The following is a 59,810-nucleotide window of genomic DNA, read 5'->3' as shown; positions in this document are numbered from 1 at the left end:
CCACTTTGCTTTATATTTCTAGCCATTAGAGAGAATTGACATGTTTTTTGTTCTGTGAGAGTAACTTTGCCTTTGTATTGTGTCATAGATGTTTCCAATTGTACCTCCGAAATGAAGTATTATGTCGAGTTTGACTAAACCAAGTTCGTAAAACATTGTTTTTAAAAAAGATTACTTTTCAAGGATTAACCAACTATCAGACAGTTTCTACTTCATGAACCATGAAAAAATATATAATGTAAACAATAGTCAGTAGTCACAAATCATATTTGAGTACATAAATAGTTCAAAATAACAAAACAAAAACGTTTGAGTTGCAATTATTTTTCTCTAAAAATAGGAGCGGTTCTTGAATGTAAGTTTTTCTAGTTGAGATTATATTAAATAATATACAAAAGAATATTATCAAGCCATCTGATAAAATCTCATATTACCCTGCTTACCCAAAGCGAAGCAACCAATTGATGACTTGTAACAAAAACAAGTACACTACCATTTAATATGTATGCTTTTGGTCAGTACTTTCATGAATGTATTTCTTTATGTTTCAAAACCTATAATTCAGGTATTTGAATATTTGAATTCATATCATATTTCCCTTGGCTTTTTTGCAAGAACTTAATAAATGATGTGTAAGAAAGCGTTAAATAATGACAGCTTGTCTCGGTTTTTTTTGGGGGGCTAAAATTAGCTCTATCATTCAAACACTTTCATGAAAATAAACCAGTATCTTGACCAAGTGTTGGTCTGTTATTTTGAAGGATGTGGATATCACAATATGAATCAAACCAAAAGACATTTGGATAAAGTAATTTATAACTCTATAGAAAGATTTAAAAAATGAGCATCGATAGGTCAGTGTTGATTGATTGCAGCAATATTTCAGCTATATCCAGGCGCTGAACATGAAGTGGATTATAAAATGAACAAGTTTATATTTTGGAGTATCTTTTATACACTGTCACTGTAACCAACGAAAATTAAAAAAAGAGAGAAACATGTTAATATGAACATTTCTTAAGCAATTTTATAATACTGTTTTATATGAAGAAGGTTCTTAGAAGGACTAGTGCATTAGAATTGCAAGTTGAAAACATGGCCATTTTGCAAAAGTGTAATGAATGTTTATACTTCAAGCTTTAAAAATTATTTTAGCTAGAAAAAATCTTAGTTTAACAATGATTCTAAATAAAAGAATTCAATTAAATAATTGAAACTAAAAATAGCCTTTGGCTATGAATATTTAAATAAAATGAACAGTGTTTTCAAATCAGAAACAAGTAAATCACTTGTATATAGTGTACAACCTACACCAACACCCTGGTGGATGGCAAATTAAGAGGTTAAAGTCGTTATGTGGTAGTACAGAAGGACACATTGGTATAATGTAGGACAGATTTCTACCTAGAAAGTTATTTAAACTACCCAGTAGTCTAACTAGATTTGTATTGAACTTGAAACTGTTTTGTTTTTATAAATCATAATGATGAGAAAAAGTTGTTAGATTTTGCAAAGCCAATTTAGATTATGTATTTTGTACATGTGTTCTGTTCTTATGATATCATTGTGATGATGCAAGCTAGGAAAAAATAAAGGGTTGAATGAAGCAATGATAATGATTCAAGATTCCATGAAAATGAGTCTTAGAATCTTAATCATTTAAAGTGAAAATAAATTAAAGTGACGTATCGAAGCATGTGATAGAATTTCACAACACATTAGATAGATAGTACAGAGATTAAAAATATCAAAATTAAGATAGCAAAGCCAGATAAAAGTTTCACTCGGTGAAATACATGATATATATCAAACAGGTAAGTGGTAATGTTTTGGTTTTAGTGGTCAATCGGGGTGGTTATTGCCTAGTCTGGGTCATAAAGTAACAGTCTGTTTATAAAACATATCAACATATTTTATGAATTCACTGCTGTTTTTGTAACACTGACCCAGTTACCTTTTACACATCAAAGCATCAATGTAGTTTGATGGGTGTCTCCCTGTATTGATGAAATCGATTCTTTATTATTCAGCGATAAAATCATACACAAATCTTAAAATGAACCCAAAAGGGAGTTTCGTTTGAGGCGATGTTTACATGTTGCAGGACAAAAGTTCAAGGATTAAGAAACCTTAAAGAGCAACTTAAAACCATTCATTTTCTGGTTTGTACTCTCCTTCTATTTTTTTAATTTTTAAGTAGTTGCTGCTAACTTTAAAGTGTTACTCGAACATTGGTGTAGATGAACTTACAAGTAGGAATCTTCATCTATTTAAACTTTGATTTTTATTGAAAGAAAAGCATTTAAAAAATTTGTTTAGAATTCTTTCTTCCAGCGAACTATACACAATGCGAAATCTGTTGTCACTGATCGTAGCATCATTCGTTGCTATAGACAGTTCATCTGCATGGAAGCAGTTCAGTAAGTTTACATGGTTTATTTTCATTCTTGACTTTATTATTTACCTTGGGAACGTAGTATTCAGACAGCAAAAACAAAACAAAAAGAAGGAAAGAAAGAAAGAAAGAAAGAAAGAAAAGGAAAAAAAAACCAACAGTATATAAACTTGTAAGTGAATAAGAGGCTAAAACGGTAAGCTTCATTGCAACACCTTTCGATTACCTTAACTATTATAATTCATTTTAGTAGTAACTCACCTTCTGGTTGGATAAGGAATTAAGTCTATTATCTCATGAAAAAAAAATGTATGTGACTGTAAAGTCACTAACCTTTCTTGGTGAGCTTTTTAAGAATTTTGTCACTAAAATTCAATTATATGTATTGTATGTACAAACATATCAATGGTTTCAAGAGTTATTCCCCTTACCCTATATCTATCTCCTTAAAGGCAATACAACATTGGTAAATTGGAAAGTTTCATCACGAAATGATTTTGCAATTTTGCAATTTAAATCACGATTTAAAGTACCAAACACTTTTTTATTATGGACGCCAGGAAAGGACGCCATTTACAATGAAAGATATTTTAAAGTAGGAATCCTTTTAAGTATCAAAAATAGATCATTAATTGATTGTTGAGTTTTGCTTTGTTTTTGTTTTGTTTGTTTTTTATTTTGCTTTGTTTGTTTTGTTTTGTTTTGTTTTGTTTTTTGTTTGTTTGTTTTTGTTTGTTTGTTTGTTTTTTTTTTTTTTTTTTTGGGGGGGGGGGGGTTAATAGAAATTAAGCAAATGAAATGACCGACAATGTACGCGTAACTATTAAGTTTTTTTGTTTTTGTTTTCAAAAAGCATTTCTTTCTTAGCATTTTTTTTAAATATATGTACTCTCATTATCTTTAACCACTTGTTTCTAAACTGCTGATCTTCCTTTAGAAAAACATAAGCTTTGGAAAAAACTTGTGCCATTAAGAAGTTGTAAAATCATTGAATTGCTTATTAATACAAGAAAACTAAATTTCCTGTAAGGAAACGTTTTTCCATCTTCGCCATAAAAACAGATTCGTTCAATTTTAGTTTCTATTCTATCCCGTTCATGTAAGATTTAAGAAATGACTCTTTTATTTTATTCATTTTATTTTATTTATTTTATTTTGTCTTTGAAGAAATATTCACGATCACGCGACACCAAATGACCTGCAAAACTGGCTATTGTCAAGCGTATACCACGGACATGATCTTATTTCAATTCGACAGAAAAAAGACATAACATCTCGGACGTACATCCGTGGCGTACCAGCAATAAAAGACAAAAGTAAAACATTACAATCGATATTTAATTAAGTCTTTAGAGAGTTTGTATTTTAAATCTGTGTACATAACTTATTGTCGATATCTTCCTTTTCAGTCGACTTTGGGTCTTGTTCTCAACTTTACTACGTTAACAAAGATCACACATATCAGATGTCATGGACTGGAAGCAGTATTTTTTCTCCATGTAGAGTGTCATTTCAAGGTTACGATCCTGACCGTCCAGAAGATAAATACAAAACTTGCATTAAGGCAACGACTTGGAATGTAAAAAACTCTGATATAAAGCTTCAGTATTACAGTGGGAGCGGATTTCTTTTCAACTATTTAGATAAGGTATTAACAAGAAAAAATAATAAACAAATAAACAAAATTATAACCAACAATAAAAATAGAAACCAATAAGTAATTCTTCATTTCTAGTTTAACTCAGACTTATGTATTTTATAGACATACACAATGTATTCTGGTAGTCCTTCCGTACAATGGTGCTCTGGTAGTGATGATTATGTAGATGTCAAATTGGCAACATCCCAGTCCTTTTCTAGTCAGGGGAAGATAATTCTTTCTGTCACAGCAGTAAGAACAAGCACTTGTAAGTATGATTATCCGAGTAATAATGTTAAAGATGGTTATCAAAATAAACATACACTGGCAAATAATACAGAACTGTCAAACATAGTGCAATTTAAATTCCTTCTGTGGTGGTCCTACAGGAGGCGGAAAATATTGTATGATATTGCAAAGCCCAATAAACGTCAAACGACAGGACCAGTGTGGAATTTTGGCGATATTTCCTTATAACATTGAGTTCATCCTTTGTCTCTTTCCTTATAAGTGATGTTGACAGTACTGAAGCAAAATGCAATCTGTAATTTTCGGCGAACCTGATCCGTACTATACCTTTAAAATTATTCAAAAGCGGGTTCGTGCTAGAGATTTCACGTAAGAAAGATTTACGGCTTATGGTGTGTCTGTATTCACTATTGTGATCACATAATCGGTGAACGATTCCAATAGTTTTGAACAACAGGATTACTTTGACCTAGCTTTAAAGCTTTATGCAAATTGAATGCTATCACTAATAATCGAAATTAAACGTTTATACGGAATCATGCTACTTGAATCAGAATAGACTATAATCAATATGTACTGGTTATCGGATAAACGATAAAGCGAGTTTAATAAAAGTTCAATTTAGGTTACAGACCACCAATTCAACCAATGAGCATTCGGAACGTACGCAAAAATAGTCCTACGCAGAAATTACCCCTGTTCCTCATAGTGCTGTGAAAAAAAGTGCTCATCTTATTTAAAAAATTTAAACAGTTTCTGAAAGGAAAAACATTTCTGTACATTTTATAGGTGCATTTTGCTTCTTGTGATGTGAAGCCTAATCTCCATAATGATTTCTAAATATACCCCTATCTTGGGAAAACACTGGGAATTCCCATGCTATTTATGGACCCTTCACTTCCGGTGACTAGTACTGCACTACAAGTCTGCTAACCCCACATGCCACTCTGAGGATTGTGAGCTGACATATGTAGAATCATGCTGATATATAGTCCTCTGCAGGTTAAAGTTGAGGTAAAGTCAAGAGAAGCTATTGAATATTGTGAAATTAGCATAGAAGCCTATGGGAAGTGGAATTAGTGGTTTCTAGCCTTTATGTAACGCTGATTCCGGAGTTGTGTCCGGCTTTCGACAAGTCTTTATAATGATTACGTCAGTAACCTGTTACGTCATTGTCAGCGTTCATGAATGCCGAACGGTTCTCAAAAATGAAATGCATGCAATTCAACATTTTCAACATGAATAACTCAAAAGGAGAGAAGCGAGGAGAACGTGCAATATCGATTGATCCCTCAGTGTACGTCGATTCAAGCTCGAACTAGAAAAGGGCCATATTGTGAACGCTGTCAGTTCTGTTTATAAATCTTTTTTGTATATTGTATTTTATTGCTATGTAAGTGAATAAAATGAAATTATTGCAGTGATAGGCGGGCGGAATCTGGCAAGATGAGAGGGGTCAGGATCCTTTAATTCTGCGTGGGACCATATTATTTTATACCTTTCTGTGGTACCACGGGAAGGTGGGTTTAAATAAGGCTTTATCTGTTACCAAGTTCACGACTGGTACCAGTCCTCTGTAACCAGGGTGACTTATTTACATGTGACCTAACGTATGTAAGGATTGGGCTCCCTGTTCACTCAGTAATGCACAGAGGAACTTCCGTTATCGCTGTTACCAGCGAAACGCCTACCTTAGGGTGCACTATACAGTTACATTAAGGCGCACTATTTTGCACACCAAGTTACCCCGGTCAAATTTTGTAAAACTTAAAATTAAAAGTTGAAATTCGGTGGATATATTGTTTAAATGTAGTTAACATTTATACATAGACAGATGTAGTATATGTAATGGTAAACAGGTGTAATTTAAATGAAGAATGGTATCCGGAACGTTTCAGTCCCCCACCGTATTAGCTTCTCTCCTCAGCATCAGATGGCTGATTTTCAAAATACATTATTTCGCACGAACTTTTGGAACTTAAATTGTGAGAGAATGAATCAAAAAGGGTCTAATTATTTTTACCCTTTTTCCACCTACTCCATGCATGCTTTCATCCTGTGGTAGTGTCTAAGTGCCTGATATTTTATACAACAGTAATTGGCTGTTAGTTTTGGAAAGGCACCCCCGAGTTGTACTAAAACTCAGTAATTTTTTTTCAGTATGTTACCATGGCTACTGGATTTTATAACAATAATCACTAAATTACTTATAAATGACTTGAACCTTCACACACCAAGGATTTCAAAAATATGCACTTTTTTATGACAAAACACTAGAAATTTTTGTGCGGACTGCCTAAAAACAGCTTTATTTCAACAAAATGAGACCAAATTTTCAAATGATCTAACTGTATTGTACTACCTTAGCCAATTTACTTCTCGGCGGTTTGTACCGTCTTGCCAGATCTCGTCTTTCCGCTTTCTGCAGCCGTTTTGCCAACGCAACATTTCACATTTTATTGAATCTTTTATTAAGTAATCAATATATGATACTTCATAAAAGTACTCTTCAAAGTAAGTTATTCACGTTCAATTTGACTCTTATTAACGCATAACTCGAGAAATAGTAACAAAACAAAAATGTTCCGATATGTGCTTGAAGCATGTTGGATTTTTCCCAAATTCAAAATTATAATTCTTAAGTTTACTGTAGGTCGGAAACATCATACCAAAAACACTTTATATTTTCAGACTATTACTATGGTGGTACTGTAGGCGGAGCAGTAGCAGGGGTCATTGCAATTGTTGTCGTGGTTATAATAGTGTCTATTATCTGTAGGCGTCGTGCCTATGCACGGAGGACGACCACGGTCGCATATCCTGCTACCACACCGAACACAACAATAATTACACAATCAGGATCACAGCAAATGACTGGAGGTTGGTTTCATTGAACTAAACCATGAAAATACCTTATTTCCTTGTGCGATAAAAAAACTTTTTAAATTCCACATGAGTTCCATCTGTGCAAATGGGTTCTCTCAAATGTTCATCAAATTATTCAATATCTTACATACATATATATACATAATACTAGTCATTTTTAGTTTTTTTTGGAAATGTGGCATGTAGCCATTACTCTTAGATGGTGATGAGATGTTTAAATACATTGTTACTATTTTGACTTCTTTGTTTCGTCTAGACATGAAATATATTCCAATTTCATATTGGTTATATTATAAGAATATCGAATAAAAAAAATATCAAAGAATATCAAAGAAAAATATCTAGCGGTGTACATCTTCCAATTAAAAAATCAACTCAGATTGAAATGTCATTAACTAAAAAGTAAACGTTACATATTTGTGTACTTGTAGCATGTGCATGAAATCAATGACAAAAACTGTCTTCTACTCTTTATAATTTCTGGTTAACATTTCAGGAACAGCGAATCCAGGGTTCAATACGGCTCCAGTCGCACCTCCTGTCTATTACCCTCCAAACAACCAATATCCGGGACCTTCTCAGAATTACCCAGCGCAATCACCACCATATCCTCCACCTTATCCAGGACAGCAGAAATACTGAACAATATTTTTTTTATTCATTACAGCCATTTAACATTTTTAATGATAATTTGTGAATAGTTTCCTGGGATATTAACGATTTGTTTTAAAAAATATCGATACATGTACAAACATCATTACTTTAGATATATTTTAGTTAATACTACCATTCAATAGATCTGTGCTCGATCGATAAGAACATTTTCAAGGGATAATAAATAATGATTCCAATCTAATTAGCATTTTAGCATATTATAATATTATTATCTCCTAAACCCTTCATAGTGACATTTTTACCACAGGTTTTATTTCATTTACATGTTCTAAAATATGACTGAAATCACTTGGACATAAAATAGAGATGTTTAATGGCGTGAAGGGGTATTTTTCTCTTTATTCCTTTTTCGACATACTATATCCAGAACAATATTTTAAGAGAAATGTGTTTGTTGGGGTTTAACGTCCGAGCAGCAATATTTCAGCTATATTCAGACGAACGGGAATGTGACAACTGTATCCCATACCTTCTACGAATATATTAGAATTGACAACCGTGTTACTCTGTCGGTACGTGTAGATGCAAGCATTTCAATAAATGAGGGTATTCATGAAAACCAATAAATGTACCAGATTTTTAGTGATTTGAAATATAAGGATTAAACATTTTAAAAAATGCCGTATTTGTAAGTGAATGACCCGATTTTACGCATGGATAAAGTCTGGAAATCGGTGTTTAAATCCTATAATGAATCTGATCTAATTTTAATGCTGGTTAGATAATTGACACCATAGAGGATACAACCCGTATAATATAGTATATATTGCTTGCAGTAACATAGAAAATATGTCACCCTCGACTACGTCTCGTGTGATGTATCTACTTTGTAAATTCGGCGCATCAACCTCTACTGCAGGCAAAATGTGTAAATGTAAGGCATACGAATTTATGACCAGCAACTTGTAGATGTGAAATATATTAAAATAATATTGTTATGATTACATGTGCTTTCTATATAGATATAGATGAGCATGCTCAATAAAAATGATTTAATTTTCATTATGAATAAAGATGAATTTTATTGTGTGTTTTATTGATCTTATTTGATGAGAATTTGCATTTATGTGAGAAAAAAAACAACAAATGGGGAAAAAAGCTTTGTATCATTAAAAAAAAAAAACGCCTTAAAAATTTCAATTTTGTAAGCAATAATATTTAACACCATCCGTCGTTTTGACCCTTTCACTCAAAAACCATTATAACAGAAGTCGTTTTTTTAACTGAAAATTTATCTTATCACTGCTTAGGTTTGATGCTTATAAATCAATCTATGATACACGGGAAAGTGACTCTATTAATTCAAGCCCTACTGTCATATTCTCTGGCGCAGATGTTATTTATGTTCGCCATATCATCCACAATACAGTTGAAATCAGATGGACATTTGCTCTCTTCAATTTTGAACTCGATGTTCATTCTTGATGAATGCCCTTTGGCATTCTTCACTAATATCTGAGTATATTTGTGAATAAGCGTCTCGACGCATTGTATAAAAAATATATAAACGGATTTGTGTACTTAGCAAGACTATTAAAATACAATTTAAATGAATCGCAAAATTATTTAAAGCCCACCAAATTGGGCCGTCCGTGCGAGACCCGACAGGGTAGTGAAGGACGTTAAAAACCCCTTAGTTAGTTAGCAAGACTATTCTTGCCGTATAAAATGTTATAAAAAGAGGATTTTCTCTTAAAACAAGAAACGGTAGTGTAAAAAATGTGAAAAGCGCATATTTAACAAAAGTTAACAACACACGAGGTATTCAATCAGATAACACTACATTTGGACCTAAATTCCATTAGTAAATAGTACTATAGCTAACTGGTCGCTTGATATATGATCCTCTAAATGTTCTTGAAAACTTGACATCGGATTCATACCGACATTTCCTGAAAGCTGAGTGTTCCTTTATAACCCTACGACTATAAATCAAATCCTTGTGGAAATGGACATGACAATAATGTACAAACAGGAAAAACAAGTTATCTTCTGTTTGGACAACCATGGTAATTGTCTAATCAGACAATGGCACTTAATGTTTTTAACATATAGGATATTGAAAATACCTGAATAGATACCAATCGTTTATCATCTCTCTGTATATGACATGAAGATATCGAATCACTGAAAGTATTTGTTCATATTTGTTCATAAACATTTTTTTTTTAATTTTAAATTGGGTTAAAAATGCACCATAAGAATTATAGCATGTTCCCTCTTCGTATGTGAGGACATTCAAGTCTACATTTTAAGGATTTTGATACAAATTATGTATGGTCCGTACAATCTATTATGAAATTAGATGACATCTTAACGACGAAAACACATCAGTTCATAGGCAGTTATAAGAATTTGTTGGACTTTGTATATGACGTTTTCGATATATTATCTCATTGGGTATAATGGAATAACAGCTAAACTTCAATCAAATGTTATGACAATGTCAGAGGGCAATATCAATCCAAAGAACCATCTGAGGTTTCTCTACTTGTTTACGCTTTTGGGGATTCAATCTTCAACAAGTCATGTAAAACTACAGCCAAGAGGATGGAGAATCTTGAAATACATTTGTTACATATTGATATCTTAACTCCACGAGCGGGGACGGGGGATAATTACAAGTAAATTCCTACGAAACGTTTTCTAACCATTTAATATTTTCGCGTTTCTGAAATTTTTAGCGCCCCGTGCAGGTCCGGGTGTTAAAGAATAGGCCTGCAGCAGCGCTAAGCTTGTCGTAAAAGGCGACTAAATAGTGCTCAGAACCATAGCCGGGGGCTTGGGCGCTCTGCCCACAGAGCAACTGGGATGTGTGCCCCTGGTGGTTGAATGGGGTACCTCTGGCGTGTTACATGCTGGGTTTGTCAGGCTATAATACGGAAAACCTGACCGCAAACCATAGTGGTGCACCGTATTGGGAAAGATGCCACTTTCCTCGCACGTGAAAGAACCCTACTGTGGTATTCTCCCGGAGTAGGAACCATAGGGCTCCGCCACAGGAGACTAAATTGCCCGACCCTACCCACCTCTCCCTATTTCCAGTGGCAATCAAAATTTGTCGACCCTATTGTCCTTGTGTCCCATCCCTTTTTCATTTCATCATTATTTCATGTTCATTTTATCATCAATTTCATGTTCATCGTCTGAATATAGCTGAAATATTGCTGCTCGGACGTTAAACCCCAACAAACAAACAAACAAACAATTTTTTTAGCGCAGATTCTTCTTCTGACAAGACTACTGTTAAACATTAAATACCATAATTGTAAAATTTAATATGAACATGAGCGCCGAGTGTAATATCTCGATAGGATAAAATCTACAAATCGATGTCCTACGTACGAGTAATAGAAACGTGCTAAATAAGAGATGCGATTTTAGATGTTAGAAATTTGTTAATCAAAATTAAAATGCAATAAAACAAAATGAAATACATCAATTCAAATATTGTATCTGTTATTAGTGAATTTAACACCAGCCATACCATTCGCCCGTGAAATATGAAGCCATAATTTGATACGACATTGTCAATATTGTAATGTAATCATGGTATTAACTAAGACATTACTACGAAATGAGTTCTAGGAAATAAAAAATCTGTCTACAAACTGAATGAAATGTCTACAACAATATATTAATGACGCCAACGGAAAGCTTTGTTAAGAAGTTACAAAGTTACAAGGATATATAATTCAAATATATCACATACTACTAAACAGCAAAACAATGTGTTGGACAACCTTCGAAAATAGACAGAATCTTTTATTCTATCCTGTTTCAACTAACTTTTTAAGAGATTTTTTTCTGTACATTGTACATTGCCGAATCTTTTATGATAGAGTTTTTTTCAGAACAGATCCTTACGTTAAAGTTTCTGTCACCAGTTTAAGCATTAAACGACCGCTATCGCGAGCTTGTCAACATGTATAATATGTCCATTTCCACATGAAAAAAATCAATTTCAGCTACATTTAAATAACGAAGAATTTGATTTGTAGAAAGATTTCATACTGGAAGGGTCTTTTAAGGCAACATAGATCATTAATTTTCGGATGTCATTCCCAAACAATCCTTAAATAACAAACCTGCAACAAGGCAACTAACTTTTTAGAAAAGTAGAAGATGCCCACCTGTTAACCAAGTATATACTCTCAAGTTTGTTTTAGTATTAGTTGTTCATTTTATTTTTGGATTATGTGTTGTGTGCTCCTTATGTCTTGCTTCATCTTGGTTCAGTGTTATTCACGTTTAGTGCACCGCTATAAAAATGTTGCTCTTTAAATGTACTTTACCTGTAAGATATCAAGAGAAAATATCTTGGTTTAAAAATCAAATAATAAATATTATGTCTTTATGAATTTCAATGCATTAGAAAACTCCAACACTCTTCATTGAAAGCAACATTTTACAGCTGCATATCGTTTTGAGATTCCACTACCTATTATATAAGCTAGATAATCATAGGAGGACATATAGAAATAAAATAGTTTTAAATAAAGTTAAACTTATTCAAATCAGCGATGTCAAAGTCGATTAGACGTAATGTTGTTGTGGGAAATTGCAGATATTTTAGTTAGACGACAGTAGTCCCAAATAGATAACGCCAATCAGTAAAGACAGTAAAAACAACAAACAAACCGACAAATAAACTTACGGTAGCCTTTGTTTCAATTCAATTGGGTATAAAAGTAATTATAAAAAATGCATTTTAAGTTTCAACGTGGTATGATAGTCTGCTTGTTGCTATCGTTTATTCAGATATACATGTATGGTCGCTAAGTAACGAACATAATCAAATTTATGAAAATCAAATTGCATCAGGTAGAAGCTTTGAAGGTAATATGCATTTTTTTGAATTCAAAAGTAAATTTCAACAAAACAAGTGCCCGAGTCAAACTTTGGAATTCAACGTTTCACCTTCACTTAAATGTTATTTGTGAAAGTAGTTCACAGTTGCCTGTACTGGAATGGAAATATTTATATTCACATTCCAATAAACATAAGAGTATATTCATTGGTACCGACTTGACTTGTGGTAGCATCAATCGCACGACAAAACAAAGCAAAGCAAGTCAATACAAAATATAAATAAATGAGTAAAAAATAATATAGAGTATATATCTGAGCCGATATATACAGTTTATACAGTTTCTGTTTTGTACAGAACTATACAGTTTCTTCGCCCACATTAACAAAATATTGAGAACTTCATCAAAGAATATAATACACACATACAGATGATATGTCAAAGCTTTCTAGGCATATAAACATTCTATTTATGTTTTTAATCATCACAAATATCTGAGAAATTGATATTTTAATATTATCATTATTTTTTTCAATAGCATTTATCCATTTCCTTAATCATCAGACAACTTATAGAATATGAACCACTGTTTCATAGCTGAATTAAATATGTTCAGTCTTCGTGATCTTTTTCTGCGTTTACAGACTTACGATGATCAGTTTCCGTGATTGCATGTAACACTAGAAAAAAAATCCAAAAAAACAAAAACAAAAGAAAAACAAACAAACAAACAAATAAAAAGCAAAAAAAAAAAACCAAAAAAAAAAAAACAAAATAAAACAAACAAAAAAAAAAAACAACTGTTTTTTTTGTCAGTGCATTCAGCAAGAATATTATTTTTATATTTTAGTTAGACGACAGTAGTCCCAAATAGATAACGCCAATCAGTAAAGACAGTAAAAACAACAAACAAACCGACAAATAAACTTACGGTAGCCTTTGTTTCAATTCAATTGGGTATAAAAGTAATTATAAAAAATGCATTTTAAGTTTCAACGTGGTATGATAGTCTGCTTGTTGCTATCGTTTATTCAGATATACATGTATGGTCGCTAAGTAACGAACATAATCAAATTTATGAAAATCAAATTGCATCAGGTAGAAGCTTTGAAGGTAATATGCATTTTTTTGAATTCAAAAGTAAATTTCAACAAAACAAGTGCCCGAGTCAAACTTTGGAATTCAACGTTTCACCTTCACTTAAATGTTATTTGTGAAAGTAGTTCACAGTTGCCTGTACTGGAATGGAAATATTTATATTCACATTCCAATAAACATAAGAGTATATTCATTGGTACCGACTTGACTTGTGGTAGCATCAATCGCACGAAATGTCAATACAAGATACTTTATACTGTTCATGCTAAGGTTTACCTTCTGCCATATTCAAGTATGAAATAAACTATAAATGGATTATGGTATTCCAAAATTCCAATAGGATACTTTTTTTTGTATTTGTCATTATGTTCTTGATGTTGATTGTGTTTTTTGTCTAGCTTAGATACGTGTTTGAGACATGCTTACCCTTATGAATACTAAGGCATTTCTCTAATGGTAAAAGTAAATATGAATGGTGTCTTTGTGCATCATTTGTGTACATATTTTTCTTACATTATCATTATAATGACACAAATGGCATTTATGCATACTATTGGTAGTTGATATATCCAAAAGAAAAAAAAAATATAGCTTACTTATGAAGTAAATTAAACGTGGTGTTTTATAAGGTTTCGAAATATTATATCAAAAAGTATAAGAGCAATTTAATCATACCTACATTCTATAACATATCAGGTGGAAAGAATGCACCAGAATCACTTTCCGGTAAAGATGTTGTTTTATTACTTCAAGACCCTCATCGCAATGATTGTTCAAACAAGTCAAAGAAAATTTTATAATAGTAAAGAATTAAAGAGTTTTTACATGTATTTCTCAACCTCGGCGCCTTTCCACACTAAATCATTCAATACTGTCATATGAATGTGACTAAACGTCATTTTAAAAATTCAAAAAATATCACCCCTTTAGTTATTACTAAGGGTTCTATGGCCTTTTAAGAGTTTTACTATAAATAATTCTTTCGCTGTATATTAAAAAAATAAGGAATATACCAAAGGAAACGATGAATGAATTAGTGAACACCAAAGCACTTTGATGTACATTGTATATATAGTGAAAATGTAGAATTGACGCGGTATTGTAGTTAAATAAAATGCCTTTTCAAATGCTTTTCTAGGATACAAAAAAACAAAAAAAAACAAAAAAACAAAAACAAAAAAAACAAAAACAAAAAAAACAAAAAAAAAACAAAAACAAAGAAAACAAAACAAAGCAAAGCAAGTCAATACAAAATATAAATAAATGAGTAAAAAATAATATAGAGTATATATCTGAGCCGATATATACAGTTTATACAGTTTCTGTTTTGTACAGAACTATACAGTTTCTTCGCCCACATTAACAAAATATTGAGAACTTCATCAAAGAATATAATACACACATACAGATGATATGTCAAAGCTTTCTAGGCATATAAACATTCTATTTATGTTTTTAATCATCACAAATATCTGAGAAATTGATATTTTAATATTATCATTATTTTTTTCAATAGCATTTATCCATTTCCTTAATCATCAGACAACTTATAGAATATGAACCACTGTTTCATAGCTGAATTAAATATGTTCAGTCTTCGTGATCTTTTTCTGCGTTTACAGACTTACGATGATCAGTTTCCGTGATTGCATGTAACACTAGAAAAAAAATCCAAAAAAACAAAAACAAAAGAAAAACAAACAAACAAACAAATAAAAAGCAAAAAAAAAAAACCAAAAAAAAAAAACAAAATAAAACAAACAAAAAAAAAACAACTGTTTTTTTTGTCAGTGCATTCAGCAAGAAATATCGCATCGTTATTCCGGCACCTTTCCATAGAAAATTTACAACATCCCTCCACCCAACGTATGATATGTAAATGTTCCACATAGTCTTTAAATAATAACAGAACTCGATTACACTGTTTGGGTCAGAACATTGCCTCCTCATACAAAATGTTGCACTAACGGATCTAATTACAAGTAGTGATTTCTTGGCACTACATGTAGCATTTTTGAGTGAGAACTTATTTAAATGCAACAAATTGCTTAATTGTGCCTTTAACGGTAGCCACAAAAATATACAGTACATTATCCTATGTCACAAAGCTTGTTACATTTCAAAATAATCAAGCCATGTTCCATCACTTTAAATGATATATTTCACTACAACGGTGACGAACCACATTGTACAATATCACAATGTGGTATTAAAAATTGCAAAACATGCAACATTCTTATAACCGACTCTTACTTCTCTAGTTCGCTTACAAACAAAACCTTCCATACAAGAAGTCACGATGACTTAAGTTGCAAATCAACAAACTTGATACATGGATTAGAATTTCACTTATGCGATCTAGTATATGTCGGTGAAACACAAGAACGATTAAATAAAAGAATGTGCGGTCATCGTTCGGGAATAAACGTCACCAAATTCCCGACAGTTTATCAACATTTTAATCAACAAGATAATTCAATCCTCTCTATGAAAGTTCGTATATAGAAAAAAAATACCATCCTACGAACAGTCCCGTTCTACGTAAAAAACTATCGTAGGGAAAGAGAGGAGTACTGGATACGCAGACTAGGTACTGCAATACCTTACGGATGCAACGACAACATCAAGAGTATAGGAAACCTTTCAAGTCAATATAACAATAGCATAAATGTGACGAATTTATTTGACAAAAATCCAAGACGGGAAAGGAGTCATGGCCATCGCCACTATACGTCACCTAAGTTACATGATGTTTCCATAGATGGTCTCCTTCCTTTCATACAAAAACCTCTTGGACTTAATCAATTAGAGAACCAAACCCTATTCTATACATCACTCTACTACGCTCCCTTTACAAAACAAGTCTTGACACTCCTGTTTCTGAACCTACCTCATATTTATACAGACTTGTTGCATTCATTTTGGATATTGGTTTCCACAGACTCTTTAAACCAGTTTGTGTGGAAAGTCAAGATGAAGAAAAACGATCATTTCTTCCACTACCGTTTGTCAACAAAGGTATAGATGCAATTAATTTGGCTAACATCCTCCATCACAAAACATTACCAATTGCATCCAAAATATTCAAATATAAAAGGCTATTGCAGAACCTAGAGATTGAGGACTTCAAAGCTAAACCACCTGTTCTTGCAAAAACTCTGCATCCAAATACGGTACTTACGGTCACGTCGTTACGGGAGATTTATCCATCATCGAAAACGAATCTCTGCGTAAAAACTTTTCTAAAGGTCCCAAGTACCGTAAATTGGAATTATAACTTTAAAGTTCTTATGGATACCGTAGAGGACTACGCAAGAAGATGGATAAAACGAGAACCAGAAGACATTGATTCTCTGTCAGAGTGGTTAAAGTCCGCGAGGTCTTTAATTTTGAAACGAATGAAAGTTTTAAGTAGGTCAATGAGTGCCAAATGCTACATCAGTTTTCAAAGACCACGATGTAACAAAAACATTGTCTACTATACATGACAAATACGTCGTCGTCGTACATGCAGACAAAGCCCAAAATAACATTGTTTTGTCTGCAAAAAATTTTACATCCAATATTTATTATCAGAGGTAGACGTAGAAAATAATAACACTGATAATACACTCTGCAAAGAAGAGATTGTGGAAAACCATAAACCTGTGCTATCCTCTTTTGGTCTCTGTACCAAGGACGATGATTGTGATTTACCGTCTATGTACTGGATACCTAAACTTCACAAGAACCCATAAAAACAACGTTACATAGCTGGATCTGCAAAATGTATCACCAAACCTCTTTCAAAACTTTTAATTTCTATACTCACAGCTGTCAAAGAGGGTCAACAGTCCTACCACAACACTTGTTACTCCCGTAATGGTATTAATTCAATATGGATCCTGAAAAATTCGAAAGATCTTTTGGAGACAATCATTTCAAGACTATTATCAGAATATAATAGCATTAAAACCTATGATTTTTGCAGCCCCGTGCAGGTCCGGGTGTCAAAAGAATAGGCCTGCAGCAGCGCTATGCTTGTCGTAAAAGGCGACTAAATAGTGCTCAGGAACCTAGCCGGAGGCTAGACGCTTTGCCTACAGACAAACTGGAATGTGTGCCCCAGGTGGTGGAATGGGGGTACCCCTGGCGTATTACATGCTGGGGTTGTTAGGCTATAATACAGAAAACCTGACCATAGTGGTGCACCGTGTTGGGAAAGATGTCACGTTCCTCGCACGTTAAAGAACCCTGCTGTGGTATTCAATAGGAGTAGGAACCTTGCGCTCCGCCACAGGAGGCTAAATTGCCCGACCTTAGCCATCCCTCCTTTTTTCTAGTGGCAATCAAAATTTTTTGACCCTATTATCCTTGTGTTCCATCCCTTTTTTTGTTTCATCATCATTTCATGTTCATTTTATCATCCATTTCATGTTCATCGTCTGAATATAGCTGAAATATTGATGCTCGGACGTTAAACCCCAACAATCAATCAATCAATCATGATTTTTTCAACACTGTATATTTCTATTCCCCATCCTCAGTTAAAATCCCGACCTAAAAACATTATACATCCTTGTTTTTCCAAAAAAGATGGTACACCAAGATACAAATATATAGTTCTTGGTAAAAATTCCTCATACTTAATGAAATGTTTCCAAATCATCTTCCAAATATACAGAAGAAATATTGCTGCTCGGACGTTAAACCCCAACAAACAAACAAAATGCTGGAATTTTCAACAACATATTTGTCCAGTGTGGTGGACCCGTTTTTAAACAAGCGGTCGGCATTCCAATGAGAACAAATTGTGCTCATCTACATGCTGACCTATTCCTTCACTCTTATGGGGCTGACTTTATAGCTGATCTGATCCGAAAGAAAGAATATCGTTTAGCTAGATCCTTTAATCTCAGTTTCCGCTATATAGATGACGTATTATCTTTAAACAATCCTAATTTTGGGGATTTGATCATCGCATTTATCCCAAAAGAACTTGAGATAAAGGATACTACAGATACTGCGAAGTCAGCCTAATATCTTGACCTACACTTTGAAATCGATGGTAAGGAAAACTATTTACTAAACCGTACGACAAACTTGATGACTTTTCATTTCATTTGTGGCAACATCCCTTCAGCACCTGCGTATGGAGTGTTCGTATCACAACTTATACATTATACCAGAGATTGCCGAAACTACGCAAGAATTCTACCAAATAGGCTTCGGGAACAGGGTTATGTTGCTACAAGATTGAAATCATCACTACAGAAGTTTTATGATCGTCATCAAGAACTCGTGGATCGTTACGGTGTATCCATCTGCGCCATGAAAACTGATTTGTTTAACGTGTCATAGTTTTCCTTTTCTCTTTTGTCTACCCCGGACTTTTTATGAGCAACTCGGCGGTGTTTCTAGCAAAGCAGAGGACGCTCACCCTACCGGTGCACCTCTTCCATGCTCCCAGTTTTTAGTGGAGTCCGAGTTGCTCATTTGCATTTGTTCTTTGTTGTGTATGTCTGTTTTCCATGTCTGGTCTTTGTCCCTGGATTGCATTCTTTTGATTACTGCTATAACCTTGGTTCCCTAGATAACTCTTACATATTATAAGGTAAAATAGAGTTGCTTGAAGCGGTTGAATTTTTTTTGTCCATCTTACATCACTCAGATTCAACCAATCAGAATTCCACTGTTATGCTCAATGAAAGTTCACGTCTTTAACGTGTCGAGAAATCTCAATTTATTTTGTTAAAACGTTAGTTATAATGGCTTTTTGATATTTAAAGCTATCCTCGATGGATATCCAACCAATAGCGATGTAACTTCACTCATATTTTTTTACAAAACAAATCGGCATTGCTTTCCTTAAAAAAAGGTTTCCTGTCATCGTTAATTTGTTTTACTTTTCCAACTTTACAGTCCTTGAACCGATCCGCGCAACGATTTGACGGATCAATGACCGTTGACTGATTGATCGCTGACGGATCGATGACCGATGACTGATGACCGATCTGATCGCAGTTTTGTTATGCAAAATGACGTAAAGATCGGTTTTAAATAAAAGAAATGTAAAATAAAAGTATAAATTGATGTTTAAATCTATTACATTATGTAACTATGTGTACAATTGATAACGAAAACAACAAAAAGCGTAAAAAACATTGACTGCTCTGTGGTCACGTGATGCCATCACCGTTAAATAGATCGGTTTGACGGATCGATGTCTGACCGGAAACTGATCGGTGATCGATGACCAATCGCAATTTTTGTTGCACGGATCGGTTCAGGTACTGTAGTTCTTATGAAAACTGACATTAATGACTATATTTAGAAAAATAAGCTTTTTCTACATTCGGTAGTATCATTCACCGAGTGAAGTTGATTGAGATGTATTTTTGAAAGTATGTGACTGATCACTGTAGTCTTGTAACGCAGAAAAAATCATGAAAAGTGCTTAATGAGAAAAACGTAATCGAAAATACATGCACAAATTAAAACAACTGTTAAATTACAGAAATTCCAATATGTTCGGTTTAAAGGTCTCCGTCAGGAGAATACTACCTAAAAGACTATTTTATGCCAAACATTTTGGAATTTCCCTTCTTCGTGTTATCTTACAAACACCTTGCCTTTTACGTCTTGTCTTGAACATGGTAAAAATGAGATACCAACGTAGATACCATTAATGAAAAAACTATAATCCTATTTTACACTAATTCTTGATAATTTAGCAATTTTTTTTAACACATTCGCCTTTTTATTGTATGTTTCAAGAGTAAATGACCCCGTGCAGGTCCGGGTGTTACAAGAACAGGCCTGCAGCAGCAGTAAGCTTGTCGTAAAAGGCGACTAAATACTGCTCAGAAACCTAGCCGGGGGCTAGGCGCTCTGCTCACAGAGCAACTGGGATGTGTGCCCCAGGTGGTGGAATGGGGTACCCCTGGCGTATTACATGCTGGGGTTGTCAGACTATAATACAGAAAACCTGAGCGCAAACCATAGTGGTGCACCGTGTTGGGAAAGATGCCACGTTCATCGCACGTTAAAGAACCCTGCTGTGGTATTCTCCCAGAGTAGGAACCATAGGGCTCCGCCTCAGGAGGCTAAATTGCACGACCCTACCCACCTCTCCCCATTTCCAGTGGCAATCAAAATTTATCGACCCCATTGTCCTTGTGTCCCATCCCTTTTTCATTTCATCATCATTTCAATGAAAACATCTACAGTGTTCACTAGAAGTTAATTTATAGCCTGGTAATAATATCGTTTCACTTTTGAAATTTAACTAACTGACAAAAAAAAAATAAATAAATAAAAAAATAAATAAAATAAAAACCAAAACTACAAAATGTAGCATATTTAATACCAAATATATCAATTGTATTCTAATTCATAAACACCGTCTATAATTCAATTTATAAAAATTACTTTTCACAAACAGATTACTTGAATGTTCGGCTAGTCTTTCGTATTTCAGTACAAACTTACGCCAAATCTTAGCCTTAAATGAGTTTGATTACCAGATATAATAAATTCAAGCATAGCCCCAATACAATATTTGAAAAAAAAACATAGTTTGTCCACAAACATTCATGTGTTGTCTTAATTTATCGTGGTTTTCACTTCTTAAAATGAATCATTCCTATGTAACTGTGATCAGAAGGAAAATAAAATACTGCGACATATTTCTTTTGAGTGTTGTAAATTAAAAAAAAATGATTACCACTTACTCAGAGCTAAAAGAAATCAAATCAAACATTTCATTAATTACAAAAGTTTTCCTAAACCTTTTGTATGTTTAATTGTTTGTTTTTGTTTGTTTGTTGGGGTTTAACGTCCGAGCAGCAATATTTCAGCTATATTCAGACGATGAACATGAAATTGATGATAAAGTGAACATGAAATGAAAAAAAAAGGATGGGACACAAGGACAATAGGGTCGACAAATTCTGATTGCCACTGGAAATTTTGAAAAAAATACGCGAACTGGTAATGTTATGAACAATTTAAATTAGCAACTATGGTCTTGACTTACAGGTAGTCAATATGAAATGGTGGGATAACCAACCTCTCGCGTCCTGTACTTTTTATATCAATTGCGTTGTCAACTATATATTGTCAGTCCACAGTAGAAGCTTTGTACCTAATTTTGTGATTAATGAGTTTCTGTTTGATTCTCTTGAAGTTTGATATATAGATGTAATATTATATTTTTGTGCCTTTCTGCTAATTAAAGGCTACAACTAACAATGACAGCAGCTGAACGAACCGCGGGCTTAGAAATCGACTGCAAGCTCTGATGTTCATTTGATTTACACTCACGAATTAAAACTGCAACAAGATAGGACTATCTCTTACAACACTCAGATAAATATTAACTTTTATGAGGGTTGGCGATCTCAATACAAAAATGTTACGTGTCTGCACTTTAATTTTCTACATCTTTGCTTAAAAAAATCAATATTTTATATTTTCAGTCATTTTCGAAATAGAAATTTGGAAACAAGCGACATTTCTTGCCTACCATCGTCTATAATCTGCATTATAGCATACTCCGAAGCAGTTACCACACAACATTGAAATACATATACTTTCAAAAAAGACAAAGAGAGAAAAAACATTCCTATTTAATTCAGCTGCACACGCGGTGCCTTTATGTTCTATTGTTAAATAATTTAATTTGATAAGTAACAAAATTTCTAGTTGATTGGTTCTCTTTGAGCTAACCAGGTTATTTTGTGTCATTTTGTATAACCTGGCTTTGTGCTATGACGTCGTTAATGTCGATTGGTCGGCACTCCGAGATTCAAATAATCACAAGAATAACGTTTTGATTACGAATCCATATTTGATATTTGGACTATCTCCCATAAAAATAAAATCATAAAGAATTTTGCGGTTATAAGTGCAAACTAACGCAATTAACCAGGTTACTTAGTATAATCTGTTAAAAAATAGAAACAATGACTTGCTCTTTCATATCACAAAACGGCTTTTCCGTAAAATATGAACTGTTGAAAGCCCAAGATATTGAAATCCAGCATGATGATAATTATATTGCAAATAGGTTACTCGTTCCTCGCACGTTAAAGAACCCTGCTGTGGTATTCGATAGGAGTAGGGATCTTTGCGCTCCGCCACAGGAGGCTAAATTGCCCGACCTTACCCATCCCCCCTTTTTTCTAGTGGCAATCAAAATTTGTCGACCCTATTATCCTTGTGACCCATCCTTTTTTTATCATTTCATGTTCATTTTATCATCCATTTCATGTTCATTGTCTGAATATAGCTGAAATATTGCTGCTCGGACGTTAAACCCCAACAAACAAACAAACAAACAAAAGCAAATAGGTTACCATGAGGTAGTTCATGAATATGCAACAACACATAAGTGACACATATTATTCACAGCTTATGCCGTATTCCGATTCTTTTGTCGAACAAGAACCCGGGAACTTTACGTGTTTTATCCGTCTTTGGCATGGAACGTCGGATACTGTACGTATCTTCTCCTTATTTTGGGAAAGTAGTGCGTATTCACTATAATGTAAACGTCAATGTCAACTTGTACGTCGTATTGACTTCACTATGCAGATATCAATTTTTTCATACTTTTTGCTAAAGGCGGATTCATTTGCACGATCCGCATCTGAAGAGGAGCCTCAGTAAACAACTTTGAAAGAATCATCCCTGATTCCGACACCAACCATTAGCGATATATGTACTTCAGAGACTCAGTCCACCCATTCAGCATATCAACCTCCCTACCATGATATCGGAAACATCACGCCGGACACTTTACAGCAAGTGCAATTAAAAAAGATTGCCAATGAAAACATGGGATGATTCGGCAGAATATAAATTCTCTTCATGGTAATCCCATTTTATTTATTTTCATTTAAGAGTTCATGGTTTGCATTATAATTTTATGTGTGGCATCGTTTATTTTGCAGAGAAAACCCAAATTGAAACAAGTTTTCATTCCTTAAAAATTTCCTTAATTAGCTAAAATTAAACAAAAAAAAATTATCTTATACTTCTGATTTGATAGATAAAGCAAGGTTAATGCATATCTTTATGTCCATCGACGTCCAAACGTTTTCAAAAGCAAATTGCATCCTAAATTAATCTATGATTCTATCTTGAATTGCTTTCGTATAGGCGAATTTTTTAAATAATATGCTGAATGGCGGAGGGAAAAAGTGCATTTACATCGTACTAAATGTAATTAACTCCTATAGTTATAACTTAGGCCGATATTTTCATCCGTGTTCGCAGGGTTATTGTTTTTTCTTGCCATTTTAACCAAATTCATTCTTGTTATATTCTTTACATGCCGTGTGTTTTATTTTTCTAGAAAATCACGTGTACTAAAATATTTGACGGGTAATACACTTTTTCAAGATTCATCGTAGGTAAGGCGCTTTAATGCATCATGATTGAGAGAAAACACATGAATGCTTTATTCGTGTGGGCAAAGCTTTCCTGAACATTGTATCTTCAAAGTCCAAGTCAACAGATGCCTCTACTTCCTCTACGCACCATGAGAATATTGATAAAACAGAACATAATATAATTATCTTGTTTGGTAATCATGAGCACACAGAGCGCAGGAGCAATTTCATGGTACATATACATGTAACTGTAAAGACTATCACGAAATCCGAGTTGAAGCATTCCTGCCATCAATCTCCTTACTTCGCCTTAATTGCAGATGAAACAACAGATAAAGTCACCATAACACACGTTTGTGTCAGGTTTACAGAAGCCGTAGGTGATGAAGTAGTTGTTTAGGAGATATTTTTAGGAAAAAATAAAAAGTACCACTGCAGTTGCACAACTTCTAAAATATTTTCTCAACAAACACAACATTAAATAGAATAAAATGAGAGCACAAGGTTATGATGGTGCAAGATATAAGTGTGGGAAGCACAATGATACTGGTTAGAAAACAGGCTTCAGATGCTATATATGTATATTTCAAAACACATTGCCTCGATCTGGCAATTGTATATAGTTGAAAGAACAATCCGTCCGCACCTTGCTGGAAATAGTACAAGAGATCGCCTTTGCATTTGACTACAGTGCCAAGCGACTTGAAACATAGACTTAGTTAAAGAAGTTATGCGAGACGAGATAGTTTAGCAGGTCCGAAGCCTTTACTACGTTTTTAAAAACGCATTTAGTGATGTAGAATCACGATGATAAAGCAGGAATGTTCAAAACTGCCAATATTACGTTTGAATAAAGTGGTTTGTCAAAATATACTCCGTTGCGTTGTTCATCTGTCTTACTTCTTAAGGACAAGTGTTGTGACATGATAGGAGCCATCGAAGAGTGCAAGTATATATTTTTACAATTACAGAGACAGAGTGGCAGGATGATCTTTTCGATAAGGCATTGCTGATTGCTGACCAACACGATATGGAACAATCTTTCCAAAGAAGGGCTATGTCCTTGCCGTTTATTATAGACCGCTTGGTCATGACTCATTTTTACATCGCGTTGTCTCCTTGATATATTCTTTAGCCCCGTGCAGGTCCGGGTGTTAAAAGAATAGGCCTGCAGCAGCGCTAAGCTTGTCGTAGAAGGCGATTAAGTAGTGCTCAGATACCTAGCCGGGGGCTAGACGCTCTGCCTACAGAGCAACTGGGGTGTGTGCCCCAGGTGGTAGAATGGGGTACTCCTGCCGTGTTAGATGCTGGGGTTGTCAGGCTATAATACGGAAGACCTGACCGCAAACCATAGTGGTGCACCGTGTTGGGAAAGATGCCACGTTCCTTGCACGTTAAATAACCCAGCTGTGGTATTCGATAGGAGTAGGTACCTTTGCGGTCCGACACAGGAGGCTAAATTGCCCGACCTTACCCATCCCTCCCTTTTGTGTTCTGGCAATCAAATTTGTTATAAGCTATAAACTCAGCCGGGGAACAGAGGCAAATTCATGATTGTATAGCACTCGACGAACAAGTTCAACTATCAAAACCTTGGTACAGGAGTCCTGCGAGTGAAGATCGTGGGTTAAACATTTTTTACACCCCTTCCCAACTTGCATGGTTATCCTGACTGTCATGACTAACACAAAACATGACCTAAGGGTCAAGTGTCAATTTGGTGAAAAGTCAAAGAGTAATCAAGGAAACCAAGGTTATAGCAGTAATCAAAAGAATGTAATCCATGGACAAAACCAGACATGGAAAACAGACATACACAACAATGAACATAGTGTAACTAAAATCATACATACAAAGTAACAAAAGCAAACTCGGACTCCACTAGAAACTGGGAGCATGGACCAGGTGCACCGGTAGGATAAGCGTCCTCTGCTTTTCTAGAAACACCTGCCGATTGTTTAAATATCGATAGGTAAACTAATATTATTTTTATGAACAATAAATAGGTTAGCTAATTCTTAAGTTTCTAACAGCTATTCAATTCCTTAAAACCCAGGAGCTTCCAAGGGACTTCGGCCCCTGGAAGCCCTACCAGGGCGCTGCATTGGACCCGTCTGAGACCTTGAGCGGTCCACAGGTCCTTACCGTTAGTACGCATTATTATTCCTCGCTACGTCACTAAGGCACCGACCATTTTTATACCGGGTGGGGGGGGGAGGCTTCAGATTATATAATTGTTTTTTCTTCAGGAATATGGCAGGTTTTTTTTGCTAGTCAATTTTACGATAAACAATAAAAGTAGAATATTATATAAACATCAAGGGAGGACATATGAAAGTAAAGACTCAGATAATCAGATATTGTATTCTTGTTAAGACGAAATAAAATTAATTAGTAGGTTTCAATCCCCTCCCGCTCCAAAAAAAAAGACTTTTTTAAAAATGGGACGGGAATTTCAAAATCAGGATTTTTCACTTCAGTTTCTTATATTTAGGCACTATAATGTACAAATCTTTCAATTCTTTGTGACCAAACTAATGTTTCGTCTATGAATCTGATATGGCTATGGATTTAGAACATGTCTATACACCAAAAAGATAAAATTAGGTCAGCAAATATCTGGCAAGGAGTTTTAAAAAATTAATAAAAAAAATAAAATCATCCCAACCACCCCATATTTTTGGTGAGGGTTGGATGAAATTTACTCGGGCAGGCCTAGATAAGCTTCCCCTGTGAAAGCACGAGAAAGTCTGAGACTCGTGAAGGCCGGAAAGTTTCCCCAGCGTTAGTACGAGAAAGTCTGGGACTTGTGCAGGGAAGCAACCCACGTCACAATCAATTATGCATGGCCTATCTAGAGTCTATAGCCCTTAAACACCCCAAAATTGTAGGATTGATTGATTGTTGGGGTTTAACGTCCAAGCAGCAATATTTCAGCTATATTCAGACGATGAACATGAAATGATGATGAAATGAAAAATGGGATGGGACACAAGGACAGTAGGGTCGACAAATTTTGATTGCCACTAGAAAAAGAGAGGGATGGATAAGGTCGGGCAATTTAGCCTCCTGCGGCGGAGAGCAGTGGTACCTACTCCTATCGAATACCATAGCAGGGTTATTTAATGTGCGAGGAACGTGGCATCTTTCCCAACACGATGCACCACTATGGTTTGCGGTCAGGTTTTCTGTATTATAGCCTGACAACCCCAGCATTAACATGCCAGGGGTACCCCATTCCACCACCTGGGGCACACATCCCAGTTGCTCTGTGGGCAGAGCGCCTAGCCCTCGGCTATGTTTCTGAGCACTATTTAGTCGCCTTTTACGACAAGTTTAGCGCTGCTGCAGGCCTATTCTTTAGACACCCGGACCTGCACGGGGCCAAAATTGTAGGATGATGAGAGTGTTGAATTGTGGGTGACTTAGCATTTGGTGTTTTTGTAGAGTCCCTGGATAATCTTTACAATTTGACAGGGATTCCACAGTATCTTAGTACCTTCAAAAGTTTGTTTGTTGGTTTGTTTGTTGGGGTTTAACGTCCGAGCAGCAATATTTCAGCTATATTCAGACAATGAACATGAATTGGATGATAAAATGAACATGAAATGAAAAAAAAAAGGATGGGTCACAAGGATAATAGGGTCGACAAATTTTGATTGCCACTGGAAAAAGGGGGGATGGGTAAGGTAGGGCAATTTAGCCTCCTGTGGCGGAGCGCAAAGGTTCCTACTACTATCGAATACCACAGCAGGGTTCTTTAACGTGCGATTGATTGATTGATTGTTGGGGTTTAACGTCCGAGCAGCAATATTTCAGCTATATTCAGACGATGAACATGAAATGGATATAATGAACATGAAATGAAAAAAAAGGATGGGTCACAAGGATAATAGGGTCGACAAATTTTGATTGCCACTGGAAAAAGGGGGATGGGTAAGATCGGGCAATTTAGCCTCCTGTGTCGGAGCGCAAAGGTTCCTACTCCTATCGAATACCACAGCAGGGTTCTTTAACGTGCGAGGAACGTAGCATCTTTCCCAACACGGTGCACCACTATGGTTTGCAGTCAGGTTTTCCGTATTATAGCCTGACAACCCCAGCATGTAACAGGCCAGGGGTACCCCATTCCACCACCTGGGGCACACATCCCAGTTGCTCTGTGGGCAGAGCGCCTAGCCCCCGGCTAGGTTTCTGAGCACTATTTAGTCGCCTTATACGACAAGCTTAGCGCTGCTGCAGGCCTATTCTTTTATCACTCGGACCTGCACGGGGGTTCACGTTGCTATTACTAATGCGAGGTTGTAAGCTTAATCGTTTACGCTGCTATGGTTAAGCATCATGGGTATCACGTGATGTCAAAGCGAACCCAATACCGACTGCTTCGTGAAAAAACTCAGTGATCAACATAGAAGAAACAAAGCAAATTAAAATCGACAGCAGTCAAATATTAGACAACATAACAATTAAATTTCAAATAAATTTCAATAACTTTGATTAAATAGAAATAAATAGTAGTAATGATGCTTAATTAATAACGAAGAAAATTTGAAACGTAAAATTAAAATTTCGTGAAATGTGAGGTAAGCCGACTTCTGCTTGTGTGCATATTATCAATCCTGCTTAATGGTCCTCAGTATCTTTGAAGCCTTAGGTATGTATTGATGTAGCATGTCCATGCTTCAACGTTTAACGTTTATCTGTTAGAAATTAAGCACAGCACAAGAATCAATGTAAATGCGACTCGTCCCTGTGGATGTATTGCATAGTTGATGATATGTTTCAATACATAAATATTTCAAAAAACGATCATTTTTTCCACTACCGTTTGTCAACAAAGGTATAGATGCAATTAATTAAGCTTACACCCGCCATCAAAAAAAAAACGTCACCAACGAAATTATCCTATATTTCAAAGACAAATCAATACCTATTAATTCGTATTCAAATATTTCATGTATTGCGTCCACAATTTTCATAAAAGGCTATTGCAGGACCTAGAGATTGAGGAATTCAAGGCAAAACCATCTGACTGATTTTGTAAAAAAACTCTCCATACAAATATGGTCCTTCCGGTCTCTCCGCATGGTCCTTTCTTATCTTAAGGTCCCAGGTACCGTAAACCACGCTCCATAAATTGAAATTATAACTTTAAAGTTTTTATGGATACCCTGGAGAAATACACAAGAAAATGGAAAAAACCGAGAGAGTAAGAAGACAATGATTTTCTGTCAGAGTGGTTAAAGACTGTCAGGTCTTACATTTTAGAAAGTATGAAAGTTTGAAGTAGGTCAACGAGTGTAAATGCTACATCAGTTTTCAAAGACCCCGATGAAGAAAAACACTGTCTACTACACATGAAAAATATGTTGTCGTACCAGCAGACGAAGCCCAAAACAACATTGTTTTGTCTTCAAAACGTCTTACATTCAATGTCTATTAGGTAGACGTAGAAAATAATAACAGTAATAAGACATATACTGCTACCACACTTTCCAAAGAAGAGATTGTGGAAAACCATAAATCTGTGCTATCCTCTTTTGGTCTCTCTACCAAGGACGATGATTGTGATTTACCGTCTATGTACTGGATACCTAAACTTCACAAGAATCCATACAAACAACGTTTCATAGCTGGATCTGCAAAATGTACCACCAAACCTCTTTCAAAACTTTTAACTTCTATACTCACAGCTGTCAAAGAGGGTCTCCAGTTCTACAATGACACTTATTGCTCTCGTAGTGGTATTCAATGTGGATCTTTAAAAATTAAATTCTGGAAACCCTCAATGCAAGATTATTATCAGAATACAATAGCATTTCAATCTATTATTTTCAACTCTTAATACTTATATTCCTCATACTTAGTAAAATTCCTGACACAAAAACATTAAACATGCTAACTCAAAAACTGTATCAACTATAGTATATACTTTTTGTCTACAAGATTAATCATAGATTAACACGGTTTGGTCATAAAGGCAGCTTTACAACACTCGATCAATAGATCAAAGTCCCGTTATATTCACAGCTACTAACTGATCGTAATACCACTAGTGTGTGGAGTAGCACCAAGAATTTTCCTTTCACCACATTCCACTGTTTCAAAAGTTTTATTGAACTTCGTCTTCTATCTGTTGCTTTTTGTTCTTTGTCTCTTGTCTTTTTATCTTCCTGTTAGCTGAGCTAAGAATTCCCTTGCTCTTTTTTCCATTTTATACTGTTGATTTTTAACACCTCTTCATGTTTACAGCTGTTTTTGGTGTTATATAGGAATTTCAAATATACCATTTCTCTTTAATTTCTATTGATTGTCTCTAGGAAGTGCTCTGTAAACTTAGTTTGTGAGCTATACAGACTAGGTCTTGAATTCTGACTCTCACAGTCCAGAACTACCTTAATGCTGATGTTTTATAGTAAAGATCTGCTCAAAACACCATTAATCATAAGTGGTAATTCCGATGTTTTTGTTCTCTTCATTTTGGGATTGATTTGATATCCTCTTGTTGAATAAGTGTTCATGCAATCACTAGTGAATGTGTTGAGGATAGGTCTACCATTATTTCATAGCTATCATTCCTAACTTTAAGAGCGTGTTTACCGAACGCATTCTAGGAACAAAGACCAGAGAGGGAAAACAGAAACAGACAACAAAGAACATTACATAACCAAAGTGATACATACAAAGAAACGAAAGTAAATGAACAACTCGGACTCAGCAAAAAACTGGGAGCATGGACCAGATGCATCAGTAGTTATGCGTTCTCTGTCCACTGAATTGCTCATAAAAGTTCAATTCAAGGGTAGATGAAAGCTTTGACTCGTTGAGGAAATCGGTTTTCATGGTGCAGATGGATACACCGTAACGATCCACGAGTTCATGATGACGACCATACATAAAACATCTGTTTTTGTTTGTTGGTTTGTTGGGGTTTAACGTCCGAGCAGCAATACATCTGTAGTGATGACTTCGATCTTGTATCAACATAACCCTTTTGAAAAAGCCTAATTGTAAGAGTTCTAGCGCTGTACAAAAAGTCTGCATAGTTACGGCAAGCTCTGACATAACGTATGAATTGTGATCTGAAAACTCCATACGCAGGTGCTTAAGAGATGTTGCCACAGATGAAAGTAAAGTTGACAATATCGAATGAAAAGTTTGTCGTGTAGTTTGGTCAATAGTTTTCCTTTTCCATCTATCTCTTAGTGTGTCAAAATGTGAGGCTGACTTCACAGTGTTTGTAATTTCCTTCATACCTAGCGCTAAATGATTGACATATTGGAATGTCTTCTCCTGAACCTTCTTTCGTCTCTGGTATTATTTTCATGAGCATGTCAATCTACTTTGACATGTTCTTACTAACAGTAAGTGTAAATTGTTCTACAGATGTTTACAGTAATCTTCCTGTGTTTCATCCCCTTTTCCTTCATGTGTTGTAAAGTGAACTTACTACTAGTTACTTGTCTCCTTATCTTAACTCAATTGTTGTTGCGGAAATAGCATTGCATTGTTGAGCCAAGCTCAATTTCAGACAGGTGACATTTATAATTTTTCAAAGTAGTGAAGTTTTTTTTCCATTTCTGTCCCTATTCAGATTTATTTTTGTATGTCGCAAGAAACGGCAGCACATTTGGTAAAAGCAGTGGATGGAATCAATCGACGTCGACATTTTACAAGTCCATAAACATAGACGACGTCTTTTCTTTTTCACTTTCTGGTACTCATTTTATTCTATTTATTTAGGATTTTTTCAAAAGAATTATCATAAATCTAGTTTAATTTAATTTTAGTCTTTTTTTTATGACGTTACAATGCCGCATGCGTCCTTGCTAATGCATATACTCAAAAATTAGATATTAACACGAAGTTGCTAAATATTTCGAAGGCACAATCTTCTTCATCGGTTGCAAATAACTAAATGCCAACGTATACAAAAAGTCGTCCTTGCGGGTTATTTATATCCGGTAGCATTTTTTATTTGAAACTGATAACGAAGCCTGTGCAATCGAAATGTTTTGATAAATCGTGTTACTATTGCGTCCTCCCTCTCCATGCAGAGAATTGGTGTACGAATTTCTCAAATACGGTAATACTTTGTTTACGCTGAGATTCATCTTAATCTAATAAACTGAAACAAATTTGTTACATGTTCTCAAATAATGTGTGTGTGATTCAGGTTAACATGGAATCTGGCAAAAGTCAATTTTGTTGACTGAAATATGATATCATTGTGGTAATCTGGAACTTAGAATAGTTGTGGTTGTATCCACTTCTCGACTTTTTCGATCTTATACACACTACTTCAAACACAATGTAAAGCTCGAATAGTTAAACTGATGATTCTGTGAGCTTGTTTGTGGTTTCTTTTTCTGTTTGAAACTACATGTGACCCCCAGTCCGCTGATACAACAGCTTCATTCATTTCTGATAATAGTTGAATAATCTGCAATATGACGACCGTATTTATTCTCTAAAAAGTTATCTAAAAGAGCTGGTGATGCATAGATTTATTTGAATGCTTGCGGTTTGTTTTCCAAGTAGATTCGAGAATTTAAAAAACAGTGTGAAGTTGGTTTGTTTACTTCGTTTCATATTCATTTCTAAACGATTACAGATCGATACACGAAAATAGCTCACCGTGGCTCAAAAGTTGGCCGTCAGGGCCGTTTTGAAATAAAACTTGTATATTTATATTTGCAACGATGTTTGCCCCTCCCCCCTTTACCCGAGATGTATCAGGCAGCCAATATATAGTGGTTATAGGACTCAAAATGGGTAACAATCGACAGCCAATCGATACTCGATTCCTAGAGATTGAAATCCCTCACTGGGGCTCAAAAGTTGGTAGTCGGGGCCATTTTGACGCAAAACTTGTATTTTATATTTGCAACGACTTTTGCCCCTTAACCAGAAGTGTATCAAGCCGCCACTATAAAGTGGTTGTGGTACTCGAACAGGGTAACAATCTACAGCCAATCGATTCCTAGAAATTGCTTTACCTGATGTACACATGTATCTACCCTATTTGAAAAATAATACATTCACTGCCCACAAAGTATTTAAACACTCAAATAAAAAAATAATTTTGAAGAGTTTGAATAAGATATATTTCGATGTGTTAAGTGACAAAAATCCTGAAGCTCCATACACCTTTTATGTAAAGTGAAAGTTGAGTCGACCTTCAATGAATAAAAAACATGTTTGAAACAGAATTTCCAAAGTAACATACCGACATCTAAATGATCAAAATCGGTTCAACAATAAACATTTTTTTATCAATGCTAATTACGGCTCCCCTTTTAGTCACCAATTTTCAAAAGGGGTGGGGCAAAAACCTTCAAAAAAGAGGACACTTCGCTATGTCCCTAGAAACGATCTGTTAAAATTAAAAAAAAGTTTTACTCAAGTTGTCGTGAAGAAACGAAGTTCAATATGACGGACGCCTACGAAGACGACGACGACGACGACAGGATATTACGATACCATAATACGACAAAATTGCGTTCTGTGTAAATAAAACCTTTCAGAAGTGATGTACGACTTAATCTGACTAGTCTGATGCTTGACATAAATTTTGCCCTCATTTATCAATTCTATGAACTATATGCCATCTATGTAGGGAGACAAAACTACATAAGAAAGTCTTTCCTTGTATTCATTTGTTTGAAATTCTATTAATTGGAACCATTAGTCTATTAGCTGGGAGAGTCCACCGTGCACCCCCACTCATCAACTTCATGGTGATTTTTAGGTATCTTTATACCTCCTAAAACCGAATCAATTTGTCGACAAATAATATTCTTGGATTCTTTTTCAGTATATTACCTATATTTGTAGCCCACGGAGTCAAAAAATGCCAAGACGTTTGTGACTGAATTGTTTTAGCCTTCCTGGGATACCATGACACAAAGTAAACAACTGTAGGTATCATTATGTAGCCCAATGACTCAGCTTTACAATGGTACCAGAAAAGTTGCGGTACCACTTAGGGTTTTGGTGTAAAAAATATAAAAAATGTGGAGCAATACCTTGTAGAGTCGAATTTGTATGAATTTTGACCGAAAAATCGAAAATCCCATTTTCCGCTTTTTTTAGGGATAAATTCTGACCACGAACATCGCCAAAAGTCATCAAAGTGTTTCAGAGGTATAAATTGTGATAAAAGTAACAAAAAAAAAGATACAAAATTGCTTCAGTTTATTTATTGGTGTCAAAAAGATTCGTAAATAGGAGGTTAAAGGGTATCTAAAAATTTTGGCTGATGAGTAGGGGAAGTATGCACTAGGGTAATCTCATCTACATCAAACATGTTATTAAAGTCGACATTAATTTAAAAATGTACATTTGTACTTTGCCGGAGAGTCTTTGTTTGTTTGTTTGTTGGGGTTTAACGTCCGAGCAGCAACATTTCAGCTATATTCAGACAATGAACATGAAATGAAAAAAAAAAGGATGGGTCACAAGGATAACAGGGTCGACAAATTTTGATTGCCACTGGAAAAAGGGGGGATGGGTAAGGTCGGGCAATTTAGTCTCCTGTGGCGGAGCGCAAAGGTTCCTACTCCTATCGAATACCACAGCAGGGTTCTTTAACGTGCGAGGAACGTGGCATCTTTCCCAACACGGTGCACCACTATGGTTTGCGGTCAGGTTTTCCGTATTATAGCCTGACAACCCCAGCATGTAACACGCCAGGGGTACCCCATTCCACCACCTGTGGCACACATCCCAGTTGCTCTGTGGGCAGAGCGCCTAGCCCCCGGCTAGGTTTCTGAGCACTATTTAGTCGCCTTATACGACAAGCTTAGCGCTGCTGCAGGCCTATTCTTTTCACACCTGCCGGAGAGTCGATTGTCTCCATGCCACTGTACACTCGGTAATTAGAGCTAAATTTTTTTTCTTAAATCTACAAAGTCAAATATTATTGAACACATCAAGACAAAAGAAACTATTGGAAAATCTCCCTCAAACTGAGTAAGCGTAAGAAATGGGATTTTTCTTACAACAAAGACTGTCTAACGGGTTAAGTTCTTACAATTAAATGAAAAAGTTCATTTACATATATCCAAAAATATGAAAAATCATCTACAAAATACTAAGGACGTAACTACACTAAAAACTGTTATTTGATAAGTTTTACACACTGAATTTGTTCACATTTCTGCATTTGATTTTCTTGTCAAGGGAGGTAATTTTAGCCACAAATAAAGTTTAAGTTAGAATGAACTTCGTTTTGACTCGTGTACCTCGGAATACCCTACTAAAACAGAAACCACGTTTAATTAAAAATACGATTGGGGACCGAGGTAGCTTTTCTGAAGTGCTTGGCTACGATATACGAGTCAATGACGGGTCTAAACATAATTTTAAAAACCGCTATATAGTGGCTGCTTGATACACTTCCGGTTATGGGTGCAAGAGTCGTTGCAAATATAAATATACAAGTTTTTGTCAAAACAGCCCCAATCGCCAACTTTTGAGCCCGATGAGCGACTACAGTCTCTTGGAGTATCGATTGGCTGTCGATTGTTACCTCATTCGAGTACTACAACCTCTATATAGTGGCTGTTTGATACACTTCCGGTTAAGGAGGGCAAAAGTCGTTGCAAATATGAATATACAAGTTTTTTGTCAAAACGGCCCGACCGCCAACATTTGAGACCTATTCGAGTACTACAACCCCTATATAGTGGCTGCTTGATAAACTTCGGATAAAGGGGGTTAAACTCACTGCAAATAAACAAATCTTATGTGAAAACGGCCTGGACCGCCAACTTTTGAGGCCCGGTGAGCGATTTCCGAGTATCGATCTGTATTATTTTAGAATTCTTATTTTAACTCTAAAATTACCTTTAATATCCAAATTGGACATTAATGAAAATGAAATGAATATCAAATTAAAATCAAACGAATATCAAATGAATGTCAAATAAGTAACCAACATCACACTGCTAATTCAAAGCTGTATTCTGCTATCCGTTATTAATCGTTAGTAATATTGTCTCACGTAAAATTACCACCATGCATCTCCCGATTTTATATGCTCTAATGTCTGAAATTTAATTGCCTTTACATTATTGCTGCTAATTTGTTTGGCTACGCCTAGGATTGTCACAAGCCATTGCCGAAGTCACGAAAAGTTTCATATTAAGAATTACATAACTATCAGGGTTATTTAAAACTGCCCCAGTCTGAGATTGCTATAGAAGTCCCTTTCTCAAGCTTCTAATTATTAATCAATATCCAATTATTGTCCGTATTGCTTAAAGCTAAAACACTCAATTTCTCGTTTAAGCAGGGATGTAGGATATCCTAGAAAGGGAGAAAGGCAGGATGTTAAAACTTAAAAATAGTGTATACTCGTCTGAGAAATACCTGTTGGTAAAACTGGCTATTAGTATGTGGCTAATAATTTAGTGAATACTAACTTTCTTTGTATGCATAAAAACCAATGCGGTATAGGTACGTTAAAAAAAAACTAAAATAATAAAAAAAAAAACAAACCGAAATAGAATATAAAAAGAGTGAAAAGATCATAGATTGAAATATTACTAAGAGATGTGCTCGCTCACGGGCAAGTCATAAACGATTATCGCCAAATCATATACTCAACACACAACACACTTTCTCAACAAAAAACACAAAATAATTAACAGCTCTAATAGTGATTGTTATTAAGAATGCAGCAATATTAATGGCAATCTACATACAGAGTTATCACAACAGAGCACCGAATTCTACATAACATACAACTTCAGACACTTGGGTGTTTATATTTAGGCTTTAATTATTTGATATCATCATTTTCAAGAAGGTATAACCAGTTTGATACTAACACGTCCGGAGTGTTGATACTTTTTTCCCAAAGGACAATTTCGGCCTCCTGATTTGCACCGGCTCCAAGTTTTATTTGACCAATGATTTCATCACTTCTTAACTTCTCGTGATCATAAGTTGACACTGTTATACTCGTGTAAACAAGATCGTCCATTTTGGGTGATATAGAAAACGGGAAAGTCTCATCAAAAATGGGATCTGACGTGTTCTTTTTAGTTCTGGTCTGTTTTCGGGAAACAGATCGGTTAGGTTGATGTACCTCTACCTTCACGTATGGATCTGAAAAAAAGTTTATATATGAACTTTACTTTAACAACAGTTATAACCAAGCTAATTACGGAAGTAATATTTGATTGCGACCTAGATTCGAAGTATACATGCAACATTCGCTATTGATGTGATTAATAACTGAACAACTCTATTACAGACCGGAAACTCATCAATATAGTGTTTTACAGACGACCATTTATAAACAAATGTCATGCATACGTCTTTCACAACTGCTTAAGGATTATTTTTGAGAATGGCGTGCTTCTACGTCATATAACATCACATGTCTCGAACATTCAATTAGCAATATGAAACCATACAAAACAGACTGCTTATACCACACAGCTTGTAAATAATTAAGATTTACAAAACTGAACATCTTTGGTTGAATCAGGAAAACTGAGAAGACATCAAAGGTTTCAGCTAAAATGATTGTTTATCCTTTGTGTGTGTGGTTGACTTACTAGGTGTGTCAGGTTCTCAAGTTTCTTTAGTCACTTCATTTTACAGTGTCATTACTTTGTCAAAGACACGGTACTTACTAGCTATCAAGTATTCTTTACATCATCTCAACAAATGTGGGTAATTAAAAATAACCAAGACACAAGATCATTGTTTCACATAACTATTGAAACGAATTTAGTTCAATCTAACAAAAAATAAACAAAAGGATTAGTAAAAAATGAGTAATCAAGGGAACCGAGATACTAGCGGGAATCAAAAGAACGTATTCCTAGGTAAAAGACCAGACAAAAAAAAAAAAAAAAAAAAAAAAACAGACACACACAACAAAGAACATAAAATAAACCGTGATATTGCCATTTGTTAACACACTTTATTTTCTTATTTTTTCATTTGCCTAATGTCAAGATTTCTAGATTTAATCAGTTCGTTCTTTTTGTTATTATTACGCTTCATATATCTACGTTCGTGTTTAAGATTATCTGTAGATAAACTTGTATCTCAAACATGTATGTTCATGTATATGATGGTCAACAGATGAGTAGGTATCTTAAGCAGTCATGTATGATCATCTTTAAGATGGTCTGCTCATTAATTTGTATTTTATGTTTCAGATGGGCTGTAGATCAAGCATTTCTTACATGTATGTTCATGTTTAACATGGTCTGAAGATGAATGGGTATTTCTTGTCGTCACAATATATGCCCTCCTTGATTTTTGTCGAGTACAAATATTGATCCCATATAACTGAGTAGACAAAAGAGAATCAATTACTAAAACTAGCAGTGCTTTGTCACGAAATAAAAAGAAAAAAAATAACATAACACATACTGCTTTCGATCAAGGTCGTTAAGTGAGTGATTAATCTTCAGATGGAACTAAACATAAATGTTTTATCTTCGAGGGCTTCATAATTCTTTCATAGACTCGGTAATTAGAGCTAACAACATACTAACTTGTGGAGATTAAATCATTCCTTGGTCACCCCTTATACCATTATGGAAAGTGTCTAGATGAAGTATGACCAAGGTGGTTATTATCTTTTCTTAGCTTAGTAATGACTATGCAACATATTCTCTGAAACTACGAGACCAGAATAAAACAGAATTATAATATAGATGGTTGAACTCTAGGTCATTGGAACGGGAATTGGCTACAAAGCAAACGGCAGTCTGCAGTATGAAATAGGAAAAAAAACTTCAGTAATTCTGGCGCAGTTTAAGAACTCTTCATCACTTAAACGATCAGCGTATACATGTTAATGCTTTTCATTTTGTCTCATTTGATTATTATTCGCTTGAAGCTGAAATTTACGTTTTGTAACTTTACTATAAATCGACATGTATTGACCGAATTTAATATGCTGTTTAGAGGATTTTGAAACCCTACCTGGAGGTCCCGTAATTTGATGATGCGGAAGGCCTCGGGCTTGGTTAATGCCTACAATGATGGTTCCTTCCCGGGGTAGAAACTTGAGAGAAACCTCAATACTTCCGATGTCCTGTAACAATCAAACATGTTATTAGCCTGACAATTATGAGGAATCATTCCTTGTAATTTCTTTGTTGCGCATACTGAAGCAGAACTTCACGTAGACCTGTTTAATACATGGTTTTCAAACACGCTCATGATTACAGTACATACAAAAATCTACCTTGTCCTGTGTAAATACTGTTCGTTGAAGCAAAAAAAAAAACAATACAAATAAATGTTATGTTTGTTATTATTAAAGAATTAAGAAAGACTGTATAAAGACAAAGTACGACAACTGACGATGCATATTCATTTATTGTAATGAAAAACTTGAGCAAAACAAACAATTTACTGAAGATGAACGAATTTCGATAATGGGATAATTCTTTTCTTATTTGTTCCATCTCTATTTGTAATAAACTGATTTACAGAAAAAGCAAATTTATTTTACGAAGTTTTGTTTGTATTCGATAATTGCAGTTAAATAAAGTGAAAACATTTGAATAGTTTTTTTTCGGATATATTATATGCGGTACCGGTTCCTCCAATAGTGACGATAACCATCCGTCTCCGAAAGGGTTTGTTTGTTTGGGTTTAAAGTCCGAGCAGCAATATTTCAGCTATATTCAGACGATGAGCATGAAATGATGATGAAATGAAAAAGGGATGGGACACAAGGACAATGCGGTCGACAAATTTTGATTGCCACTGGAAATAGGGAGAGGTGGGTAGGGTCCGGCAATTTAGCCTCCTGTGGCGGAGCCCTATGGTTCCTACTCCGGGAGAATACCACAGTAGGGTTCTGTAACGTGCGATGAACGTGGTGGCATCTTTCCCAACACGGTGCACCACTATGGTTTGTGGTCAGGTTTTCCGTATTATAGCCTGACAACCCCAGCATGTAACACACCAGGGGTACCCCATTCCACCATCTGGGGCACACATCCCAGTTGCTCTGTTGGCAGAGCGCCCTAGCCCCAAGCTAGGGTTCTGAGCACTATTTAGTCGCCTTTTACGACAAGCTTAGCGCTGCTGCAGGCCTATTCTTTTAACACCCGGACCTGCACGGGGCTCTCCGAAAGGGATTTTACTGTCACATTGCAAAATTTGTCTTTTCCATTATATCCGATTTCATTTATTTCGGTAACGACTATTAAAGATTGATATTTTGCACCGGAAATGACACTATATTTTCAAAAAAAAAAAAAAAAAAAACTCCTTTTATAACATATAACGAATTGGGCACATGTGCGTTGTGCGGAATACAATTACATCTTGTAGTTTATAAATGGAATATTTGAATTTAATCCTTTTTTAACATATAACGAATTGGGCACATGTGCGTTGTGCGGAATACAATTACATCTTGTAGTTTATAAATGGAATGTTTGAATTTAATGACATAATTAAAATAACACTTGAAGTAAAAGTAAATATATTGTGTGATTACGACCGATTTTTTGCTTCTAGCACACACAAAAAAAAATTCTTCGACCATTGAACTTTTGATCACTCACATTTCCATAGAATATCTCTTTAATAACTTAACCGTTATTTCACGTCGAAATAAAAAAAAATAGTCTGGAAAGAAAAAAAAAAAAAACTAATAGAAAAACCGAACAATTAAAGACAAAACGTTTTGTTTCATTCAACGGACGATTCATTTTCTAAGAGACAAAAAAAAAAAAAAAAAAAAAAAAAAAAAAAAAAAAAAAAAAAAAAAAACACAAATCCAAAAACAAAAACAAAGAAAAACAAACCAAAACAAACTGCATTATGATGTTGGTATTCTGTATTACAGTGGTGAATACCAAGGCGATTGGTCGGCTTCAAGAAAAGTAAAAAAAAATATAGACGAGTAATTCTGTCGACACACAACAATTTTAGACGGAAAATAAAATGAGTTTCATCACAAGACGATTTCAAAGATTTCATGAGTCTCCTGAACTATACATACATGTACATGGCAGAACCACAGTAAATGTACAAGGCAGAACCACAGATAATGTACAGAGCAATACCATAAATATTGTATAGGTATAATATCATATATATTGCACAAAGCAATACTGTAGAAATTGAAATAAGATTCACATACCATCTGACAAGATATTGCGGATATCATTCAAAGTCTGCGATTCTTAACTTTCAAACCATACATTTCAAATTAATAATTGTGATATTGTGTACTAACCTCTCGATCTTTCATTCCATCAATATCCTTCCACATTCTATTTTCTGTCATTAAATCAAAATTGTCTAAACTAAGGTCCACTCGACCAAGAAATTCAGGAAGCTTTAAGTTTGCTTTGTGAAATATTTTGATGCGGAGTACCATTGAATGAACCTGTTCCAATGACAAAGAATGGAAAGACAGTTCTTGGTTAAAAACCGGGTTTTTAGTATGCTTGATCATATCCGTGGTTTGCTTCTGAATTTTTCCGGGCATTAGATACACTTTGCAATAGGAGTTGATATTATGATCACTTTTAGCGATACCACCTAAGTTCTCTGCCCGAATTATTGTTACTTTGAATATTCTCGATGCTGCTAGGAATTGAAAGGCGAATTTGAGTTCTCCATGTTCAGCAAGAAACTGTATTTGTGGAATTTGTGTTTTTGACAGAGAACCACAAGAACTTGATCTTGGCTTTTGTTCAATTTCAGGAGATTCATCGACCAATTGAGGTGAAGAGTGTCGCTTACTACTGGGAGATGTAGATCCAGGTCTTCTTTCGGGGAGAAGGCACGAACTTTGATTCTCATCCGGAACGTGTTCTGGTATTGATTCCTCCGAAGACACTGGTGACCCTTCAAGTCCAAACAAAGAAGAACGACGGCGATAATACTTATCCCGTCGTCCACCTCGTATCTGCAGACAATTTGACCTTGAAGGTGACAAATGATTCCCAAACAATCGATCGTGCTTAATATGATTGTTGTTTGCTGAAGGTGTTGTTACTACTACAGAAGGCATACAAGTTGTTCTTGACTTTTTTAAGGCTTCGAATTCCATTTTTGAGATATCGTTAAGAACTTCCGACTTGCATCTTACTTTTAATGCTTCCAAAACAAGTAATTTGTTTCTGTCACTATGTGTCAACAACCCTTCACTACCGGTGTGGAATAAAGATTCTTTCCTTCGTGTATGTGGACTCTGAGATAACGTTGTGAATCCAAAAGACGTTTTCGCTCGAAAATGCGGAAGAGACATTGCAGCTATTGACAGAGGATCTGCATTTGTTTCACCAGAGATATTTTCCAAGTAGCCCAATGATTGGGTGTTATCATTTTGCATTAGAATAGGTTTAACTTCATGTTTCGGTGACACTGGTGCAGATCTTGAAGATTCTACTTTAGGCACTGATAATCCAAGAACTGAACCGTTGATAGAGTTCCTTGGGCTAGATTTGCAGGACGCTATACTACTTCGTTGTGAGCTTGATCTATATGATAAATCATCCTCGAAAATTCCAAGTTCCGAACTTGCCCGTCTAGACGTCTCACCAGAGCCAGGTATGATAAAGTCTGGAATGTTATTTGGAGTAATGCCCCCTGGTATTTGATTGTCAGCTCCTTTTGACGTTTGATCGTTGTCATGTTGAACCATACGGCATTTAGTCAAGAACCAATCTTTTATGTCCTTTAGAGATTCCATTAAACAGCAGGATTTACCATATACATTTGGAATTTCGCGTTTGATCTAACTCTTCTTCAAACCTTTTCCTATAAAAGAAAGAAATAATCAATATTTTACCAAATGACGTGAGCTCTTTGTCATTTAAAACAACAGATACAATTCAAAATAGCGTTTATGTAAACGAACCAAAGAGGTTTAATCAACTTGTTACTAAGAGTGGACCAGTAAGACAATAAAATACGCTTTAATATTTGATCAATTTCCCCTTAAAACGGACTTTAAGGTGGGTTTATGGTCGTTGTTTCTCAAGACCTTAAAAACAAACTGGGGGCAAAGGAAGTACTAAAGCGCTATATATTCTATTACACACGCACAATTACATGGTTCAAAGAAGTGCGAATTTCAATACTATTTAGGATTGTGTTGATTTAGTTTGCGTGCGTTTTGAAACAATGAGTGAATAGTATTGTCTTGGCATTTTCACGAAGACCATGTTTTACATATGTTTTCAATGAATCAATCTAGTTAACATACAGACAACTGAATTAATGAATTGTAACTAAAGTACTCTATTCAATGTTTTCCTGCCCCGTGCAGGTCCGGGTGTCAAAAGAATAGGCCTGCAGCAGCGCTAAGCTTGTCGTAAAAGGCGACTAAATAGTGCTCAGAAACCTAGCCGGGGGCTAGGCGCTCTGCCCACAGAGCAACTGGGATGTGTGCCCCAAGTGGTGGAATGGGGTACCCCTGGCGTGTTACATGCTGGGGTTGTCAGGCTATAATACGGAAAACCTGACTGCAAACCATAGTGGTGCACCGTGTTGGGAAAGATGCCACGTTCCTCGCACGTTAAAGAACCCTGCTGTGGTATTCGATAGGAGTAGGAACCTTTGCGCTCCGCCACAGGAGGCTAAATTGCCCGACTTTACCCATCCCACCCTTTTTCTAGTGGCAATCAAAATTTGTCGACCCTACTGTCCTTGTGTCCCATCCCGTTTTTCATTTCATCATCATTTCATGTTCATTTTATCATCCGTTTCATGTTCATCGTCTGAATATAGCTGAAATATTGCTGCTCGGACGTTAAACCCCAACAATCAATCAATCTCTGTAGGCAAAGCGCCCTAGCCCCCTGGCTAGGGTTCTGAGCACTATTTAGTCGCCTTTTACGACAAACTTAGCGCTGCTGCAGGCCTATTCTTTTAACACCCGGACCTGCACGGGGCTAGATAGAACGAAACTTTCAATTGACGAAACTTTCAATTGTTGATCTGATCATTTTGATAAGTCCTACCAAAGTCGTCATGAGTCAAAATTGTTAGACAATTTCTCGTTTAATCTATTTCCCTTAAACGGCAAAATTTAACCAGGTGAGCGATTCAGGCTCCTGGGAGCCTCTTGTTTTTTTAAGTGTTCACTTGATTGTTACGAAGCTTTATGCAGTGTTAGATCGCTACATAGGATGTCGCGTATTGGGAGTGTGCGTAAGGAAAGTCATTTTGCCTAGATTAAATCCTATGCTGAAGCCGGTTGTTTGGGTCAGAAATATTCATAATTCGTTTGGGAGCTATTTTTATATTGAAATAATAGAAATACAGCACAACTAAGGATTAGATGAACAAAAAGTTTTAATATTTATTCATTCATCTTCGGTTTGCATACAAATCTTAAGTGGACATCTGTACAGGGGCCAGGATTAATAGTACCCATTTAAGATGACAAAACAGATATTAAGGTTAGACCATTGATGTAAAACGACAAATTACATATCCCATACATAAATATGAATATTCTTCAGTATTTACCAAGGAAACAAAATGGTGCTTAAATGGAAATTGAATTTTAAGTTGAAAAAAAGTTTTTTAAAACAAGTCTTGTGTACGATGCTGTCCCAGTAACCTTTCGTGCGCAACTAATCATAGTGCCAAACTTGGCTCTGGTACCAAAGTTTTTCTGGTCACTGTCGATTTGGAACTTAAGTGATCAAGAACTCCCAACAATAAATACTCGGTACGGCGCAAAGTTGACCTATCCAAGTCTTATTTATTGTAGAAAATATTCATGACTACCAGGAGCGGATCGAGGATATCAGCCTTGGGGGAAAAAAAGGGGGGGTGGCTTGATAGAACTTGAGGCCGAACGAAGCCAAGCTAGACAATTTTTGTGAATAGAAAATGTGAAAAATCAAGATTTCATGTTAATATTTTGTTTCACAATTTCATACGAATATGTCAGTTTTGGTCGAAAAGAAAAAAAACCAATTTGTAATTCTATCTTCGTTTATGAACGACCAAAATTGTGATGAAACAAAGGCAAATTAATATAATTGTTCGTCTCTATAATGACATGCTAGTTTCCATTCCTGGAAAGGTTATGTAAAAATTAGAATTTTGTTTTCACTCGACACACCTTATGTTTTGTAATTTTGTTCTTTAAACAGTGAAGGTAAAATCTTGACCTCAGAAGTTATGCTAATGATATGCCTTACCTTAGAGAGGAAAATTTCCTTAATGAGAAACCATTTAAAGCTCTCTCATAAAGTGTATTGACTTCTTCAGATATATACTCTATATATATAATAGACCCCACTTCCTCCTACTTATGAGTAACCATCATAAATGTGTTATTAGTTCTGTTTTAATTACAAGTCCACTACTATCTATTTCAGAGGGCATGCTTTTGTATAGATTAATCCAGAATTTAATTTCTGCTTGTTGCTTAGAATTAATTGTCAAACACGGAGGTAATATTTGTGGTTTAAGCCATCTGCGTTTAAGAATAAATGCTTTAGGCATGTATATTAGACAGTATCTAAACAATACTCGAGTACTTGGTACGTTAGAACCGATTAATATGGTCTTTGTTATCGTGAAGTACTGACATTTTCATTCTTAAACACAATATGATTCTTTTCGTACATACATGTAGTTTAAAACACATATAACATCTTATGACATCATATACCTATAAACGTTGATTTTCCTTATTTAATATATCGGTGGAAAATAGGTAACATAAAATTAACTAATTATAACATTTGTTTAACTCATGTAGACAATGGTTTCTACATGACCTTATCTATGTCTAGTTAACTAATTCTAATCAAGAAATTAGAGTTGCAAGAAAGGTTGTTAATACATTAACAAGATTGTCGATCAGATTTACTTATTTCCATTACGGTTTAGTTGGAGATCAATTATCAAAGTAATATCCACTTATCTGTATTATAGCTTTAGGTTTCTGTTATTTTAACATATAAACAAATATTATCTATTAACTTGTAAATCATTGTATATCTCTTATAATTTTTTTACTTTCACAGTAAAACACGTGATTTAGGGTTTTGATAAAATTTCTGTGAAGTTAAATTCAAAGAGTAATCAAGGGAACCAAGGTTATTGCGTTAGTATAGTATTATATATATATAATATAGTATTCCAAGTATTCAATACCTGTAAGCATAACTTGTTTTCGAAAAAAAATTACCTTATGGAGTGAATATAGATACATTGTGTAGATCAAGTATCTGCATGAAGAAAAACTAGACAATGTATTGATACAGGGAATGATTATAGTGTAACACGAGTTGAAAGAGTTTTTAAACAAATTTTAAGAATTTCAGGATTTAAATAAAATCTAGATAACACACTCTCAGTCGATAATTTGAATAAATTTTGGATGGAACCAAGTTCAGTAATATATGTTTCTTAAACGTACGAAAAAAGTGAACTTATTCTACTCGAAGCCGGCCAGTTGTTACCTATACTTTTTTCTTCAAAAGATGTTATGCATTTTGAGGAGTAATTCCAATTCCATTTTCTACTTACCAAAGTATTTGATGTATCGAATCATCAAACTCCTCGAGATCATTTGAGATATTGTCATAAACCATTCATTTACGAGCAGCATTGATATCAATTAAGTTGTTGCATATCAACATATTCTCTTACAAAACATTTTACTTCTAAAAATACTTCTTTTATTGAAATAATGTATATGTACGTGTTACCCTTATGGATAACGTAATAATCCTTTACGCACCTATAACAAATATGATTGGTGCATTTTATTTATGTACTTTTATTCACAACTCCTAATTTATAAAAAAAATCAGATTTAAAAAAATCGAACAATCCCTGAAGTACTTTGGTGATATTCATATGCATTACCAGATTGCACAGTCCAGTGAACATAATGTATTTGCAGGAAGCAGAGTGAAAAATTTAACGAGAATAATTCTAATTTAAACCATTTTAGAAAACAAAACATCATCAACAAAGTGAGATATGATATTCCAGGAAAAGCGTAAAAGACCCCGGGTTCAGCATGCAAGAGTTCTTTATATCAATTTAACATTTAATGTACAGAAAAAGCCCGCATAAACATGAACATCGCAATATTAAATATCATAGTTATATGATGTATTGACATGTTGGTGTTGTCAACGTTTTCGATGGCATTCGGATTATTGGAGAAAGTATTAATTATATTCCTGTCATAATAAAGTGGTTCAAATTAATGGATTCTCCTTAACAGTATGATTTTCTCCTACCGATCGAAATGCCCCGTGCAGGTCCGGGTGTTAAAAGAATAGGCCTTCAGCAGCGCTAAGCTTGTAAAAGGCGACTAAATAATGCTCAGAACCTTAGCCAGAGGGCTAGGGCGCTCTGCCCACAGAGCAACTGGGATGTGTGTTACATGCTGGGGTTGTCAGGCTATAATACGGATAACCTGACCGCAAACCATAGTGGTACACCGTGTTGGGAAAGATGCCACGTTCCTCGCACGTTAAAGAACCCTACTGTGGTATTCTCCCGGAGTAGGAACCATAGGGCTCCGCCACAGGAGGCTTAATTGCCGGACCCTACCCACCTCTCCCTATTTCCAGTGGCAATCAAAATTTGTCGACCCCATTGTCCTTGTGTCCCATCTCTTTTTCATTTCATCATCATTTCATGTTCATTTTATCATCAATTTCATGTTCATCGTCTGAATATAGCTGAAATATTGCTGCTCGGACGTTAAACCCCAACAAACAACAAACAAACAAAAAAAAACCGATCGTATTTGTTAAAAAAAAAACACGAGTTACATGTACAGTCGGTAGTGTAAACTTCCATTCTTGTACATTGAATAATACGAGTTAATCATACTTTTCTTTTGTAATAGATTTATTTGGGCATTGTATCTCTTCCCTTACATTGACTACATGTCCGAAATGATACAGTTAACTAAACGATCTGGTGGTTACTTTATATATTTCTATGTATATATATTTTCGAAATTTTTTTAAGCATGTAGGTTTTGGGATACTCAAACGACATTTATGCAAATGAAATAAAGGAGTAAATTAAATAATCAAGCTGATTTTTTAGTATGTTGAACCTAACAAAATAAAAAAAAATTGTTTTTAACTTTTACTGAATACAAAATGATGACCTCAGTCTTATCCATATATCTGTTCATTAGGTTTCATGAAAAAAAAAAAAAAAAAAAAAAACATTTTTCAGCACAAAAATCAATAACCATATCCCTTAAAACAACACGACCAACACCATAAGAAACCAAACAAACAAATTTTATTCGTATGACTCAGAAGTGGTATATGACACTGATAGATATTATGATCGAATTTTCAAATCATTCTGAACCAACCAGGATGCTTTACAAAAAAGTCTTAATGTATGTGAACCTGCAAATCCATGTTTTGAAATATTTCCTGTTAATATCAGATAGAAACAACTATAAAACAAATAATAAAACAATAAGCAAGTCCCATCTTTCTTTAAAATAAATCTAATTAATTGTAGCAATCAAAATTTGACATTTGATAACAAGTTCCAATACTCACTGACAACAATTCTATGAGACGTTTTTTTCTATTAAAATCTGCAAATACCGTGCATTAAGTGGGTCTATAAATAGAGAAACAAAGCGAAATAGAAACAGAGAAAGTCATTTTATCAGTCAATAAACTAGTTCCTAATGGACGTGGTTGCACAAATAAATAAATGTTTATTATTTACGCCCTTACCACAATGAGCAAGGATTCATCGCTATTCTTATCACGTTCAAGTCGAACTCCAATCGTAATAGTCGAGGTGAATCAATACTGGAATGTAAGAATGAGAAATACAACCATTTAATTAAGTAATGCGAGTAAAAAAATATTCTGTGGGAATAAAAATTGGGGTAGGCGACATTTATAAACAGACAAAAATAGAAAGCAAATTAATGTTATTTTCATTTATACCATTTAATGAAAACAATGACTCTTTAATAAGTATGTGTATCATGTAACAACGTTTTTCACCCCACCGTCCTATACGATATAAAGAAAGATTTTTATGCAGGAGTGTAGTGATGGTTTAAATTAACATTCGGCGTTACGTTTCCATTTACATTATGTTACACCAACTACTTTTCAAAACATATCACGCTCCCATTATTATACAATCGTTGCTTTTGAAAACAAAACCCACATAACCTATGAATTATTAGTAATGTATTTTTTAGAAAAGCAATTTTTTTATTGTATTCACGCAAAAATGTAATATACGCCGATTTGATGTTCTACCAGTTCATGTCCTCTGTTGAGAACTGCTATTGCCCCGTGCAGGTCCGGGTGTTAAAAGAATAGGCTTGCAGCATCGCTAAGCTTGTCGTAAAAGGCGACTAAATAGTGCTCCTAAACCTAGCCGGGGGGGTGTGTGCCCCAGGTGGTCGAATGGGGTACCCCTGGCGTGTTACATAGCGCAAACCATAGTGGTGCACCGTGTTGGGAAAGATGCCACGTTCCTCGCACGTTAAAGAACCCTACTGTGGTATTCTCCCGGAGTAGGAACCATAGGGCTCCGCCACATGAGGCTAAATTGCCCGACCTTACCCATCCCCCTCTTTCCAGTGGCAATCAAAATTTGTCGACTCTATTATCCTTGTGTCCCATCCTTTTTCTTTCATTTCATGTCCATTTTATCATTCTTTTTATCTTCATCGTCTGCATATAGCTGCTCGGACGTTAAACCCCAACAAACAAACATACAAGAGAACTGCTATTACTTACCTATTGCCCCGTGCAGGTCCGGGTGTTAAAAGAATAGGCGTGCAGCAGCGCTAAGTTTGTCGTATAAGGCGACTAAATAGTGCTCAGAAACATAGCCGGGGGCTAGGCGCTCTGCCCACAGAGCAACTGGGATGTGTGGCCCAGGTGGTGGAATGGGGTACCCCTGGCATGTTACATGCTGGGGTTGTCAGACTATAATACGGAAAACCTGACCGCAAACCATAGTGGTGCACCGTGTTGGGAAAGATGCCACGTTCCTCGCACGTTAAAGAACCCTGCTGTGGTATTCGATAGGAGTAGGAACCTTTGCGCTCCGCCACAGGAGGCTAAATTGCCCTACCTTACCCATCCCCCTTTTTCCAGTGGCAATCAAAATTTGTCGACCCTATTATCCTTGTGACCCATCCTTTTTTTTTTATTTCATGTTCATTTTATCATCCATTTCATGTTCATTGTCTGAATATAGCTGAAATATTGCTGCTCGGACGTTAAACCCCAACAAACAAACAAACAAATTACTTACCTATTAATTATTGTACAGTATTTCTAACATGGCATCAGAATTTACGATTATGAAGCAATTGTGAAAATCCTTCAAGAAGACAAAACCGATTACACCCCAATTAAAACATAGGGGACATCCTTGGAGAAGACAAAACCGGTAACACCAATATAACAAAAGAGGAAGACCAAAACATAAAAAAAACACACACAAAGAAAACAAAGAGTATTAATTATACAAAACCGGGGTGAACACGGTTGCTCAGGAAAGATAAACAGTTTCTGCTCATTTTTGCTGTTCGTTGAAATTAAAGTTTGGAGAAGAGAAACTGCGTCTTCGACAGTAAGAGGACATAAACCGTATAAAAGATAAGCATTCCGAAGCTAGGGAATATGTTGTAAACCTAATTTAGATTTAGACGCATTAACTGTTATTTAAAGTGCATCATCCGAAGAAAACATCAATACTTCTGAGTGTAAAGTGAAATAAAATGCCTCATCAGTCAGCAAACCAGTTAATGTCAACAAGGCAATGATGATTTTAAGCTAATTGCATCTTTAGTTCAATACAAATAAGAATAAAGTTTACACCAGAGGATTGTTAATTCCGATAACTTCCACTTTCACTCCTCATATGGATATAATGACTTTTCTTATGTAACTCTCAGATTTAAATTACCAATACTAAACACTGGCAAACAACCAGCCACAGTGGCATTATAAATAAAGGACTATGCAGAATAAACCTGAAACATTATTCCTTTATGAGGAGTTGTATTTTAACAAAATACACTTGCATGCCTGACGTATTAATAACTTCTGAATAAGACAACGTTTGTTGAATCGTAAGATTATGTTGAAAGGTTCTTTTTCTCAAAGGATTGACAAGTCGCCTTCTTCGTTTCCCAATCTGTTGTTCTTAGACAATTAATTGGAATTAAGACAAAATATACTTCGCATACCAGACTGATTAGTTCATTGATTTCCTAAGAATACGCAAAAAAAGGTTTTAATGGATATTTTAGTAATATCTAGTAGTAAAAGATCAACGTTTTTAGATGTTTATTTTTATTTTATTTTGAAGAATTCTGTGTGTCGTTCAAATTGTCAAAATTTCAGCTTTTTAAAATTAATAAATTCAGCACATTATAAAGAGCGGGGCGAGCATACTTTTGAGTTTCCCGTAATTTATCAATCGATTTTATTCATTTTGCGGTCAATATCATAAATGAAGACAGGAGTACTAAAATGCTGAAAGTTTTTTTCGATTCAATTACCATTGCCACGTGTTTATAATGAAGAATAAAAAATGATTTATTTTAAATTAAATGAATTTTATTAAAGATGTAAATAAAAAAAGACAGAACCCATGAAAGTATAGTTGTACGTTAAGATTTTACGTCTAAAAAATTTTTGTCTAATACTTCTTTACGACGATTTTTGTTTGATACTTCTTTACGTCGAGCCCCGTGCAGGTCCGGGTGTTAAAAGAATAGGCCTGCAGCAGCGCTAAGCTTGTCGTATAAGGCGACTAAATAGTGCTCAGAAACCTAGTCGGGGGCTAGGCGCTCTGCCCACAGAGCAACTGGGATGTGTGCCCCAGGTGGTCGAATGGGGTACCCCTGGCGTGTTACATGCTGGGGTTGTCAGGCTATAATACGGAAAACCTGACCGCAAACCATAGTGGTGCACCGTGTTGGGAAAGATACCACGTTCCTCGCATGTTAAAGAACCCTGCTGTGGTATTCGGTAGGAGTAGGAACCTTTGCGCTCCGCCACAGGAGGCTAAATTGTCCGACCTTACCCATCCCCGCTTTTTTCAGTGGCAATCAAAATTTGTCGACCCTATTATCCTTGTGACCCATCCTTTCTTTTTTTCATTTCATGTTCATTTTATCATCCATTTCATGTTCTTTGTCTGAATATAGGTGAAATATTGCTGCTCGGACGTTAAACCCCAACAAACAAACAAATCTTTACGTCGAAAAACAAATAAAAACGAAGGAAATTAATCTTTTCACGAACAAAAGATGGAAAATTCCAAAAAAACGTTTTCTAAACTCGAGTTGTATTTTACCGGTATACGAGAATAAATGCACTTATAATTTTACTCATAAAAAGACAATTTTAGAACCACACGTAAGTCAAGAAGTCAATACTGATGTTGTATGTAGGCAGTATGGTAATTCGAGATATTTACTTAAGATGTCATAAAAAAAATAATAATTGCAAAGGGAAGTCCCTTGTCTCCAAATTCAAGGACAAACACATGATTTAATGGAGTATGTTATTGAATATCTAAAACTAGGAGAAGCACAATTTATATAACACATATGATATCTGTCTGGCGTGGATTAAAATGAAAGAAACCAACCAATATTTTAACACTGCTAATTACATGATATTCATTGTAGACTGTAAATACAAAAAACTGATTCAAGAGCGATACAATGAATTATTTCAACAAACTTTGTGATCACAAACATGTTACAGTCATGTGTATGTTTTTCAGTTGAACTGCCTGCTGAGACGTAAGGACAAAATTGTTAAAACTTGTCGCTTAGAAACGAAAAAAATATGACTTTTTGTCACAGAAGTGAATGGTTAGTACCATTATCCATACATTGTTGATACGGTTTAAAGATACATGTATGTTTTTATAATGAGACAAAATGGCGATTCCTTCGTCAGTATCATCCAAGCAAATGTCTGAAGACAAATCACTTCTACGAAAACATTTAGCCCCGTGCAGGTCCGGGTGTTAAAAGAATAGGCCTGCAGCAGCGCTAAGCTTGTCGTAAAAGGCGACTAAATAATGCTCAGAACCTTAGCCGGGGGCTAGGGCGCTCTGCCCACAGAGCAACTGGGATGTGTGCCCCAGGTGGTGGAATGGGGTAGCCCTGGTGTGTTACATGCTGGAGTTGTCAGGCTATAACACTGAAAACCTGCCCCTAAACCATAGTGGTGCACCGTGTTGGGAAAAATGCCACGTTCCTTGCACGTTAAAGAACCCTACTGTGGTATTCGATAGGAGTAGGAACCATAGGGCTCCGCCACAGGAGGCTAAATTGCCCGACCCTACCCACCTCTCCCTATTTCCAGTGGCAATCAAAACTTGTCGACTCCATTGTCCTTGTGTCCCATCCCTTTTTCATTTCATCATCATTTCATGTTCATTTTATCATCAATTTTATGTTCGACGTCTGAATATAGCTGAAATATTGTTGCTCGGACGTTAAACCCCAACAAACAACAAACAAAAACGAAAACATTTAAAGCAAGTGTGACCATGTTTGCACGCAAAACAAAAAAGTCGGCAAACAGTCGGATAAAGTCAAATCCTGAAGCCGCCATTGAATTATGAATGCAATGTTTACCCTAGAAATAAATTTTCATTGAAATCCAACCATGTTGACATTTTGTTGATTTCGGCGGCTTTTCGACAGAATCTGAAGCCGCCATTGAATTTAGAATACCATGTACACCCTAGATACTAATTTTTATTGAAATCGAACAGCGTTGAAATTTTGCAATGTGGCGGCCATTTCAAAATTTCGAAACTTGCCTGCAAACCCCCTGAGCACGCTTGATTTTTCACCCATCAATCGAATAAACGGCATGGAAATTGAACAATATTGATATTTTGCCGTTTTGGTGGCCATTTAAAAATAGGGGGGCTTTCTTAGATAAAATATATCTGTGATGTCAGCAAGTCAACTCAAATTCCGAAGCCGCCATTGAATTTAGAATGCCATGTTCACCTTAGTAATCAAATTTCATTGAAATCGAACAATGTTTGCCGATTTTGGTGGCCATTTTGAAAAAAAGGTGACTTTATGACAAAATCTGAAGCTGCTATTAAATCTTTTATGTCATGTTTAGTCAAAAAATGAATTTTCATTTGAATCGAACAATATTGAAATTTTGCCGGTCATTTTGAAAAAAATAAATTGCGGCGTTCTACAAAAGAAAATTACGCCTATGATGCCAGCAAGTCAACAACAGCTATTTGAGTAATTTTCATTCAATTAAATAGTTCCACTTATTTTGTAGATTTTTCATTCTTCCGGATTTTGATTTGGCGGCCACTTTGAAATCGGCAACCATTTTGAAATTCCGGAAGTTGTTTGCACACCCCCGAGCATGCTTGATTTTTTAGTCAAGTTTGGTATGAATCGAATAAATCGTTTCCGAGAAATCGCCAGGATGTCTTTACGTACAGAAGACAACAAGTTAGTGCTTGCAAGTCGCATAAGTCCCCTCACGTTCCAAATGGCACCAGGACCCAAAATTTTGAAATCTGCATATAATCTTAAGGTAAAATACCAAGTTTAATAAAATTTTGATGAATTTAACACTTTTATTCCATTGAAGAACCTTATTTTGGATGGCGGCCATTTTGAAAAGACAGCCATCTCAGATATTTCGAGTCTGTTAAATCACGCTTAGATAGTTCTATATATAATCAGTGTGATAAAGATGTCTCAATCAGTATTCAGTTAATTGCATAATATTGTAGATCTCATCAAACTCCACCATCACACCAATTTTTAAGTTCCTGGCCACCTAGATTCCGAGATATTGCAATGTCCTATATTATGACCTATTCCCCTTTTCCGCCGAAGCTTCTCTTCATTCAAAATTGTTTTAGTTGTACGCACTAAATTTAATTAATTAATCAATAACTAAGTTAGTAAATTAATAATACAGAAGAAACCATGCGAACACAATAAGTATAATAATAATAATAATAATAACAATAGAAAGAAGAAGTAACGGGGCAAAAACAAACAAGTCACAACACTTTGTTTGTCGATTTAATTACATGCAGTATGTTATACTTAATATTTGTCTGTCCTTTTGTTATTACTTTAGAAACACAATCTTGGATCAACCTAAGATTACGACATAAGTTATTCAAACACAGTGTTTGATGGATGTTTTAATAACGATTTGCCTTAAATCAAAGTAATACGTAATTATGTAATGTCGATGCATTTAAAATGAGTAAAAAATCAATAAGTCATTAACAAAACAAAGATTAATTTCATACATCAAAGTATAAAACAAAGAACTACGTCAAAAAATTAGTTCGCAGTTTTCCCTAGGTTGGAATTGTGGTGGGACCACATTATTTTGTTTAAATATATAAACACCCGAAACACACTTTCACAAGCACTAACAGCAAAAACAACAAAGTATAGAAATCAGGAAGAACATATACCTATTGAACATTAAACCACCTTCTTGACTAAAAAAGTCAGTTTCGCAAATCGATGGGAGGCAAAACTTCTTTAATGTCAATCCTCAACTGAATACAAAATCTAAGTCATCTTTCCTTTTAAAAGGGCACATCTTTTCTCAAAAAGACAAATAAACCAAAGTACGTTTAGTTCCAACTGATCTGTCTTCAAACTTCCATTTGAAAATCAAGAAATCATAACAGATGAAAGATTCCGTATTGTAAGGTTTCGATGGAGTTCGATATCTTGTCTGAGAAGGTGATTTCTCTATTATTGATATAATTAAATTGTATCACACAGAATGCTCATGTCAATGTTCATCATCTGTCTTGGAATGTTCATAGAATTCAATACATATACTGCAAGAATTTTCCCATTTGTCAATCAGGATTTGCAAAAGCTAATGCCTTCATACTTGTAAGAATGTATCAAGTTGATTTAGAGGAAAATGGTATTACATGATTTATGTAATGCATGCATCATTTACTGGATACTGATTCTAAGATTTATCAATTGTTGTTGCCTTGAATTTCAAAATTAGAATTTAGTTTTCGAAACATCCGTATTAAGTTTTGTTGTAATTGTATATTTGTTTACAACGGTTATGAGTTTGAGACACTGACACGACGACGACGACCAGAGGATTTGAGTCAGACTAATAAGTGTCAACTGATACAAAAGATAGATGCGTTAGAAAGTTATGTCAACATGAGCGAGGATAACAAATCTCGATAGAAATCTGTATCATTAAAGGTTCTTTGTAGTATATCACGACAAATTATATCTAATACAATGTGTCTGTCTGGCACGTGTAGACACATTTTGTAGAATTATTTGATGTTACTGTATACGAGGTACAATAAAAAGAGGCAATATAAATATTCCAAATGCAGTTAGTAATATATTCTTCAATATTCAGGTTCAGACAAAACAATAAGTACTATAAGTACATAACCCTACTTGCGCCTGTTCACTGTCAGGAGATGCTGGTTATTACGGTGTCTTTTTTGTCGTTATTTTACCTTTTAGTTTAATTTGAAAAAGTGTCATCTTTCTGTTACTGCATATTTTGTTACTTTTTTACGGGACATTTTAGAGCTTACTTAAAGGTGTGTTCCCCCGTGCAGGTCCAGATGATAAAAGAATAGGCCTGCAGCAGCGCTAAGCTTGTCGTATAAGGCGACTAAATAGTGCTCAGAAACCTAGCCAGGGGCTAGGCGCTCTGCCCACAGAGCAACTGGGATGTGTGCCCCAGGTGGTGGAATGGAGTACCCCTGGCGTGTTACATACTGCCCGATCTTACCCATCCCCCCTTTTTCCAGTGGCAATCAAAATTTGTCGACCCTATTATTCTTGTGACCCATCCTTTTTTTTTCATTTCATGTTCATTATATCATCCATTTCATGTTCATTGTCTGAATATAGCTGAAATATTGCTGCTCGGACGTTAAACCCCTACAAACAAACAAACAATTAAAGGTTTGTTTACATTTGTTGAAGACATTTAGTGACTTCTGAAAATATTTACTAATTTATTTTTAGGTTCTACGCTTGTGCATTTCTTGCGTTTCACCATATGTGTTCCATTTCTATGGTTTATGACACACAGTGTAACTGAACTTAACATACAGTTGAGAGTTTACTATTCAACATGTTTGTAGTATACAGTTTTGTTAAGATTTATTTTTCCACCCCCTTTAACAACTAAAAAAAGTACCACGATAATCGATTCGAATTCATTATGTAGTGAAAATTATCCCTTTACATATACTTTTAAACTTTTCAATTATCATATCATATTTATCAGACTCAGACTGATGTACTGACGAATTACTTGATAATAGTTGTCTAACTAATTAAGTTAGATTTGAAATGAAGGCATTGGATTCAATCGGCTTAAATTTTGATCAGTGTAATTGATTCCACAATAAAAAAAATCACAAAATCAAAACATACGAATAAAAAACAAGAACATAAAAATGCAACAAGAACTTAGTTGCCTGTAGAATAATTCATTCGTTTATTAATGCTCCATGATGACAAATATGTTAACAACATATACTCAAGGACGAGTGAAAAAAATCACATCAAAAGTTAAAAGAAATGATGACGTTGTCAAAATTACCATATAAAAATATTATTAGTAGAAAATAAATGAACCTTCAAACCTTATTAAAGATGGATTTACCTATAAATGAAATGTTTTCTGCAATATTTGTTAAATCGCTCCATATATTTTTGGCGATTTATAACCGATAACATGCATAATACTTTCAATTTTAATGTTAAAGAATGTTATTATAGATTTATTATTATAGTACGATTCAATAAATGCAAAATGTCGAAGAGTGAATGATAGAAAAATTCAGAAACATCAAAATCCAAGCCATTGGCAAGAACGCAAAATAAGGAAACAAAGACGATTTACATTCACAATGTAGCGAAAAGAATGAACTAAAATTCCAAATAAACACACTGAAGATAAAGAAAAAATCATGAAGTATATAAAAAAGAAAATATACTACTTATTTCACAATTCGTGCGTATTACTTAGTTCGAAATTGTAATCAAGTTTCCTTACCTACAAATTATGGCTTTTTTCAATATTTCATACAAAATGCAAACATGTATTCATTTAGCATAAAATCGAATAGAGAATAGAGTTTCAATCAATTCTTGGAAAGGTATTGGATATATATGAAAACTCAAATACAATATACCGAAACACGAGCAATTTCAATAATTTAAAGCGGCAGATATTTAGAATGTTTTAGCACGGTATATTAAAATTGTGGTTGAAAAGAATATCAGGGATCATAGTTCTAAAACAAAATAACGGAAACATGACATATGCTGCCATAAATGCGACAACGTAAATCTATGAGAATTTTAAGTCATACTATAATAGGAATTTGCATGTTATTCTAAAAGAATAAGACTTAACTAAATGAACAAACGAAACGCAAAGATAAAAAAAACACAAAGGAACAACTTTCTCTACATCTCTCTATGTTTGTATGTGCATGTATGTGGTTATGAGCGCACCCGTGTGTGACAGAGAGAGAGAGTTCCTTTACTTACCTTAAAAGATCAAAGGAATATGTTTACTATTGTGATAAAATGGTTGCATTATCCACAGAATCTCCTATTTACATGTCTGTAATTCCAGTATATTACTCCACAAAAAATCCCTGTTCAAGCTTGGTTGAATCTCAATGTTTTCACATCATACGAAAGGCCCGGTTTTGCCCAAAAACTAATATTTTTTATTTCAATTTTCAATAAACCCTGTGTTGCCCAGTGGCAAAAATTCAATTTATAATCTCACCAATCTCTAACATTTCCTACCTCATCAGAGGATTCCATACATTTCTCATATAACGTCGATACAATCCCTTCCCTTACCACACAGGAGATCATTAATGGAAAATATTAAAGCTCTCCTCAGCTTTATGAACACAAGGAGTTATCTGGCAATAACTAATAAGTAAGTCAAGCAATATTGTTCCCTCCCACTGATGACTTTTTCATTCGAACATCAATGAGAATTTGTGTTGCGTATGATATATTTTGTATTAGGGTAAGGTTTTTAGCTTGAATACTCAATCCATTTTTGTCGTGAGAGTTGATGTTTCTCCGAAGCCTTAATGGTCAGTTTATAAACTAAAGACCATAATGTCACACAGCTAAAATGTATCTTTACTCTAAAAAAGTGAGAAATCAATAAGTAGAATAGATGATGAAGTCTGTACGTTACCTCTCTTCAATTGTTCAATTAATTTAAAGAAATTCAATGATGCTGTATGTACGGTTTTCAATCACATTTTAAGATATATTGTATTTAATATGCATTTTCCATATCCCAAGAGTTAAATCTTAATGGACATTAAGAAAGAAATATTGAAATTTAATCCCGAGCAGTTGGTAAAATATTTAACGATTCTATTCGACAGAAAACGACTTCATTACCGACATAATATGCCTGAAGGAAGATTTCTATTTACTTTAATATGTTATTAATAAATGTACAGAAGAAGCAATTTAATCGGCAATACAAGGAGTTGGTAACAATTTAATTACAAACTTAGAACGAAGACGCTTGAGCATAAAAAAAAACCGCACACATTTTTCATGTCCTAAGATATAATGATGTCTACGAAATTTTGTAAAAATGCCATGAAGAGCACAATGCTTAT

The 59,810-nt window shown here is 35.0% G+C and overlaps 2 protein-coding genes across 8 annotated transcripts; one reads left to right on the top strand and one right to left on the bottom strand.

Annotated features, from left to right (window-relative positions):
* The first annotated feature begins 1,724 nt into the window (after window positions 1–1,724).
* LOC148622106 (uncharacterized) lies at window positions 1,725–8,868 on the top strand. Of its 2 annotated transcripts, none has more exons than XM_088571675.1 (6): window positions 1,725–1,814; window positions 2,335–2,420; window positions 3,805–4,043; window positions 4,158–4,302; window positions 6,975–7,163; window positions 7,666–8,868. In XM_088571675.1, the coding sequence occupies exons 2-6, from the start codon at window positions 2,348–2,350 to the stop codon at window positions 7,809–7,811; spliced, it is 792 nt and encodes a 263-aa protein (XP_088427801.1). In that variant the 5' UTR covers window positions 1,725–1,814; window positions 2,335–2,347; the 3' UTR covers window positions 7,812–8,868. The 2 variants fall into 2 exon arrangements, with proteins under 2 accessions (XP_088427801.1, XP_088427802.1); XM_088571676.1 differs by lacking the exon at window positions 2,335–2,420 and adding an exon at window positions 2,478–2,567 and having other exon boundaries at window positions 1,752–1,814.
* Window positions 8,869–36,895: 28,027 nt separating this feature from the next.
* Window positions 36,896–59,172, bottom strand: LOC148622105 (uncharacterized). 6 transcript variants are annotated; one of them, XM_088571669.1, is made up of 4 exons: window positions 58,963–59,172; window positions 41,365–42,896; window positions 39,087–39,198; window positions 36,896–37,244 (listed from the first exon to the last, which is right to left on the bottom strand). In XM_088571669.1, the coding sequence occupies exons 2-4, from the start codon at window positions 42,826–42,828 to the stop codon at window positions 36,916–36,918; spliced, it is 1,905 nt and encodes a 634-aa protein (XP_088427795.1). In that variant the 5' UTR covers window positions 42,829–42,896; window positions 58,963–59,172; the 3' UTR covers window positions 36,896–36,915. The 6 variants fall into 6 exon arrangements, with proteins under 6 accessions (XP_088427795.1, XP_088427800.1, XP_088427799.1 ...); XM_088571674.1 differs by lacking the exon at window positions 58,963–59,172 and adding an exon at window positions 58,696–58,949; XM_088571673.1 differs by lacking the exon at window positions 58,963–59,172 and adding an exon at window positions 58,196–58,248.
* Between the last annotated feature and the right edge of the window lie 638 nt (window positions 59,173–59,810).

Source organism: Perna viridis, chromosome 3, assembly GCF_037379345.1.
Source record: "Perna viridis isolate PV_CMFRI_1.1 ecotype Kerala chromosome 3, ASM3737934v1, whole genome shotgun sequence".
Taxonomy (NCBI): domain Eukaryota; kingdom Metazoa; phylum Mollusca; class Bivalvia; order Mytilida; family Mytilidae; genus Perna; species Perna viridis.
Note: the sequence above shows the minus strand (reverse complement) of the source record. Positions and strands in the feature narration are given on the sequence as shown.

What these genes read in the sequence shown, in the direction of transcription:
- LOC148622105 (XM_088571669.1), bottom strand. Translation starts at nt 42,828, where the DNA reads ATGGAATCTCTAAAGGACATAAAAGATTGGTTCTTGACTAAATGCCGT. An exon ending in ATGGAATGAAAGATCGAGAG is followed by an intron (nt 39,199 to 41,364) that starts GTTAGTACACAA and finishes TGATTGTTACAG; the next exon opens with GACATCGGAAGTATTGAGGT. An exon ending in TCAAATTACGGGACCTCCAG is followed by an intron (nt 37,245 to 39,086) that starts GTAGGGTTTCAA and finishes ACTTTTTTTCAG; the next exon opens with ATCCATACGTGAAGGTAGAG.
- LOC148622106 (XM_088571675.1), top strand. Translation starts at nt 2,348, where the DNA reads ATGCGAAATCTGTTGTCACTGATCGTAGCATCATTCGTTGCTATAGAC. An exon ending in AGCAGTAAGAACAAGCACTT is followed by an intron (nt 4,303 to 6,974) that starts GTAAGTATGATT and finishes TTATATTTTCAG; the next exon opens with ACTATTACTATGGTGGTACT. An exon ending in ATCACAGCAAATGACTGGAG is followed by an intron (nt 7,164 to 7,665) that starts GTTGGTTTCATT and finishes TTAACATTTCAG; the next exon opens with GAACAGCGAATCCAGGGTTC.